At 38.9% G+C, this 72,089-nt stretch overlaps 1 protein-coding gene across 2 annotated transcripts; it reads left to right on the plus strand.

Moving 5' to 3' along the window:
• The first annotated feature begins 13,848 nt into the window (after positions 1–13,848).
• On the plus strand, positions 13,849–52,859 carry fn1b (fibronectin 1b). Of its 2 annotated transcripts, XM_030123151.1 has the most exons (46): positions 13,849–14,155; positions 14,831–14,956; positions 15,212–15,349; positions 16,857–16,988; positions 17,326–17,463; positions 18,893–19,039; positions 19,152–19,334; positions 20,994–21,176; positions 21,385–21,561; positions 22,720–22,875; positions 23,589–23,717; positions 23,806–23,949; positions 26,712–26,833; positions 27,600–27,768; positions 27,852–28,028; positions 28,742–28,870; positions 28,960–29,049; positions 29,140–29,334; positions 30,978–31,256; positions 31,357–31,620; positions 31,720–31,814; positions 33,163–33,331; positions 34,784–34,870; positions 35,063–35,254; positions 36,776–37,054; positions 37,390–37,581; positions 37,706–37,795; positions 38,692–38,958; positions 39,048–39,164; positions 40,360–40,518; positions 40,616–40,771; positions 40,877–40,993; positions 42,144–42,413; positions 42,500–42,687; positions 42,772–42,859; positions 42,954–43,133; positions 43,249–43,338; positions 43,788–43,976; positions 44,891–44,980; positions 45,475–45,914; positions 47,190–47,328; positions 48,289–48,450; positions 49,429–49,554; positions 49,642–49,748; positions 50,403–50,498; positions 52,109–52,859. In XM_030123151.1, exons 1-46 carry the CDS (start codon positions 14,017–14,019, stop codon positions 52,184–52,186), a joined length of 7,380 nt encoding a protein of 2,459 aa, XP_029979011.1. In that variant the 5' UTR covers positions 13,849–14,016; the 3' UTR covers positions 52,187–52,859. The 2 variants fall into 2 exon arrangements, with proteins under 2 accessions (XP_029979011.1, XP_029979018.1); XM_030123158.1 differs by lacking the exon at positions 36,776–37,054.
• Positions 52,860–72,089: the final 19,230 nt, after the last annotated feature.

Genomic DNA, 72,089 nt, shown 5'->3' on the forward strand with positions numbered 1-72,089 from the left:
GAGTCTAGGCCTCGGGTCAGAGCTGGTTTAGTGGAAAAAGGTGAACCTGCACAATATTAGACAGATGATAATAATGTTATACTCCTATAGGTGCTCAGCTGGTTGACATCCGGCTCTTCTTCAGACCACTTATGGTAGGTTCTGACCACTTTACACTGGGAAATAACAAGACCTGGTGATGCTCTGACCCTGACCCAGTGATTTGGTCACAATTTCTCCCTTGTCAGAGTTGCTCAGATCTATGCTTATGTTCATTTTGCTGTTTCTAACACATCAACTTTGAGGGCGAAATGTTCACTTATTGCCTAATACAGTATATCCCACCCACTGACAGGTCCCACTGCAATGAGATAATCACAATTACTCCCACTTTGTTTGTCAGGGGTCATGATGTTCTGGTTGGTCAGTGTATATAAACATTAAATGTGGGGGTCTATGTTTGGATAAGCCAAAAACCCCAAAGTATATGCTATCCATTCAACTCCATAGAACACTGATGCACTACTGTTGATCATGCTGCTACTGGAAACACTGCTGTTTTGATCCTGGTTTAACATGCTGCTCATTTTTAATCTTGCACTGTAGTATTTATCCATATTTATTCATTATTTATTATTAGGTTTTACTGTTATGATCAGATTTTATTGTTATTATTTTTAATATAGGATTCATTTTATAGGATTTTTACCATGTGCGTTGCTGGACCTGAGTACTGATTTCGTTTCATGTACACACTACATGTAATGACAATAAAGTAAACCTTGAACATTCAGACTCCCGACCCAGTAACACCTCTCAACGGAACTGTTTCGTTTTCTGACGTGCAGGCTTATCCAAAAGATTCCTACACAATTTCTAGGCATCTAGGTGGGGTTTAGGCATAAAAACAACTTGTTTAAAGTTAAGAGCACGGTTAGAATAATATAGACAACAACAAAAGACAAGAAAAAGAACATGAACCTGGGTCCCTTGTATGTAAATCCACAAACACTGGTGTTATGACATCATCACCTCAACCACCTCCTACCAAGATTTATGCCTATTTAGCAGAATGACCTTGTCCATCTCAACAATTTCCAACATCTAAAGTTATAAACTGACTTCTACAGAATACTGTGAATGTAGAAAATTGATGCTAAAGGGGTATCCTGGGTGTCACAAACAAGACCAAACAGCATTAATAGACGACTCCGGAATGAGAACAGGCTGGTATTTGTAATCTGACCACCAGTAAACAAACTAAGAACAGTACATTTACTTTACCTTGATGTTGAACGTCTAATTTTAGAGACTTTCTTAAGGGTGACAAAGAGATGACAATTCATAGCCTCAACATCGTCACCACTTTTCACAATGCTGCAGAGATGCCATTATATCCTCCCTGTTAGCCGCGGGTAGATTCATAGTCTCAGTGTGAATGGTGACTGAAACTCCACTCCGTAGGTTCAGCAGACTGCTCATCATCAGCTGCCCTACCCTTCCCCACTACCCCCCCCCCCCACACCCATTCAACCCATTCAACTTCTTCTGAGGCTGCTGTATGTAGATGGAGGTCAGCGTATCGTTTCAAGTATAGGTGTTAAAGCAGAAACCTAGCAGAGCAGTGCCTACAAAATCAAAGCCGTGACAAAAAGACTCTGCTGTTGTGAGGATTAACTTCCTAATGTGACCCCATGTGACACCAAAATGCAGAGGAGTCAGAGAGCAAACACGGCTCTACTTTGTAGACTGTGTTTGCTGAGGTGTCTGTGTGTCACTGTGTGTTTGTAGATTTGTGGAGGCGTCTGTGAGTGTGTGTGTTGTGCGTCTGTCAGCGTCTGGTCGTCTTTTTTTTTTTAAAGCTAACCAGGCTTTTCATGGTTTACGTCTGAAATCACAGGAGTTTTATCTCCGTTAATTATTTATTTCTGAAACAGTGCGATCACACATTTCCCAAAACAGGCTGATCCCACTTGTGAAAAGGAAAGACGCAGGTACCCCCCCCCCCCCCCCCCCCATACTGCCCCAGGTGAGTTGGCATGTCTATGTCGTCTAGACGGGAATGAGTGAGTAATGGTGATGCTTACAGCTAGGTACACAGTTAACGATATTTCCCCTCACTGGTGTGGAAAGTTTGTTTGCATCATAAGAAAATATCAGGGGGTAAACCTCTATGAAATGTGCATAGGAATTAAATGTTTGTATTTGTGGTGCTTGGATCTAGTGAGTTTTAACAAAAGATTGCTGCTTTGGCTGGAAGTCTTTAGGCCTTAAAGTACACATTGGCAGAGTGAGAGGGAAAGTGCAGACAAGCAGAAAAACACATGGCTGAGAGAGGGCGAGATTCACATTTTTTTAACTTGCAGGGGACTCACAGAGCTACATTTTGCTTTCCAGTGGGGAGACAACACTTTGCTTTATGCCTGATTTTTTCCAGGAAGTTTTAGGCGTCTGGTAACAGTGCTGGGATCTACCCTATTTTGAATGCAATGAACCATACTTAGTGTGATTTTTGGAATAAACATATTGTCTAATAAAGCACATTGTTAAACAGAACATAATGGACTTGTTTACTCACGGAGCTGGAAAAAAATACCACAAGTAAAACAAGTTGGAAAAGTATCCAATTTGGCACATAGTATTTAGAGCACAAAGAGTTTTTTACAGCCGAATGGAATTAATGGATTTGGGTGCTTCAATGAAACCGGTACCTAAAAGCAGGACAGAGGGGCTAAAAATTCAAACAAGATGTAGACTAATGTTATGAAGCAAGTTTGGGTCTATTTTAAAAATAAATATTTACTGAGATAAAAGAGAAACTATTTTTCAGATAAAACACAATTTTATAATATTTTTATATTGTTTTTACACAACATTCCGCATGTAACACGGTGAAAAGGACACAAAAAATATGCGCTACTATTTTTTAAAAAATATGTTTTTATTCTCTCACAGGTACATTTTGGGAATCGAAGTAAATATGTAAGGTAGAGTGTTTCACAAAACTGTCTACTGTCGCAAGATCAGTCAGGATTTATATATATTTAAATGGGCAGGTTCTGCATGTAATGCCAGTGGACACAATGGGTTGCGCAAAAAACTTTGAATGAGACTGAGATTCATGAAAAACCTACATGTCTGGATTAGAAAAACCACTAGGATCATCAAATGTAACAGTGTCTTTGTTTATAGGGGTATATAAGACCATTTACAGCCATGTTTTCCAGATTAAATGCACTGACACCTAGGTAGCTTTTCATGTCCCAATTTTGGTCCTATTTTTGGCCCCAATATTTTATATAAAAAAAATCATTAATTTTGGGATGGCTCAGAGTAAGAGTATAATTTTTTTGCATTTATCTGAGGTCATCTTTAGGTACATCCTGGGGGGAAATATGTCAAAATTTCTCTTTTATTATTGGGTCTAAAAAGCTGGAAAAGTGCCAGGTACCAAAATAAATCCAGTTTTATGGAAAGACCCATTTACTCATGAACATCTAGGCTGTCTTTGTGTTTTTCTGTGTAAAATATGTCTTGTGGGTGGTTTGTTTTTGAGTCTACCTTCTCATTGGCCTGTTTGACCTCTCCTAAAGACCAGCGAAACATCTGCTGACTCAAAGCCCCTCTTTGTGCTCTTCCTTTGAAGGCGACCTGTCCAGGTGAAGAGGACAAGGGCAGGTTGTGGTGAAGGGGTTGCGTACAAACACATGTCGCAGACACACACAAACAGTGTGAGTAAGGCTGACCAGGGTCAGGGCACAGCGATTCCCTTCCTCCCTGACTGTGGAGTTTACAGTAAGGCCTTTGGAAATGTGCCCTGTCTGTGTGAATATCATCACCTTTCCACTGGCGCTCTAATCAGGAATTCATTAATGTGATGAACTGTGGCCTATGTTTCATAAGACAATCAGTCTTGGTTGGCGTGACAACAGGAAAAGGCGCAGACATTTTCACGTGGGTCTTAAATACTGTGTAAGTCTGCGAAGCTCATTTTGCACAACTAACAAAGTGGCTATTTTTTCATTCTGGCGAGTAAACAAGATGCAGGCTTGTTTCCTCTACTTTTCTCATTGGCCTTATTAAAACCATGGGGACAGTCTGAGGAATTAACCCAGCACAGAAACAGCAGCTTCTCCTTTCAGTGTCCACTGAGTTTGGTTGGCTGTGGACAATGTGTTTTAAGACACAGCTTTAAAAACACACACTGGTAGCACACAGTGTTCAGTTCGACCATGACCATGTTTCCTTTAGATTATGGCAAGTCCTCCTGTGTCTTCTTCTTCCCATACAAACACAATGACATCCTGCAGAAATAAACACACGGTATGCTTTTACGGTTACACTTATTTACAACTGGTGTCAGATTCTGGAAACACAGACAAGGTTTCCTGATCCCTGACCGAAGTGGAAGTGTCAAGAAGACCACCATCCTGGAGATGTTGATGTAAGTTTGACTGGTGAAGGCATAAACTGGGACTGAGCTGAGGTCAAACAGTCGTCTGCAGAGGCGGAGGGTGTGGACCAGCCTCCAAAACACTTCACAGTGTCAGCACTGCTTTTGCATCAGGGTAAAAGGAAGAAGAGGTGGAACTTCCTCATATTCACCGAAACAGAAACTGTCTTTTAGTTAAGATGGTGCAACAAAATCAGGTTTGAGACGCTGCCTTTTGGTGTCACATCTGTTTTACACAGATTAGATGGGATGAAATTGTCTCTAAGAGCAAATGAAAACAAAAACAAGAAAGAAGGCCAGACAAAACTGCACCTGACATATTAGACCTGTGTATTATAATTAACAGTAGTTTGGAAGTGAAAATAGAAACAGTATGTGTTATTTTAGCATTCAGAGACCTGATAACATAAAAAATTAAATTTCTATTTTTGCATGAAAACTTCAGACTGGAGATGAGACCTAAAACACTTGAAAGTGAATGACATGAAAATTTTACTTTGTAAATAATTAATATTTGCTGCAGACCACTGTATGCCGGCACATCGAATTAAATGTTAGTGTTGTTGTATTTTAGTGTTTGTTTTAGCGCCTATTTTAATCTTTTAGTAGAAGTTCTCAGCATGTTTCTCAGACCATCACATGGCAACATACTTTACCTTTGCAGGCTGAAAAACATCTCTGTAACTTCATGTGATGTAAGAAGTGGATAAAACATTGATGAATTCTCTTTTATTTATGTATTTATTTAATTATTTATTTATTTTTATTTGGGGGGGGGGGATCTACCTCATCTGATTGGTGTAAGAGCATTTGACTCAACATATACAGTAATTCAGAAGTGCATAATCTGCACCCATCACTTGTCACGTCAAACCCTCACTGTCACTCTGCAAATGGCCCCACCCAATCTGGTTTCCACAGCAACGCTGAATTGTATCACTGTGTTGTGGAATCTTTGGGACATGCTTCGTCAGAGTTTGTCTCTGTACAGACTGCACACTCTATGCGACCTCTGGCCTTTGTCATCGGCAGACAGGCAGATTATCTTCACATCCTGTGCAGAAATTCAGTCTGATTCAGACTTGAGTTATGACGAGGGCTGGTGAGGGTGCTGACTCAGTCCAAAGGTGTTGCTTAACCATTTCAGATTTTCATGGACATGAACTTCTGCATGAAGGTTTTCTGTTTTCAGCCTGTAAATGCACATGCATATCTCTCTTCATATATTTTCTGAGCAGCCAGTAATGTTCAAATTCAACCACTTTTCTTTCTCCAGCTGTTGGAATGTAGCAGAACGTTCAGACGTGGGTGTGACAGATGGTCATGGTCTCCACTGCTGCTCATCTCAACCTCCACCCATCTACATACAACCAACACCCTCTGCCTCTATTTTAAAACCTCTCTGTTTTCTTTCCACTTTTCAGTTTCCTCACTCATCTCAGTCCTCTCCTCCCTCCTTTCATTATTCCATCCATCTGTGGACATCTGGCTCTCAGTCCCTGGACTGCCCATCCAAAGTTTGGTCAATCCAGAGTGCAGAACCACAGATTAACCACTGATTCAAAACGAGCACGTGCCCAAAGCTCAACATGTGCTTAAGCTTGTACATATTCCACACATTGCAGCTGTTTTTACCAATTTATCTCTCTTGGTCTCTTAAGCACAAATACATGACTCATACAGCAAAGAACTGGGAACATATTAACTCCTTAGAAATGATAATGAGGAACCCTAAAGAACACACAGGTGTTTCTGCTCAGTTTGATTCAGGTTTGATCATTTCAGAAACATGCTTATTTGCGCTCTTGCCCAGTTCCTTAACCTTTTGTAAAAGTACACATAATTTTTATGTTTTGATGATTAAATGTTTTGTGAAAATATGTGATAAAGTTAGTTTGGGTGCAGATGTTGATACAATTGGGCTTAGCTTGGATAGTTGTTTCCAGTTTTTATGCTAAGAAAATGTATTAGACTCTACATGAATGCAGAGTATAGATGAGAATCAGTTAAAGGAGTGTGTTTTTGCTTTTTTTAAATAGAATTATGCATTCTAAAACATTTTCCTGTGGTCTACATAAACTGTAAATGCTCTGCTTGGGTCTGAATTCTTCATTAATTCAACTCCACAGGTCCATCTTCAACCCTATTTCTGAGTAATGACACCAGAAAGGTAGTTTTGAGGCCCTTTAAATGAAAATGAGCCGCTCCACACCCCTCCCCCTCCAGGTTGTTGATTGTGCTTTCTGTCCCGTTCAGCCACTAGAGGTTGTTAATACAACCAGTGACTGAACATTTTAGGTAATTGGCTCGAAGTTCGGACATATTGGACAAATGTTCGTCGGACGTCTTGACCTTATAGGTGCAAATGTCATGACATAAAATGTAACAAATTAAGCAGGAATTAAAACGGGTCGTAGAAATCCAAAATGAATATGAAGATAGCTTTGCAGCAATCGGAGGGTTCAAATTCAAACTTTTTGAACTGTTAGGGTCCAAATACACACATAAATGTACCAAAGACTAATAAAAGTGGGTTTAGCAAAATATGACCCCTTTAATTTAATTTTGTTTGCACAAGAATTTATATAGCTATAGAGATATAGCATGCAGTTATTTCTTAAAAAAAAAACAAAAACACTGAATGCATTTTTGATGCAGGGCTGGGTTTTCCTTACCATGAGACTGGGATTTGATTTTAACAACAAAAAGTAGAGTTCATTGATCTAAAACAGGGGTAGGCAACTCCAGTCCTTGAGGGCCGGTATCCTGCATGTCTTATGCCGTGTTTCCACTATGTGGTACCAGCTCGACTCGACTCGACTCAGCATTTTTGAGTTTCCATTATGAAAAAGGACCTGGAATCTGGTACCTGGTTCTAGTTTTTTGGCATCACCTCCGCCGACGTTCCAGGACTGGGGACCAGATACTAAAACGTGATGTGTAAACACTGCAGACCACTGATGGGTCAGAGAGTTGTCTCTGTGACCCGCTGTTTTACAAAAAAACAGATGCGGAAGTTTACAGTAAGTATAGCGGTAGGTTAATCCACTTGATGACAGCCCACAAAACTACACCACGGTCGGAGGAGATTTAGTCTTTGGAGGCCGACGCAAAAATTCAGCATGAGCTTGATGAGACAACACACAACAAACAAGTTTATCAGCAACTCTGAGCAGACAACACGGAAGTAACATCACTATGACGTCCAGGTACTGTAAAGTCGGTAGTATCCAGTAATGGAAATGGTCTCCAGGAATAGGACCTGGTACCCAAGTCAAGTTGAGCCGAGCTGAGTCGAGTCGAGCCGGTTCCATGTAGTGGAAACGTGGCATTAGATGTTTTCCTCTTCCAACACACCTGGAAGCCATTCCATCGTTATCAGGCTTCTGCAGAACTGGATGAGCTGATCACTAATTGAACCTGGTGTGTTGAAAGAGGGAAATATCTAAAATATGCAGGATACCGGCCCTCGAGGACTGGAGGTGTCCACCCCTGATCCAAAAGGTTTGATATTTTTTTTTGTTTTTAATCCATTCATTTTTCAATCCACTTCATCCTCTAGAGCAGGGGTGTCAAACTCATTTTAGTTCAGGGGCCACTTTCAGCCCAATTTGATCTCCAGTGGGCCGGACCAGTAAAATAATATAAATAATAGGAATGATAGGATAAAAACTTATAAATAATGTCAACGCCAAAGTTTTCTCTGTGTTTTTGAGTGAAAAAAGTAAAATTCTACAATGAAAATGTTTACACCTACAAACTGTAATTGAACATAACTTGAACAAATATGAACAACCTGAAAATACTTAAGAAAACTAAGTGCAATGTTAACAATACTACACCTTAGTTTATCATTTATACACGTGCATCACAACTTACAGACCACAGTGGATCTACAAATACACACATCATTTAATAACAGGCAGAATATTGGTAAAATTCCACATACTGCTTTTAAGACATTTCAAGTTGTTCATATTTGTTCAGGTTATTCACATTTTTTGTAAAAGGCTAGTCTGTAAATAGAAACATTTTGATGCAATTTTACTTTTTCTTTTACACTAAAACAATGAGTTTTCATTATTTATAGGTTATTATGATCGTATTTTACTGATCACTTTAGATTGAAAAGACCTAAAATGATTTAAACATCCTTGATTGTTAATATCTTCAGTGTAATTTTTGCAATTCACAAAATCATCCCACAGGCCAGATTGGACTCTTTGGCGGGCCGGATTTGGCCCCCGGGCCGCATGTTTGACACCTGTGCTCTAGAGGGTCATGGGAATACTGGAACCTACCCCGGCTATCAATAGCCTCCTGAGACCCAGTAAGTAAAAGGTTTGTCTTTTTTACATTAAATAATTGCATTGATTGGAAACATTATGACACATCAGTTTTTTCAGTTACATTTTTTTCAGTTTTGTTTTGTATGGGATGTCCTTTGCAGTGGACAAGGTTTTTTTTTTTTGTTTTGTTTTGTTTTGTTTTTTGACTAAAGCTGTGAAAATCTTGTCCCCTATAAAGGACAAAAATGCATTGCTGGGTCTCAGGAGGATATGTGAAGGTGGAGGACACCCTGCATGTGTCAGCACTTCATCACAGGACTGACATATGCAGAATAACACCCATTCACTCTCACATGGACTCTTATCTCATGTAGACTGACCGGTTAAGCTGTTAAGGTACCTGGAGAAAACCCACACAGACATGAAAAGAAATCCACACAGAAAAATCTTTACCAACCACTGCGACACTGCCCCCTTGTTGTTATTATATAATTTTAGATTGATTTATACTCCAACAATTGCACCGCTGACAGACGAGTAGGAAAAGCATGTTTAAAACACTTCATCATGCTTCAGATTAGAAAACACTCTGCAGCGGTGCCAGTTCTTAAGGATTAGCAGATCGGGCTTTCACTGCGATACAAATGACTCCTGCTGAAGGTCAACAAAAAACCACTGTGTGAAAACAACCAGGGTGGACATAAATCATTGTTGGAATATGGATGTTATGTATGAAGAAAACAGAGACAAAGAGGGAAAGTGAATCAGTTTGATAAAAGCCAGGCATCCTTCCAGAGGCTTCGACTGAGACAGCTCATAAATCTGATAGTGAGACCTAACAGCCCAGGAAATTAAGTCATACCCTAAATACACTGTTCTAATAGGGACTGAATGTCTCTTTGTCCACAAATATTTACATGTACTTTTTACGCCAGTCCTTACTCCATATTACGCACTTTTTAATGTAATATTTAAGATTTTGCGGCTCCAAACTGTGCTGTGTTTTGGACCTCCAAGGTTTGGCATTATTTCAGAATCGGAAAAAATGTGAAAGCTTTTTCCACCAGCAGAGATTTGTTACTCATTCGCACTCATTTTAAAAACAAGGACAGTGTTTTTGCCGTTTTCTTCCTAAAATGTCTGCATGCTGTTTCATTCTTTAACCCTCAGGCACGACTCATTCAACAAGCTCTGTGACAGGAATTATTCGACCGCAGACTCACACACAGTAGCTGCTCTCCAGACCAGACCCATGAGTAAGTTTGGTAGAACAGGCTCCATGACACCACCATGGCAGCATGCTGTGGCCGCTGCTGTTATTACTGTTTTTGCCATTTGAACATTTTTTTTTTTTTTTTTTGTTAGAGAGGCTACAGTTAGTTCCCACAAAATGACCAACAAATCCTCATTATAAAACCATGTTTTGCAGCCAATTACACCCTTTTTTCCCCAATTAAGCTCAAGATGTTTCCCAAACAAACTGTTCTTAACCTTTCAGTGAGGCTTGGGATGTTGGATTATTCTGTTTATCCTGTATGTGATGTTACAGAGGTGGATGAAAATACAGTGATGTTGTCTCTGGAACATGTCATATGGGTTTTTTTTTTTTTTTTTTTAACCTTTATTATAAGATCCTTTTGAGATTAACCCTTTCATGCATAGTGGTCACTACAGTGGACAGTTACTCTACAGCTTTACTCTTGTATATTCATGGGTTTAGTTGTTTTAGTTCCATATCAACCAACACAGTGGACGCTTATGCATCATCTCATAAACTCCAATTCATACCATTATTGTAACTTTGCTGTTCTTGGTTGGTTCTTGAGTGGAAATCAATTGTTAATATTTATTTTTTGCATATTACCTCCATGAAGTCAGTAATAACTAGTATTAGAATATGTTAAAATGTGAGAAAACATCAGATTAGCTGCATTAAACATGGTTTCATTTCACTGTTTTCATATCACTTTATGATATTGGGTTTTAAATACATGTTTCTTTGCTTCAAGAATAAAATTCATGGTGTAGCTGAGTGGACATTTTTGTAACTCCATGAAAAACAGGTTGATTTAAAAAAAAAAAAAAATCAATCACATTGGTTTTTTTTTCATGCCTAAAGAGGAATAAAAACACTCAGCAAAAAAAAATCTTGATTAAGGTTCTCATAATTCATGTATGAAAGGGTTAAGAACCTCTTTTTCAAGGGAGTCCTGGCCAAGAGGCAGCATGAAATACAACGCACAGTTCCAACATACAGAATTTACAGGACAAGTCAAACTATGACAAACAAGTGCAAGTTATTGAGTTAGTCTCTAGCACTTTGAGTTCGGATTTAAAAGCATTCATTTATGATAAAAATGAATATAAAGGAAATCTACCACCAATCGTGTTTTTTTTCTGTTGCACACACTGAACTAAACCAGACACAAGACGAATGAAGAAGGGAAAAACACTATGATGGATGTGAAACAGGTGGAGAGGAAAGAGATGCTGTGTGTGTGTGTGTGTGTGTGTGTGTGTGTGTGTGTGTGTGTGTGTGTGTGTGTGTGTGTAGTTGGACTTATTAAGGTGAGACTGACTGAGGTTCAAAGAGGATCCATTAATAACACTTTTGAGCGACACCATTAAAATATTTATAATAGCTGTATATATCAGCAGTCAGGTTTTAGTGATTTAACCAAATAAATGGTTGGAGAAATAAACGACACTTGAGTAATGACTCAGCATACAGACTGAAAAACATGACTGTGTATGATTTCTCAACCTGAACAGAAATGTGAACTTCTGTCTGACAGCAGAAGGACACAGTCTGGAGTTGAACTTCCTAATTCGTCAATAACCAGTTTGGCTTATTTTCGGATGCATGGACACATACAGCTGGTGTGAACCACAGACACAAGCAGCTGATGTGACAAGGAAGTCCCTTTAACCCTTTCATACATAGTGGTCACTCCAGTGGACAGTTATTTTCCAGCTGTTCTCTTGTATATTCATGTGTTTTGTTGTTTTAGTTCCATGTCAGCCAACACAGTGGACACCTTATGCATCATCACATAAACTGCAATTCAAACAGTTACTGTAACGTTGCTGCTCTTGATAAACCTGATCTGCAATAACATGTTTTAGTGTAAATTAATTATTTGTTAGACAAATTTTTTTTTTTTTTTTTTTTGCATATTATCTCCATGAAGTGAGTAATAACTAGCATTAGAATATGTTAAAATGTGAGTAAACATCAAATTAACAGCATTTAAAATGTTTTTATTTCATTGTTAAATTAAATGCATGGACATTTTTGTAACTCTATGAAAAAACAAACAAACAAACAACTTGATCGCATTGTTTTTTTCATGCCAAGGGGGAATAAAAATTAGGTTCTCATAATTCATGCATGAAAGGGTTAAAGTTTATTATCAAAACATACCCCATTGTACAGTTATTATTTTCAAATGCAGGTCACCTCCAAAGCCTGCAGATATAGAGTTTAACTCAGCGTTCAGTACAATAGTAATGAGTTTAGAGCAGTGGTTTCCAATCTTTTTTGTCTCTTTCTTTCATTTTAACATCACAAATTTCTGGCGACCCCAGACATTCAAAACGAAGACTTTTTTTTTTTTTTGCTAAAATTAATTTAGTTTTGATCATGCAATAGTTTGCTATACTATGTTGTAAATAAACATTAATTTTAGACAACATTTAGTCTATATAATGTGTATTATTATGGATGGAGGCAGTAAAGCCAGGTGTAGATTACTGCACAAAGTAAGAATTTGATTTTCCTTGGTCAGGATCTGTCCAGTCAGTCCAGCTGTGATTTACAAGGAGGACAATTAATACTGAACAAACAAGAACTGAAACTATGAATTATGAAAGAGCTGCAGCATCTGAAACTGACCACAATGAACATTTGACAGATAAACAGAACCACAGTGCTTCAGTTTCAGACTCAGTTTGTCTTTTATAGATTGGGAGTGTCTCTCTCAACTCACCATATATTTTTTCATTAGTAAGTTGTTTTTATTTTTATCAATTAGTATAAATTTCAGGCGACCCCATTTGAATTCCAAGCGACCCCATGTGGGATCCCGACCCCAAGGTTGAAAAACACTGGTTTAGAGGTTCACTGTATCTATGGATATGTGGTTTATCTAGAACATCTTTAGCACATTGAAAGTTTTAATCCAATAAGAAGGATTTTGTGTAAAACTTTGATTATGATTTAACCCTTTCATGCATACTGGTCACTACGGTGGACAGTTATTCTACAGCTGGTCTCTTGTATATTCATGGATTTTGTTGTTCTTTTCTTTTTTTTTTTTTTTTTTTTACACATATCTTTATTAAAGTTTTAAGACACTACATATCTTTTCTGACATGAATTGGTAACATTATGTAGATCTCTCCTGAGCATAAACCCCCAGAATCATAAGCCCTCCCCATAGTTTTCACACAGTATATCAGTAAATACGTGTTTCTGTGCATCAAAAATTAAACACATGGTGTCCAGTTGAGTGGACATTTTTGCAACTTCATGAAAAATAGGTTCATAATTTTTTTTTTTTTCATTATTGTTTTTTGTTTTTTTTTTTGTTTTTTTGTTTTTATTTTTTTGGATTATTTATTTTATTTTATTTTTTTTATTTTTCACAAGAAAATTTTCTATCGCATTGTTTTTTTCATGCCTAAAGAGGAATCAAAACACTCAGGAAAAAAATCTTGATTAAGGTTCTCATAATTCGTGAATGAAAGGGTTAATTATTACAATATTCTATAAGCTGATCTGGATATTTGCAGTGATTGGAAATAACATCAGTAGTGAATGGAGTCAGATTTGAACTTTCACAGTTGTTTGTCATCTCTATTGGCATGTTATTGTCAGTGTTTTGATATCACTCTACATATTTTTAATCGATTTATATCATGTTTAGTTTTTTTTTTAATCTCTTTTGATCAGAATTTGTCTTCTGAAACATGATTCACACAATATTTGAAAGTGAAATGGGGAGGATGAGTTTTGCTCACTGTCGGGAGGGACATCCAACCTCCGGTAAATGCCCTCCCCCTCAACAGGCTGCAGTCTGGGTATAAAAGCAGTGCGCACACCTCTGCTCGGTCTGGTACACCAGCTGCGAGGCGGACAACCGACCCGCCTGAGGAGCAGCAGGGAGCGGACAGTAAGGGACGGAAAAGCAGCCTCTCCAAACAACAGCAACACGTTTTCTTACTTCAATCTCTTCGTTTTGTGAAGCATCTTTTTTTTTCTGCTTAGCTTTTTAATTCTTACTTTTCCACAAAATGACCGGCACGCTCACAGGGTTGCTGGTTGCTCTGTGCGTAACGAGCGCAGTCCACGGTGCGCCAAAAAAGAGCAAAAGACAAAGTGGGCAGTATCAAGTGTATCCAGACCCCCACGACACATCGGCCTTAACTTCAGGTTTGTACAAAGTCGTTTTTTGTTGATATCTGGTTAAGTCCGACTTTCCTTCATGCACAAAAACACAGACTTGTTTGGTTTTAAAGTCATTTTTTCTGATGGTTATTGCATCAATGAAATATGGAATAAGTTTTATCATAAGTGTTTTGTTACCTGTGTAGAGGAAATGGTCATTTTAACCTAAATCCCGTTGTTTTTATGGAAAAAAAAACAAAAAACTGGCAGCTGTGGTTACAAGATCAATACTGTAAAAAACACACCAAAGGAGTAACATGTAGATTTCACATTTTAACATGTATATTTAACATAAATACATTTAACATAATAAGCTGTTATTTCAACATTATGGTCAAGTAATTTAAACGGCACCACAATGTTTTTCAATTTACAGTTTTATTTTCTCAAAACAATAGAAATACGCAATTTCTACATACAAATCTGGTTTGGTTGACATAAGCTACACTTCCTGTAAAACTACAGCTATATTTGATTTAATCATTAACTCAAAAATCTTTTCAAATAAACCACTTTGCCTTGTATTTTCACTTACAGTTTTTTCATGTTGCAGTTTCACAGCTTTTGGAGTTAATTCTACGGTCATTTTTTACAGTGCATTTGAAAATATTCGCCTGTTTTACATGGGGCGGTCAAACGTTTGTTCTCTGCTGTTTTTAGTCGGCTGTGAGGAAAACGGTCGGTCATACAGACTGAATGAACAGTGGGAGAAACCGTACCTTGGAAATACTCTGGTGTGCACCTGCAATGGAGCAGCGGGCATCAAATGCAAAACTAAACCCGAAGGTCAGTGACAAACAGCACATCTGACCTCCAGCTTAGACACATCTCAAGAGTGAAAAAAGCTAATTCTGTCTTGGTGTTATCTTCAGTTAAAATAATAAAAAACAACAAATGAAGTCTCCCTGTGACTGATGCATAGGCTTAAACACAGACTGTGGTTCAGTGGACGGTGCGTCTTTACGCACAAAGACTGATCTCACTGAGAGTTTATCAAAATAATCACATGACCTTAAGGTGTTTCCTTTGTTTTTGCCCTAGTGGAGGAGACCTGTTATGATAAGTACAATGACCGGACATACCGGGTCGGTGAAACCTACGAGAGACCCAAGGACGGCATGATGTGGGACTGTACCTGCATTGGTTCTGGTCGTGGAAAAATCAGCTGCACCATCGCAAGTGAGTGACTGGAATATTAATCAAAATTTTTTCCTGAGTGTTTTTGTTCCTCTTTGGGCATGAAAAAAAACAATGTGATAGAAAATTTTCTTCTGAAAAATAAAAAAAATTAAATAAATAAAATAAAAATAATATTTAAAAAAGTAAAAATACATTAAAAAAAGTAATAATGACAAAAAATTCTTATGAACCTATTTTTCATGAAGTTGCAAAAATGTCCAATCAGCTGGACACCACACGTTTAATTTTTGACACACAGAAATACGTATTTACTGATAAATTGTGTGAAAACTGTGGGGAAGGCTTGTGATTCTGGGGGTTTATCCTCAGGAGAGATCTACATAATGTTACCAATTCATGTCAGAAAAGATATGTGGTGTCTTAGAACTTTAATAAAAAGATATGTGTTAAAAAAAACAAACAAAAAAAAAAAACAAAACGAAAAGAACAACAAAATCCATGAATATACAAGAGAACAGCTGTAGAATAGCTGTCCACTGAAGTGACCACTACGCATGAGAGGGTTAAAGTTTGAACCGGTGGCCTAATTGAAAAAAACAAACAAACAAAAAAACAGCATAGGCAAGCTACAACATCAAGACATGGAGGTGTGAATGAAAACTGGATAAAACAGAGATTATGGCAATAATCAGAGGTTCTAATAAGATAAATAAATTATTAGGCTATTATCATTGAGCTAATTGGGCTATTAAATTCAAACACAAATTATTATTAAATACAATATAGCGTAATTACAGTATGATATATAATAAATAAGGTGCTAAGCCTAATGTTTGAACTATAATTCGTCCTACTGTTCAGTTCTCCTAGCCTATAGCCTATTCTCATGGTCTACACAGTTTTTAATGCTGCAGGGTACCTTATAGTACACATTTGTACTTGACAGAACTTTGGAGCCTTTTTCATAGTCTAAAGGTGCAATTCTGACCTCCTAAAGACCAATATTGTACTTTTGAGAGAACATTCTTAAAAAATGTACTTATAGGTACATAAATGTTCTGATCTCGTACCTCTATTTTTGAGAGTGTGCATGAACAGTGAGTGGACCTGCTTTGTTCGGTACCATGAAGTAATGGTACTAATGTAAGGAATGATGTTCAAAGGGATCATGTGGATGTGGACAGGGGTCTGGATCAGCACTTATGTTGGTCTAATGTTCTAAAATACATGTTCCTTTCACCTTACATGTGCTTTTCTTTTATTTTTTTGTATTTGCTTCTTAGATTTATTTCTTTTTGCCACATATTTGGTAAGAAACCAAATATGGTAACTTCATGAACCTTGATTTTCAACAAAATTTTGAAAAATGTCACAAAAGTAATAAAGTCTTTTTTCATCCTCAAATAACACACTAAGTTTGAAATGTTGAATTTCAGAGTGTTTCTATGAGTGAACTATAAAGGGTTAAGGACGCTTTACTCCATTGAAGTCATTGTAATACCCTTGCATCTAATGTTTTATACTTTTTTGTTCACTTCATTGGCAGATCGCTGTCATGAAGGTGGGAGGTCGTATAAAATTGGGGACACTTGGCAGAGACCACATGACACTGCTGACTACATGCTGGAGTGTGTTTGTCTTGGAAATGGAAAAGGAGAGTGGACCTGCAAACCTGTGGGTGAGTGGCTTCACCGGAACCTACTAAACAACATGGGAATCCAGTAACTGTGACAAATCACCACTTAAACATGAAGGCATGGGTATTTAGCTGCCACTACACACACAAACACACACGCACACACACACGGTAACTTCTCAGAAGCATGACCATGTTTGATTTCATTGCAAATATTTGACAACTGCCAGACAAACAAAGTATGAGCGCAGAATGTCTCTTCTCTTGGCCCATCTTACGCCACAGCTTATTGATTTTCACTGTTTCACATGATTTTATACTAAGTCTCACAGTATTTGGGACCAGACTGTGGTAAATCAAGCCTGTCTTGTGTGTCCAGCTGAGCGTTGCTACGACAACAGTGCATCAGCATCATACGTTGTTGGTGAGACCTGGGAGAAGCCATACCAAGGCTGGATGATGCTGGAGTGTACCTGCCTGGGAGAAGGAAACGGACGCATCACATGCACTTCAAGAAGTAAAGAAAACACACAAACACACAAACACACAAACGTACATGCACTTTTATGCCTGAGTCTTTAACCCGTAAAGACCTGCAGCGGTCCCTGGGATTAAAGTGTCAGATCCAGAGCGTTTCATACAGGTGCTTTAATCTCAGTTTGTAACACCGTGAAAACTATACAAAAAAAACACAAAGCAACACAATATACAGTTTAACAAACAATTCACACTAAACATTCACAATAATTAATACACTAACACACAGAGGTGGGTAATCCCAGGTTCATCAAGTCAAAGTCCTGTCATGTATTTGTTCCAACCTGTTCACTGAACCAGCCCATTTTAATGAGCACTACTCCTCATCCTGGTAGATGGATAATTAGTGGACTCACCTGTGTTTAGTGAACAGGTAGAACCAATACATGGCAGGACTTTGACTTGATGAACCTGGGATTACCCACCTCTGCTAACACAACACTGCAACCTCGCTCCGCTCTCCGAGGGCGCTATCTAATACCCCGAATGAAGCCGTTTCTGCTAGCCAACGTTTAGCTCCGTCTACACATTACAACGGTAAACCGGACAAACACGGAGATACACAAACAGAACAAAGCAAACAAAAGGCATACAAAATGGTTCAAACAAGTCTCAAACAAATAAACAATATAAATCATCAATTATATTTTACATTTTTTACCGCATTCTCAAATCCACGGCTCCACACTATGAGGTAAAAGCTGAAAGTATAACTCAACAAAAAACACACGAAGAAGAAAATGTGAGATCTTCAAAATAAAATAGTACACTAAAGAAGGCGCTATAGGATCACAATCTGTTGTAATCACTGCACATCAATATAAATCATTTAGTGCAAAAGCCATTTACAAGACCCAGCGCTACTTTTGTGGCTGTTCCAAAATATTATTTTTTTTCCTCTATATTTAACTTTTCTTAAGTGACGTATCACCATTTGTTACATTATCCTGTGTATTTTGCATCTTTTTCAGTTAACATCAGATATTTTCCCGTATTTAATTCACTGGTCATGTGGATGTTCTTTAAAGCTCAGAGTAAATTCTGAGGTTATTATATCAAAACATACAAAACTGAAGAAGAAGTGACTTTTTCAGAAAAGCTACGAATACCTGAATGTAAAACTCAGTGTGTCCATCCACTGTCATTGATCCAACTCCATGGGTTTTACTGGTGAATCAATGTTGTAGAAGATGACGCTGTTTCCATGGTAACTACAGAGCCTCTGAACATCCAAATGGGTCATATCTGATGACCATGAAAAGATGACAAACTGCATTTTACACCAATTATTTACATGTATTGATGGGATTAGTGGATCAACAGTTATTAAACAGTTTAGATCAGTAGATGGTTTGGTTGATAATTGTTGTTTGGGTCTTTATGGGTTGATGTCATTGTTCTCCTTGCAGACCGATGCAATGATCAGGACGTAAGGAGGTCATACCGTATCGGCGACACATGGACAAAGACAGACAGAAGTGGTCAGTACCTACAGTGCTTGTGTTTGGGTAATGGCCGTGGAGAATGGAAGTGTGAGAGACACAACGCAGGCCAAGGTGAGACTGTCAGAAGTTTGTTTTTTTTTTCTTTTTTTCTAGTTTTCTTGTACAAAATATGGCTTCTTAGTCATTCACTAACTCATGACGATCTGCTGATGTACATCCCCAGGTACTGTTGTGTTGACCCCCGTCCACCCACAGCCTCTTCCCCAGCCTGAGCCCCCCATCGAGGGAACGTGTCGCACAGACTCTGGAGCAACCTACTATGACGGACAGCGATGGATCCGAAACCAGGGCAGCAAACAGATGCTCTGTACCTGTCTGGGCAATGGAGTCACATGTCAGGAGTGGGGTAGGTCCACAATGATGCATTCAGGCACCACTTAACCCATGAAGACCCAATGCTCCTTTTGTGACAGTTCCCAAATTAATTTATGTCAATTTTTAACCTTTATTAACTGATTTATCAACATTTATTGTAATATTATTTACATTTATGCATTTGCAGACCCTTTTTTCCAAACTGACTTACAGGGGAAAAAACAAAATAAAAGAATAAAATACAAGAGTAGATTAAAGACATAAAACAGCTGTACAATTAAAAACAGTGTCATACAGAGGAATAAAAATTCAAAATGATAGACTAAAATACAAGAATAGATTGAAAAGACATAAAAACAGCTGTACAATTAAAAACAGTAAAATAAAAATACCAAGTAAAACAACAGAATAAACATAATGAAACAATTAAAATGGAAATGGAATAATATTCTGCTCTGTATTTTTAAAATATTAACTAGGTATTTTCCTATATTTAATGTACTGATTATGTAGATGTTCATAAAAGTTCAGATTAAAGTGGAGGGTTATATCAAAAACAGAGAAAACTGAAGAAAACATGACTTTTTAAAAAAAAATATATATATATATCATTAACTGAATATAAACTCAGTGTGTCCATCCACTGTCATTGATCCAGCTCCATGGGTTTTACTGGTGAATCAGTGTTGTAGAAGATGACAGTGTTTCCACGTTTATTTTGGAGCCTCTGAAAGTCTAAATGGGTCATATCTGATGACCATGAAAAGATGATAAACTGCATTTTACACCAACTATTTACATGTATTGATAGCATTAATGGATCAACAGGTATTAAACATTTTAGATCAGTAGATGGTTCTGGTCGTCGGTGGATGTTTGGGTCTTTTTAAGTTAATGAGACTGTTGTATGTAAATGGTCTATAGGTTATTAATTAAGTTGTAAACACTTTTTCAAGTCCTTAGTTAATATAACCAAGTTTTTTTTTTTCATGTTGGGCTCAGTTTGAGATCAATTTGCTTTTACTGATCAATCAGTTCAGCCTCAGCCTAATTACTTAATCTTATGCCTTTATCAGTTACCATGTTAAACCATTTATTAAGGAGTTACTATCATTTAACTGGCAAAAGAGAAACACCTCCACATTTTTTACTTTGCATTATTTATTGTTGGATAAAAACAGCCCTTGTACAGCATAAAATACACCACAACTCATTGTTGAATTACTGAAAACTTCAAACAAATAGGTTTATGTATTAATTTAATACACCATAATTTGATATGGCAGATGAAACTGTCTTTGTATTAGATTGTGCTGATGGTGGTTAGATGCTTGTATTTTATTTTGAGTAAATATCATCGCAGTAGTCAATTAGAACTGAGCCTTAACAGTAAACATACATGTAGCCTCAGTATTGTCCTTGTATTGGAATGTAGCCTATTGCAACTGCTTATTAGGAACTAATATAAAGAATACAAATAACTAATTAATCATTTTAATGGTAGTTGTTTTTTGCCAAATTGTACCTGTGCATTTTTTGTAGAAATGCATGTTTTTCTTTTAATTTTTGAAACATTTTTTAGCATGAAATGTTTTTTCTGGTTTTAACACTCAGTCACAGCCATAGTACACCATGTTTCTTTGTATATTCTTCAGACTATTTCCTGACTCTTCTTCCCCTGTGTATGCAGAGGCCCGTAGCCAGGTGTACGGTGGAAACTCAAACGGACAGCCATGTGCCTTCCCGTTTGTGTTCATGGGAAAGACCTACTACTCCTGCACCTCAGACGGACGCACCGATGGGCAGCTCTGGTGCTCCACCACTTCAGACTATGAGAGAGACGAACAGTACTCCTTCTGTACCGAGAAGAATGGTGAGTCTGAGGATAGGAGAGCTTCAGATTGGATTATTTTAGCTTATTGTCTTTGTAGCATCTCTTCCCCATGTGACACACAGGTACTTGGAATGTTTGGGTTGAAATTTCTGTCATCATTTAATCTCATAACTGAGTCATGGCATGTTAGGATATGGAATTAAGTCACTCTTCAATGTGGTCTCAAATGTGGTCTTTTGAATTTCAGCTATTGTGGCAACACGAGGTGGGAACTCCAATGGCGCTCTGTGCCACTTCCCATTTCTGTACGGTGGTCGCAACTACACAGACTGCACCCCCGACGGGCGCCGTGATGGTATGAGGTGGTGTGGTACCACCCACAACTATGAAGTAGATCAGCGCTTTGGATTCTGTCCCATGGCTGGTGAGTATGTTTGTGTGTTTTCTTGGTTCCACAACAAGCAATAATATTGAAGCTAGTTGAAAAATGTAATACACTATGGTGAATAAAAAAACATCAGTATTCCTGAATAATTTTGACATGTTTTATATCTCATGTCTGTATGCCAAATATAGGGTTATACATAGAAGACTATTATCTTATCTTATCTTTAATTTTAATTTAAAATTTTTAATTTAAAAAAAAAAATTGAATCTTATCCCGTTTGATTGTTGGTTTACATTCTCATACATGATGTTGTTTTATCTCACGCCTTTATTTTTGCATTGATTTAACAGCATCATGTTACGTTATCTCTGCCCTCTTTATTCCGATTCATTTAATTTATTCGAAGTGTCATGTTTCTGCATTGTTGTACACATCTCTCCTATTGTGTTGCTTCTGTTTTAGTGTTTTTACTTACATCTTGTATCCTGCTGTTGTGCCCTTTACTTGTTTGTCAAAAGCACTTTGTAAACTTTGATTTTAAAAGGTGCTATATAAATAAAGCTATTATTATTATTATTATTAATAATAATAATAATAATAATAATAATAATAATAATAATTATTATTATCTTATTTTATCTTATCTTAGCATAAGCCTATAAACAAGTTATCTGAGCCTTTTCAGGGGTAACATTCATTATCTACCTGCCAGTATCTGTAAAGTTCAAGATACAAAGTGATAGTTAAATATTTAGCATTTTTAATGCCCCCTTTCCTCCAGACTATTGAGGTTTTCCTGGTTGAATGAATTAATAGGATGGTTGCATCTTGCACATTATTAATGGTGTACTTTTTGACTGAGTCACCCCCCCTTTAAGTTTATTTTGTAGATCATGTAGTGCTTTCAGAGCATTTATCTGCTCTAAATCCTGCAGTAATATGTTGCTTTTAACAGGCCCATACTTACATTAAAGGATCTAGTCTTTATCTCATCTTTTTCCCATAGATACTAATGACATGTGGGTGCACGGGTCACTTGTAGCTGATTAAATAACTGGTGTGTGCGGTCATGGGAGAGTGAGGATTTGGTCAAAGGATGATAATGAATGACACTCAGTAGTATGAGCTCAAAGAAACAACACAAAGAAATGTACCAGCAGTTAATTTAGTTTTTACTTCTCCTTGTTTGTGTAGCCCATGAGGAGGTTTGTACAACCAATGATGGAGTGATGCATCGTGTGGGTGACAAGTGGGACAAGAGGCATGACGTCATGGGTCACATGATGGAATGCACATGTCTGGGCAACGGCCGTGGAGAGTGGAGCTGCATCGCTTACTCACAGCTGCGAGGTCAGAGTCGACTCTTACTTTAACCCTTTCATGCATGAATTATGAGAGCCTTAATTAAGTTTTTTTTTCTGAGTGTTTTTATTCCTCTAGGCATTAAAAAAAAACAATGCAATTGACATTTTTTATGAACTTATTTTTCATGGAGCTGCAAAAATATCCATTCAGCTGGACACCATACATTTAATTTTTGAAGCAAAGAAACATATTTACTGATATACTGTGTGAAAACTATGAAATAAAAACATTTTTAATGCAGCTAATCTGATGTTTTCTCACATTTTAACATACACTAATACAGGTCATTACTTAATGGAGATAATATGCAAAAAAGAAACCATTTTGTTGAAAAAAACCCCCCCTGTTAATTACAGTCTAATAACAAGAACAAGCACTTGATTTACTCTCAAACATGTTCGTGCAGATCAGGTTTATCAAGAACAGCAAAGTTACAGTAATGGTGTGAATTGCCGTGTATGGGATGATGCATAAGTGTCCACCGTGTTAGCTGATATGGAACTAAAACAACAAAAGCTATGAATGTACAAGAGAACAGCTGGAGAATAGATGTCCAGTGTAGTGACCACTATGCATGAAAGGGTTAAGTGTTATACAGTATAAGTGTCTTCACAGGTGTTATTTAATCAGATTTCAGAGCTCACAGACCATTTGTTGACTGCATTAAGTATTTCCCTTCTTTCCTTTTTAATGTCCAGATCAGTGTATTGTTGATGGCTACACATATGAAGTAAACCAGGAGTTCTCCAAGCGCCACGATGCCGGCTACATGATGAACTGCACCTGCTATGGACAGGGACGTGGACGGTGGAAGTGTGACGCCATCGGTGTGTTCACAGCTCATTTACTCCGCTGTTGGGGAACAACACACTCTTGGCCTCTTCTCTCATCTGTCATTTTGTTTTTGTCTGTCAGATCAATGTCAAGAGCCACAAACTAGGGAATTCCATCAGATCGGGGAGACATGGGACAAAACAATCCATGGCATCCACTACCGCTGTTATTGTTATGGCAACGGGATCGGAGAAATGAGATGTGAGCCACAGCAGACCTACCAAGGTAGGAAATAATGTTTCTGCACTATTAACAGTCCACGGTGGGTGACTCAGACTTGAATTGTGTACATTTCTGTTAATTTCAAGGGTTTATAGCAGGGGTGTCAAACAAGCGGCCCGGGGGCCAAATCCGGCCCACTAAAGGGTTCAATCCGGCCCATGGAATGAATTTGTGAAATACAAAAATTACACTGAAAATATTAACAATCAAGGATGTTAAAAGAATTTTAGGTCAATTAATTCTAAAGTGGATCAGAACAGTAAAATACTATCATAATAAACTATAAATAATGAAAACTGCAAATTTGTCTCTTTGTTTTAGTGTAAAAAATGTAAAATTACACAAAAATGTTCACATTTAGAGACTAGTCTTTTACAAAAAAAAAAGTAAATATCTAAAATGTCTTAAAAGAAGTATGTGGAATTTTAATAATTTTCTCCCTGTTATTTAATGTTCGGTGTATTTGTAGATCCACTGTGATCTCCAAGTTGTGATTCACGTGTATAAACGATAAACTGAGGTGTAATATTGTTAACACTGCGCTTATTTTACTAAAGAATTTTCAGGTTGTTTATATTTGTTCACGTTACGATCAAGTACAATTCGTAGATGTAAACATTTTAATTATGGAATTTTAAGTGTATTTTTGCATGTATTGTAAAGTATTTAAGTATATTTAAGCGTGTTTTTTGCGTGCATTGTAGGATTTTTGAGCATAGTTAAGTGTATTTTTGCATGTATTGGAGGATATTTAAGCATATTTAAATGTATTTTTGCGTGTATTGTAGAATTTTTGAGCATAATTACGTGTATTTTTGCGTGTTTTGTAGGATATTTAAGCATATTTAAGTGTATTTTTTATTTTATGGAATTTACTTTTTTCACTCAAAAGTTCTTATCCTATTGTTTATATTACTTTACTGGTCCGGCCCTCTTTATATCATATTAGGCTGGATGTGGCCCCTGAACCAGCATGAGTTTGACACCCTTGGTTTATAGAAATCACAAAACAATAAAATTGTAGCCGTCTATCGACCTCTGACCCATTTGTGTCACTGAAATGGAAAGTTTAGACTCCTGCTTAGTGAAGAGACAGGGAGTTTCTGTTTTTTCAGAATCAAATGATTACTTTGGTCTTTGTGGATTGAAATGTTTTGCCTCCCTCTTTGGCACCGAGTGTTGTTGTGCTGAGCGACCTGCTGAGGGGAAAGGGAAGCTGGACTTGTTTCAGGCTATTATCAAAACTTCCTGCCACTCAATCCAAAATTTCCCATCGGTCTAATAAAGGTTACTTCATTTCAGACTTTGAACTTAAAGAATTATCAGCAGAGCCTTCCCATCGTCCTCTCAGATGGTTTTGGATGTCCCCAGGTCCCGATATAAACAATGGGGTGGTCATTCATTAGCTGTTGCTGCACCAAAACTGTGGAACTTGCTGCCTCCTGACTTGCGAGTCCTCACCGACCTGCCCCTGTTCAAGTCCAGATTAAAGACTCACCTTGTTGAGTTGCATAATGTAATAAGTTCCCATTATGTAATAAAAGTTCAAAATATAATAATAAGAATGTCACGTCATCTTGTAATAAAGCCGCATTATGTAATAAACTGACGCATTTTGTAATAAACTATGTCAATGCATTATATAGTAAATTTTTTCACATTATGTAGTAAGTTATTACAATTTGAGAAATTTATTACAAAATGCACTTGACATATTTTTTTTTAAAAAGTAATAACATTGTTCATTATGTAATAACAATCCAAATTAATATAATTTCAGAGCAATTTAGAAGAAATTAGTCACAGGAGCTACAGGTAATGTAATTAGAACTTTAAGCACACAGTTTAAAGATTAATTTAGCACATTACATTTTCCTGAAAATAAAAATGTGACAAGTGCATTTTGTAATAAATTTCTCAAATTGTAATAACTTACTACATAATGCGAAAAAATTTACTACATAATGCATTGAGGTAGTTTATTACAAAATGCGTCAGTTTATTACATAATGCGGCTTTATTACAAGATGACGTGACATTCTTATTACATTTTGAACTTTTATTACATAATGGGAATTTATGACATAATGCGGCTCAACACACCTGTTTAAACGGGCTTTGAACCCTTAGCACTGAGACACTATTAGGTTTGAATCTGTGGTCTCTTTTATCACTGTGTTGTGTCTTATTGTTTTATGCATATTTATGGTACTTGATTAACCTGTTTCTATCTTATAATTTAATCATGCTTTTAGATGTAAAGCGCTCTGGGCTTCTTTACGTTGTTGTAAAGTGCTATATAAATAAACTTTGATTTGATTTATCTGTCCTGATCCAACAACCTAAAGAGGGACTCGTGCAAAATGTGTGCCCCTGTCAAATGGCACAAAAAGCATCCTAGGGGTAAGGGGGGGTGTAGAGCTACAGTATACAGCATGTGTGTGTTTACGAGGGTCCACAGGGTAGATAACCTGTGGTGAATATAGTGCACTGGTGTGATGTCAGACTGTAAGATGTCAGTGGGTGTTGGATCTGATTTAGCACCATCTGGTGATTTGGTTTTGTCCCAAAAGGACTGTCCAAAGCTGAGCCAAAAAGAAGCCGCCTTTCACTGACTCTGCATTTAACACTGCTGCACTGTATGTCTGCGACAAACTGCCAGTCTTTATCGTCCGTCACTGACAGCGGCTTTGTTCATGTTTGTCCACGTATCTTCATCTAGATCCTAAATCTTTTTTATATACCTGCTGCTCTTTTCTCCTCAGACGGCCACAGACCCGTCCAGGTGATCATCACAGAGGCCGGAAAGCAGCCAGACTCCCACCCCATACAGTGGAACCCCCCCTCATCTGTTCATATCACCCAGTACATCCTTAAATGGAGAATTGTGAGTTATATTTTGTTTCCTCATTACAGTAAAATGTCTTGATAGATCATTTTAACTTTGCACAGGTGTGTTATTTTGCTGACAGCATTAGTAAAGGTGAGAAAACATTTGCAGAAGTTTTCTTTTACAGTTTAGCCTGAATGAAATTGGCTGTTTTTGGTCATGTTGACTGGAATAACAAAGGGGCTGAGTGTTACATTAACTCTAATAGTCTGCATATGCAAACACCCGGTTTGAGCGTTTCCCAGGGAACACCCAACCTCCTTTCACCCCCGTCTGTTTCTTTCTCACACATCTTTTCCTTTTGAAGACCTTTGAAGACTAGTTGAAATATTCTGAAACTTAATTGAAGTCTGACAGATTTCCTTTTAAGGGGTTCTTACATGTATTTTTGGGCCAACTAAGGTTTTTTTTTTTTCCCCACATCTGGTTTTCCGCCAGTGTGAAAAGCTAGTCCAAATATTCCAGGAGGCAGGATGTGGTAGGAAAATAAGCCAGAGGTCTGTCCAAAGTATACAAGCTCTCATATAAAGACTAAAACATCTGAATTAACACATTTTTCTACAACTACCTGAGATGGCAAAGTTCATTTTGTTGCAGTTCTGAAGCTTTCGATTGTACAAATTGATCTTTAACAGATGCTCATTTAGGTTTTATCCTCTGAATATTAAGGTTTATCTGTCCATGGTGAAGCTAAGATGTTAGAAACTGGATCCCATAATAGTCCTGTATGCATTAACTTCTGTATTTTCTGCATTTCTAATAGAAAAACAGCCAAAGGCCCTGGAGGGAGGCTGTCATTCCTGGACACCTCCACTCCTACACCATCACTGGGTTACGTCCAGGTGTCACTTACGAGGGTCAGCTGATCAGCATCCTGCGCTACGGACGCCGCGAAGTTACACGTTTTGACTTCACCACTACCTACGGTTCTCGTGAGTAGAAATGAAAACCGATTTACATTCTCACTGTCCTGCCGATGAATACTGAATTTAAACGGTGTCCCTTCACCTCTAAGTGGAAACGTCAGAGGGAGAGACGACCAAGCCCCCCCCAGTGGTGGACGCCGCCGAGTCCATAACAGAAATCACCTCTAACAGCTTCGTGGTGTCGTGGACGTCGGCGTCTGCCACCATCTCCGGCTTCAGGGTGGAGTATGAGCTCAGTGAGGAGGGAGCCAAGCCTAAAGTCCTAGGTGAGTAATTCTGACCTCTAGTCTGCCCTCACAGACTGGATGAAATAACTGGGCAGTCTTTTTGAGGGAGGTCCTATAGAATTTATCTTGTTTTAAAGGCTCAGTTTGTAAAATTTATTAGGACTTATTGCTGAAAATGGAATGTAATATCCATAGTTTATAAATATTTGCAATAAGAATTAATGTGCTTTTACCATAGTGAGAATGTGTGAGTGAATGAATAATGGGTCAATAATGTAAAGCGCTTTGAGTGACCAAAAAAGCGTTACATAAATCTAATCCATTATTATTATTATTATTATTATTATTATTATTATATTAGCTTTGGATGAGATGAATATTTAGGCTGCAGGTGGAATGGTTGCTACAAATCAAATTTTATTTATATAGCGCCAAATCCTAACAAAAGCTATTTCATGACACTGTGCATATCGAGCGGGTCGAAACCAGACTCTAAGCCAATTTACAGAAACCCAGCAGAACCCTCCAGTCCATCATGTTGTACTATTGTATTTTTTTCTGTTTTATAGCATATGGACCAGAATTATTTTACCTCCTCTTGACAAAAAAAGTTAAAACAGACAAACAAACACTAACTATAACTGAAGCTTTTTGTGTTTTATAGGCCACCATAGGGTAGGGTGAGGCTAATTATACTACACACAGCCTTTATCTTCAGGGGAGGTTTGCTAAGCTTTTCTGTGCTCCTCCAGATATTCCTCGTACAGCAAACTCCGTCACCATCTCAGATCTACTGCCGGGACGCAGATACAACGTCAACGTCTATGAGCTTCCAGATCAGGGAGAGCCACACCTCATCCTGACCACCTCACAAACGACAGGTCGGTCTCCTCTGCAGGGATCAAAGACTACATTTTTCATAGTGACCCGAATAAAACATGACAGAAATGATTTCCACTCTCTCCCTCAGCTCCTGATACCCCTGGTCAGCATTCTGTTGGTTCGGTTGACGAGACCTCCATCCAAATCAGCTGGTCCAGGCCTCAGGCACCGATCACCGGTAAAGCATTACTCTGTATCTGCGTTTTTGTGTTTGTGTTTTTTTTTTACTCGTTTTTGACTTTGTTTAACCTGTTGTTTTATCTGTCAGGTTACCGTGTGGTCTACACCCCATCACTTGAAGGCAGCAGCACAGAACTGACCCTGCCTGACACACAGACCTCAGCGACCCTGGTGGACCTTCGGCCTGGTCTGCTTTACAACATCAGCATCTACGCTGTGGAGGAGGGTCAGGAGAGTGAGCCTCTTTTTGTCCAGGTCAACACCGCCGGTTCCCCTCTACCAGGTACATTCAGTGCAACAGAAAGGATACAGTATTATCACTGAATAATAAACAATAATACATTTATATTAACAATGGCTATTTTCATTAAAACATTCAAGTTGTAGTTCTATATTTTAAAGATATTATATGTAACATTTAATAATGTAAAGATAATTAGGTCTAAGTTTATTATTTTGTCAACCTGTATACTTTATGTCAAATGTTTCCTGCAGTTTTCAGGTTCTGTAATCTTATTTAATGTAAGAATAAATTTGATTGCGTCATATTAGCATTATACAAAGGAAGGAGTCTGAATAGGAAGGATTTAAAACCCAAATACTATTATAATGTTTTATACGTCATATACTATGAAGTATATGACAGTACATTAGCCACAACACGTTTTTTTATTATGTGCATGCCCTTTTGTTTAGTTACCATTGAACATTATAACAGCCAGTGCTTCATGTAATATTGTTATTAGAGTGAAATGACATTATGTAATTTATGCCACAAAAAGATTGATATAGATTTTCATTGGTGAAGCTGGTGAAACAAGATGCCTCACTCAAGACCTCACTGTATACAAAGTACATGTTTTTCTTTTTTTTGCTGTGATTTAGAGATTCTTAGCATCAGAAATGAAAAACTGTGTTTAATATAAAATATGTCAGAAAAAATGTCAGAGAGCATATTTATTGTAGAGTGACTGAGATTTTAGATATCACTTTTCAGTGAGGCAGCTAATGCAAACACTGCTTTGTGAAAAAATATTTTTTTACAACTATACCCATACCATCATTCATTCTTTCTAGACCATTAAGTCTCTTGTGGTCCCTGAGTGACCTTATTGTGCAGATGTAGTTGAACATTTTATACTGATGTACATATGTCAACAAATTAGCTCTTTTTTGATACTGTACTGCAAAACTGCACAAAAAGTGATATACACACAAAAAACTATTAATACTCAGATATATGCTGTATTACATTATGTCTGATCTGTCCAGTGTTAAAATGCCTTAGTTTGTATAGCTGTACAACAGACTGATCATTTGATCACAGTTGAACATTTTAAAAAAAGGAAACACATAATCTTGCATTCACACAAATATACAGATGTTTCATCTATTTCCATTAGGGCTACAGTTTGAATTTTTTCCTCCAACATGACTAAATGCATTGTTTCAATGTGCTCAGTGAGGTAGACACAAGAGCCACGTCCAGCAGCACAGACACTTCCCACCCCGGTCATCACCTGTTCACTCTTTTGCCTTCAGGGAGGCGATACAGGACAATCAGATCACATACAACCAGACTCAAACAGTTTGTTCCAAGAGCCATCCACTCTCTAAATCACCAACATATACCATAGCCACCAGCACTTTAAATCTAAGCCAGAGGACTTAGATACAAGATGCACTTTCTATATAATTGCACTTTTATATAGTAGTATTTTAATATTGATGTGTTTTGGTGAGTTTGTTGTGCTTACTGAATGTATTTATGAGTGAGAGGAATGTAGTATGAATGTTATTTGTGTTTTTTTTTTTTTTTTTATGTGGGGGGGATGTGCAATTTCGTTGTATTTATTATCCAATGACAAATAAAGCTTCTATTCTAAACACAGTTTAGTTTTAGCTGTTCCATCTGTCTTTGCACAGAGGAGGTCCCAGCCCCTACAGACCTGCAGTTCTACGAGGTTTCAGATGTGAGGATCACCATCACCTGGACCGGACCCCCCAGTGAGGTCACAGGCTACAGGGTCACCTTCTCCCCCGTTGGTCCTGACGGCACTGAGACACGGCCCCTGCAGCTGCCGATCTCACCCAATGCGTACGCTGATATCACCCACTTGCAGCCTGGCACACTGTACCGCTTCTACATCTACGCCATTAACGGTGGAGTGGAGAGTGAGCCGCTGATTGGAGAAAAGACAACCAGTAAGTAATCAGAGAAGGTGACAGAATCAGACAAAAAACATGGAAATACCAAATGTGTGATTTTCTTTTTTACTTTTGTATGTTCTCCTTACCCATCCAGAACCTGATGCTCCCACCAATGTGCAGTTCACTGACGTCAGCTCCGACAGTGTGATGGTCATCTGGGACGCCCCCCGTGCTGTTGTCTCTGGTTACCGTCTCTTCCTGAGCATTGAAGGCTCCAGCCCTGTTGAGAAGAGGATCCCAGGTCAGGTCACACAGTTCCCCTTGAGGAATCTGCGTCCAGACACCCAGTACACTGCCATCCTGCACTCTGAGCTGGACAACACGCTCAGCGAGGGTACCACTTCATATTTCACCACCGGTCAGTACCAGAGTTTAAGCAGTAAAAAAATACCGCACAAAATGGAAGAAACTGTTCAATCTGACATCATTGTTTTTTTTCAACATTTTTTTTCTCCAGCTCCCCAGATGGGAAATGCTCCTCCCTTCAGCACTGAGGTCACTGACACCTCTATCATCATCACCTGGATACCTGTCCGCAGGTTCAGCTACAAGGTAGGGAACGATGATGCATTTATTTATTTATTTTTATTTATTTATCTTTTTTTGAGCAATGTAACAGTACATACAAAGAAGTGGAATTACAGTGCATACATTATACATTGCCTTTTATATCATTTTCCCCCCATGCCCAAACCAACCCCAAGGCCCTCCAAGAAGGGGCAACAGCAGGAATAAAAACATTATAGCAAAGTCTCTGTGCAGTAGAAAATCAATTAGGTACAAGCAGTAACAAATCGGTGATATACAAAAATATTAACTGAGCCAACGGAAATAGAAGAGAATAAAAATAAATAAATAAAAAAAAGACAGACATAGCTTGTAGGGAACAATAATACATATATAATAATACATTTTATACTGTCAATATCTTTGAAGGTGAAATCTGTAATTTTTGGAATATAATTTTCATTCTGTTTTCATGAGTGTATAATCACCTTAAAACACAAGTGTCAAACATGCGGCCCGGGGGCCAAAGGGTCCAATCCAGCCCGCGGGATGAATTTGTGAAATGCAAAAATTACACTGAAGATATAAACAGTCAATGGTGTCAAAATCATTTCATTTCAGGTTCCACATACAGACACATACAGTCCAATTAGATTTCAAGTGGGTCAGAACCAGTAAAATATTGTCATAATAACCTGTAAATAATGACAACCCCAAATTTTCTCTTTGTTTTTTTGGTGTAAAAAAGTAAAATTACATGAAAATGTATACAATACCAAATTATACTTTTACAAAAATTGTGAATAACCTGAACAAATGGAAACGCCTTAAGAAAAGTAAATGCAATTTAACTAATATTATGCCTGTTACTCATTGTTTTGTGTGATTGTAATGCACATGTGTACTTGATAAACTGATAAACCGTGGCAGAATGTTGTTAAAATTGCACTTGTTTTTCTTGAGACAATTCAAGTTGTTCATGTAATTCAGATTTTTAAGGAAACTTTGTAGATGTAAACCTGATCATAATATAACTGTACTTTTTTCACTGTTATTATTTTACTGGTCCGGCCCACCGCAGATCAAATTGAGCTGAATGTGGCCCCTGAAAGAAAATGAGTTTGACACCCCTGCCTTAAAAGGATCATAGTTTAGTGTTGTGAATGTCCTCTTTGTATTTACTGATGGAGTCCTTCTCCAGAGTCCAGCAGGTTGCACTGCCATGTTTCTACAGTGGCCCAGAATGGACAAATCAAACACTGTCATACTAAAGATGCTATGGCAGCAAAGCCAGAGACAAACTGGTTTTATGGCCCAATTCCATTTCCTTACCAGACCTGCCTAAGTAACAAAGCCACTGGATCTTTACATGTTTCCCTTTTCCTCGTTCCAGCTGTCTGTGCTCCCCAGCCAGGAGGGTGAATCTCCCAGAGAGCAGACTTCGGACACCGGTCGCATTTACGTAACTGATTTGATCCCTGGAACTGAGTACACCTACAGCGTCCAGCCCATTTTCAATGGACGCAACCGTGGAAATCCCATCACACGCAATGTGGTCACTTGTACGTCCTTTTATTACTGTGCTTCATTTTGTTAAGTCATTTTAAGAGCAGTGATATTTGATGGTGCAGTGTATATAGAAGTGTAGCTGACCCTGTATTTAATACTGATGAGAATTTTATTTTAATTTTTTTTATTTTACCTTTATTTAACCAGGAAAACCTCATTGAGATTAAGAATCTCTTTTTCAAGAGTGTCCTGGCCAAGACGGGCAGCAGTACATTAAATAGTTACAGACAGACTTCCATACATAAAAACAAATACATAAAAAGCACATAGACAAGTCAAACCTGCCAAAGTCAACTCAAAAAGTGCTCATGAAATGTGGACAAAAGTACATCAGGTAAAACATCTGCAGCCAGATATCTCCCTCTCTAAGTCATACAGCATCCTCTTAAAAATGTCCAACGAAACCAGATCCTTCAGTTTCAGGTCTTTTTATAGTTCATTCCAGGTGAATGGGGCCGCATACCTGAAGGCCTTTCTCCCCTGTTCAGTTCTAACTTTAGGAACAGACAACAAGAAAAGATCCTGAGAACGCAGATTACACTGGTCTATAAGGAAAATGCTTCCAGAATGAAAGTAATGAAATTTTACCACATGAGAGTCACTGATAAAGAAAAATCAAAGTCAAAAATGCTGGTTGGCTGAACTTTCCAAGATACAGCCTTGGGTCAAAATGTGAAATTCAAGAATTAACGAGAGAATGGGTTTGACTCAAAAGGAATATTTGTCTCAGAGCTAAAAGATCTACTTCAAAACACTGTCTGCACATTAGAATACATTCACTTTACAGGTTCTGTTTAGTGGAAGATTTATGAAACTATTATATAAATGTACATAAACCAATATATATGTGTAATAACACTTAATCATATACCTTGAAAACATCAGCAAACTGGCACTTTTGTCATTTATTTTCCAATTAATCTTATTAAAATACGTAACATTTAGCACATTTAATCTCTGAAGCAAATCATTTCTAAAAAAAAATTGTAGACCAGTGTTATAAGTGTCTGTGGTTCTCCGACTGATGTAGGTCTGAAGGTAGGATGGGAGCAGACCTAGAATAGACTTGTAAATGAAAATACGCCAATGATTCAGTCTGCGAGCCGACAAGGAAGACCATCCTACACGATCATAAAGCAGACAATGATGGGTAAGAGATTTAAAATTGCTGGTGAACCTCAGAGCTCCATGATACGCTGTGTCCAGTGACCGTAAACTATGGGTGGAGGCATGCATGTACAAGACATCACCATAGTCCAGCACAGACAAATGTAGCTGAAACCAGTCTCCTTCTTGATTCGAAAGACAGACATGATTTAATTCGAAAGATGAAGCCAAGTTTTATTTTTAATTTAATACTGCTAAGAAGTGTATTAAGATAAGTTTTTCTCATGAGTTTCCAGGTTTTCATGCCTGTGCCATGGTCTGCTTTGCTCTCGTTACAGCTCTGTCTCCTCCCACTGACCTAAGAGTGGAGTCCAACCCCAACACAGGAGATCTCACTGTCTACTGGGTAGCCTCCAAAACTCCAGGTAAATATTGACTGTACTCCCCACACACTCAACCAGTTGGATGACACCGAGTGCAGACCTTGGCCTATAATTCTTTTTTTTTTTTCAGGACAAAGTCTTTTCAGGGCATTTCCTTTTAATTCCTGCATTGACTCACAGTTTACAGAAACGTCACCAGTACATTTGTCATGACCGTGTTGCAATCCTCCCCAGGCATCTCAGGCTATAGGGTGACGAGCACGCCGACTAACGGCCAACGAGGAAACTCCCTAGAAGAGCTGGTTCGTGCCGATCAAACTTCATGCATTCTTGAAAACCTGAATCTGGGGGTGGAGTACAACGTCAGTGTGTTCACATCCAAAGACCATTTGGAAAGTGCACCTGTGTCCACCATTGTCACCCCAGGTAGGAGCCCACAGGAGGGTCTGGTGTGTATGTGTACGCGACTTAAAACTCCAGCCAACAATGATATTTTCACCCCCAGACAGTGTCATTATTATTATTTGATTATATCTTTACATTGTGTCCATTTGTGTTGGACAGATTTCCGTATAAACACAGAACTTTTAAACTGATGCAGATTTAAAGAAAAAAAAATCAGCAGTCTTTTCCCAGAGCTGCATTTTTTTGCTACTAGGGGTGGTAGAAACCCCTAAAACAACAAACGCATGGCTCTGATAAACTCTTGCACTTTAAAATGATTACAGTAAATTATCATTCCATCACAGTTTTATTTTGTATCTTATGCCCACCTTCTTTTTAACTCAATTTTGTTCTCTACCACGTATGAAAAAATAATGAGGCCCAGAGGTGGGTAGTAACACATTACATTTACTCCATTACATTTACTTAAGTAACTTTTTGCATAAATTGTACTTTTAAGAGTACTTTTAATACGACATACTTTTTACTTTTACTCGAGTATATTTATGAAGAAGAAATGCTACTTCTACTCCATTACAATGGTGCACATTCTACTTGTTACTTTTATTTTTGGTCATTTGTTAATGCACGAACCATTTGCTTTGTTTTGTTAGAAAGATTTCCGCCAAAAACTCTGAAGAGTCACATGAGTTAAAGAAATTTGACAGAAGGGGGAGATATGTGTAAAGATATCCAGGCTAACTCGTAAAAATAAATAGAAAACCATGCACAGTATCTGCCTCCATAAGAACAGACTAGAAATATTAAAGTGATGGAACCAATAACGATTATTGTGAGGTATTTGTAACTAGCTGTAATATTCCCATATATATTTTCTATAGTTTATTTTAACATTTCATTCATTAATTGTTGAATTTAAAAGAACAATAAATATGATGTTACTCAGGAAGTACTCAGTACTTGAGTAAATTTTTCATTAAGTACTTTTTTACTTTTACTTGAGTAATTATTTGGAGGACTACTTTTTACTTGTACTTGAGCGATATGTTTCTAAAGTAATAGTACTTTTACTTGAGTCTAATTTTTGGCTACTCTACCCACCTCTGATGAGGCCAGAGCTGGTGAGAGTGATTTTGTTTATGGAAAAGAACGACTATTTGTGGGTTGAAACAAAATTAACAAAACAGGTTTTCACAATGGCTATTTCCAGTGACTGGTGTCCATTCTTTTTGGGTTCATTTCTTTGAGTGACTATAATAATTATTACAACCTATTACTAACATAACCATTGGCTAACACACCATTTGCATGAAGATCATAACTGGGAAATTAAGGATTATTTTTGGAGCATGCCTAGGATTCTCATTGCTTGAAAGTATTAATTATGAATGTTTTTGAGCCTGTTCATTCATAATATGTCAATCTAGCATGCCTCATCTCATCTCATCTCTGAATACTTGAATGTAATGTGATGTTATTAGTCTGGTATTTCTGCTTTTTTCTAATTTTGCTTGCGCTTTGCAACTGGCCTAACCCTTTCAGGCATACCCCCGCCAAGTCACATTGACTTTGTCGACGTTACTGACACCACCATTGGCCTGCGCTGGATCCCTTTGAACTATTCTACCATTACCGGTTACCGGATTTCCGTAGTAACAGCAGGCGAGAGCATGCCGATTTTTCAAGATATGGTGGAGGCATCTACTGGTTATTACACAGTTCGTGGTTTGGAGCCGGGTGTGGACTATGACATCAGTATCTCCACAGTTACAGAGGAGGGAGAAAGCGAGCCGACCACACATACAAAGCAAACACATGCTGGTGATTTAACTCTTTCACTCAATCACAGGGGAGGACTTGGGTTATGATTTATAAGAAAGATGAAAAAAGATACTCACAGTTATTTGAATAACGCCCACAATAAATTAACATGCAGTGTTTTTTTTAGACATACATCACATCAGAGATATCTTTTTCTGTCTTTGTAAATCTGCTTTTATTAAGTTAGCCTCTTTGCACTTCATATAGTTGTTATTTCAGGGGCGTTTTCCATAACTGTGGAATGTGAGTGCAGAAAATGTCTCTTATACAGCACATAAACATCCAGGGATTCGTGTTCACATTTAGCTAAAACATTTCATATTTCATTCATCCAGCCATACCAGCTCCTACCAACCTGCAGTTTGGAGGAGTGGGACCTGACCATATCAGAGTGACCTGGACAGTCCCCCATGTTGCCACCCCAAGCGACATCTCTCGGTTCATCATCCGTTATCACCCTGTTACCACTGACGATGACTTTAAGGAGGTTAATGTGGGCGGAGCCACCAACACCTACCTGCTACAGAGTAAGATAAAGGCTATATGTGTTTGAAGGTGTTATTATACAGGTGTTATATCTTTGATAGCACAGCCATGAAGGATAAACCTCCATCTGATATCATTCTTAGCTGATATTTCTGGCTTTTTCAGACCTGCTGCCTAACACTGAGTACCGTATCAGTGTCGTGTGTGTTTATGATGAACGAGAGAGTCAACCAGCAACAGGAACTCAGAGGACAAGTGAGTATGACAGTGACAAATGTAAAGTTGTGTAAAGGTGCTTTTGGGGGCCATCTAGTGGCCCTATGGTCCTATACTGGTACTTATGTTATGCTTCAGGCCAGAGCTTCTCAATTCACTACACTGTAAGCCCGGACTTTGTATTTACTAAAATGCTTTAATTACAATGTACTTAAATGATTTAAGTTTTATGACATTACTATAAAATGTTAAGTATATTCTACTAATTTGTAGACGTAGTCAAAAGTACAAAAACAGTTTAAGTTGAATGGATTTAAATCACCAAGTTTTAGTCATGACCACTTTTTTTAATGTAAATCTTTATGCCTCACCAAATTAAAAGCACTTCCTGTACTGCTAAATTATATTAAACTAACTCCCTGCCTAATTTCCATCCATGCTACAATATATTAAGTTTAATAATTATGCAAAGCAATTTATATTGCAGAAGATTTTTATTTAAATCAACTTGGGACTGAGTCCAATGACCTGATGATTTTAAGTTATAGATTATACAAAGCAATTGACAGTGGAACAAATTTTACATTAAATTAACTTGGCATTTATTGTGTTGGACTTAAATAGCAATTCCATTCAAATCAAGCATTTAGGTTTAATACACTCAAGTTTTCATTACTCATTACTTACATTTTTTGAGGCAACGGGTTTAGAGTTACATTACTTAAAAATTTCGATGTAATCAGTTTCAACTATTTTTTTGAGTTATATTAACTTATTGGGGTTTACAGTGTACATATCATGTTTCATAAGAAGATGATTGCAGTCTTTACTGTATTTTATGGAACATAAAAACTAAAAACCCTCAAATCAAGAACCCACAAATTATTATAAATGATTACCATGTTTTTAAATTCTATCCTCCTCTAATACCTCAGCTCTGGACTCCCCTACTGGCCTGGACTTCTCAGACATTCAGACTAACTCTTTCACCATTCACTGGGTGGCTCCAACTGCTGTTATCACCGGCTACCGCATCCGTTATCAGGAGACGAGCGGCGGACGCGCCAAAGATGAGCGGCTGCCCCCATCCAGGACCCACTACACTCTGACCGGACTGACACCGGAGACGGAGTATCTGATCTATGTGTATGCAGTCAGTCACAATCAGGAGAGTCAGCCTCTGACCGGCACACAGGCCACCAGTGAGTCCACGCACGTTCAGAAGCCCACCTCACTTTCCTCCTCTAGTGACACATTCACAAACCTCACTGCTCTTCTGATCCCTTTCCAGTCTCTGATGCTCCCACCGACCTGGAGGTTACTTCATCCACCCCCACCAGCATCAATATTCGCTGGGACGCCCCCTCTGTCACTGTGAGATACTACAGGATTGTTTATGTGGGCGGAGGTGAGTACAGATGATTTCACTATCCAGTCAATGGCAGATAAATCCAATAGTGAAATGTAAATGAGTAGATGTAGTCACTGCGCTTAAATGCAATTTGGAGATAACTCCATTTTATCCTCCTGTTTAATATTTCTCTGTGGCAGTTATTGCACTTTCTGCTCTACTTATTTGACAATCATTCTTTTTTATATTAAAAAACCCTCAAAAAACATGTGATCAGATGCAGTACTTTGTTATCCACTATTGTCCTAAGAGTCTAAATTTGGCTCTACGACATTAAAATACACTTACATGTGTTTGTTAACCTGATATAATATTCTATGTAAAGTATAGTGAACTGGTCATTGTTGTAAAATAAAACCTGACAGTGAGATATCAGTTTTGTATCACCCTGATGGGGTTTATTTTGATTTATTGCACTTCTTAGAAAATAAATGTGTAATTTAACAGAAACTAATGATGAAGTTACCTGAAAATTATTTTATTTTCACTACTGCATAACATAGTTCCTACAGTAGAATACTTCAGATTCTGTACTTGGAAATGTCTATAGCACAGCAAAGATCTATTAAACATAGCACCCAGAAATAACAGACAATAGAATACCATCATTAACTGATCACAATAGAGAATTCAACAATACTATGAGATAAAATAACGCTTTTAAAACAACTGTTTTGTATAATAAACAATCATAAAATAATATATATTTTTTTACTTTAGTAATATTTTCAATTCTGAATACATCTTAAATAGGGTGCTTGTTTTTTATCCAAATAAAACTTTCAGACCTTTTCAAAACTACTATTTTTTCCCCTAGACCTTGATTTTATGTACTTTTACACTTGCATGCCTACTTTTGTGGTTGAGATTTTTACCTGTTGTGTGTAGTAGAAAGGTTCATTTTAATAAATGTATGAATGACAGAAACGTTTTCAAAACCTATGAAAATCATGAAAGTGCATGGATATCACACAAACAAGTTTCACTAGAATCATTCCAGTACAGACCAGTCAGTGAAATCATATCAAGTATTTTATAAGTTTCCCTCATGCATTTCTTATCTTATCTGGAAAACAGTGTTTCAAAATTCCATACTTTTTAAGACTTTCAAGAGCTGCACAAGTACTCTGTTAAACTCTGGTTAAACCTCTGCTTAGATTTGACTCTTGTCCTGTTTCATCTCAATGTTCAGATGGCGCTCCTCAAGAGTTCTCAGTCCCAGGCACCCAGACCACGGCCACCATCAACCATCTGAGGCCCGGCACAGACTACACCATCACCGTCTACGCTGTTACTGGACGAGGAGACAGCCCTGCCTCCAACACCCCAGTCTTCATCACACACAAGACGGGTACAGCAGCATAAAAACAGTCCCCGAACTAAAACTGAACGAAACACTGACAGGTGGAACTGGACTGATGCTTGGCTTGTGTTCATGTCTTTTTCAGACACTGAGACCCCCACTGACATGCAGGTGACCGATGTGAGTGACAACGCCATCACGGTCCGCTGGACTCCTGCTCAGGGACCCATCAGAGGATACAGGATCACCAGCATCCCCAAGAATGGTCTGGGACCCTCCTACTCTGAGGTGGTGGGCCCTGGTAAGACATCTGTTCCAAACCTTTCTTTCATCTGTGCCTCATATCGGTTTAGTTAAAGGTGTCTCCTGTGTATGACCCTCAGCCTTCTCACTGCTTCTGTTACAGATCAGACACAGATGACGTTCACGGGTCTGATGCCCACAGCTGAGTATGTCGTGAGTGTCTACGCCTTGGGCACAGACGGACAGCCCTCGTCCCCTGCTGTGGAGAATGCAATCACTGGTTGGTTTAATTCTTCTGATTAAGAACATATTCAAGAAAGACAGAGCAAGTTGCATCCCTAGTGTAACCCTATCACTGTTTTACTGGCACCTCTTGGGGCGGCCATGGCTTAGATGGTACAGTGGGTCGTCCAATAACCGAAGAGTTGGCGGTTCGAATCCCACTCTATCCATGTGCTGTTGTGTCCTTGGGCAAGACACTTCATCCCCCTTGCCTCCAGTGCTGCTACTCACACTGGTGTATGAATGTGTGTGAATGTTCAGTGGTGGTCAGAAGGGCCGTAGGTGCAGATTGGCAGCCACGCTTCCATCAGTCTGCCCCAGGGCAACTGTGGCTACAGATGTAGTTTACCACCACCAGAGGGAGAATGTGAGAGCGAATGAATAATGGATCCTCTGTAAGTGCTTTGAGTTTGCATTCATAGAAAAGCGCTACATAAATCTAATCCATTATTATTATTATCTTCATACATATATATATATATATATATATATATATACATATATCATACAGTAAGCAGAGGGTTGGCGGTTCGAATCCCACTCTGTCCTAATCATGTGCCGTTGTGTCTTTGGGCAAGACGCTCCACCCACCTTTGCCTCCAGCGCTACTCACACTGGTGTATGAATGTGAATGAATGTTGGGTGGTGGTCAAAGGGGCTGTTGGCATGGATTGGTAGCCATGCCTCTGTCAGCCTGTCCCAGGACAGCTGTGATACCACCACCAGTGTGTGAGTGAATGAATAATGGATCCACTGTACGCGCTTTGAGTATGCACAAATACAAAAGCACGATATAAATGTAATCCATTATTATTACATATATTTATCTTCATATGTTAGTAAGAACATGCATTTTTTTACTCAACCCATAAAGGAGTATGTCATGCTCCAGTTTATCAGAAGTCATTGATATGTGGTTTTCACTCAACAAGTGGGGAATGAACAACTGTTACATGAAAAGACAAATGAAATGGCAATAATTCATTCATCACTGGCCTTATTTACTAATGTGCACCTCCGTAACCTTGGAATTAACTGGCAAATTGGTGAACAAACTTGCAGCTCACTTATATATTGCATTCAAATCAACAACGGTGTCAAATGTAGTTCAAAGGAATGCCCTTCTCTCCTCTCACTTTCTCCTGCAGCTATGGACCGCCCTAAAGACCTGACCTTCTCTGACATTGACTCCACCTCCATGCGCATCACCTGGGACAGTCCAGACGGCACCGTGACCTCATACCGCGTCCTGTACTCCAGCTCAGAGGAGAGTGAGAGGGAGCTGCGTCCTGCACCCAGACGGGACCAGGACAGTGTGGTTCTGACAGGCCTCCGCCCCGGCACAGAGTACACCGTTAAAGTCATCGCCCTTCACGGCCACACAACAAGTACACCACTGGTGGGACACCAGGCCACAGGTAGAAAACACAGGAATCAGCAAAATACAAAGTAAAAAGAGGGCCACATACCAAGGCTAAAACGGTTTGGTGTTTCTTCGCTACAGTAATCCCTGCTCCCACAAACCTGGTGATCTCAGACGTTGGTCCTTCCTCCTTTGTTGTGTCATGGCAAGCCCCCCGTGCACGTCTGACCGGCTACCGCGTGGTCGTCAACCCTAAGAACATCAACGGCCCCACCAAAGAGATGAACGTTGCTCCAGACACCACACGTGTCACTGTTCCAGGACTGATGGTAAGCACAGCTCTGGTTTGATTTTAATGACAAAACATGGAGTAAACAGTGAGTTAATACCAAATTTTTGTTGGTGAATCTAAGGTGGCAACGACATACCAGATCTACGTCTATGCCTTGAAGAACTCTGTCACCAGCAGACCACTGGAGGGAGAGACGACCACACTGGAAGGTAGTTAGTCTGGCCAAAAACGAACCATGTTTTTCAGTTGTCACCAGCTCTAATGCACACGTCTGTTTCTTGTCACTTTCTCCTTCCTCTGAAGATGTAAGCCCTCCAAGGAGAGTGCGAATCTCTGATGTAAAGGACACTTCTTTCACACTGACCTGGCGCACCAAGGTGGAAACCATTTCTGGTTTCTTCATTGATGCCACACCCGTTAGTGGGTCACAGCCCACTATCACCAGGACCATCCCTGCAGATACACGCACCTACACTCTCACAGGTAAACGACACATTAAATAAACTGGTTACAGATGCAGGGCAGAGGGGTTAGGGTGAGTCTGAATGCTTCTATCTGATTTTGTTGTCTAATTTTATGATGTAATATTTTTCTTAAGGTCTGCAGCCAGGCACCACATACTCAGTTAAACTGTACACTCTGAATGGAAACACAAAGAGCGCCCCCTTCACTCTCACCGTTCAGACAGGTAGGTGTGAACTAACAAAATACTGAACTAATGACTCTGCTTTTTTATCTTATCCCCGAACATTACATGATTCAGTACCAGTAGATATTCCTGTATACACACATTACATTAACATTTATAAAACATGATGGTTTACAGACATGCAGCCACAGAATATGCCATTTTTCCCTATTTTATTTTCCAGTTTTTATTAAATAGGGTAGAGTACAGAGGGGATGGGAATCACAGAGATGAATGACATTCAACATGCATGACCCAAACTGGAAACAGAACTGGGTTCATGGTGAACAACCCATTTCCCAGTATAAATTATTTCTAATCTGAGCACAGACAAAGGCTCTGTGGTTTTAATATCAGATAAGACATTCCACCATAACAAAAAAAAAAAAAGAAAAAAAAAAAGCTGATCAGATCATCTAAACTACACTAATTTTGTTGTTCTTTTTTAGCTCAACCAGTCGTCCAAGCCCCCACCAACTTGCAGGTCACATCTCTGACCCCCACCTCCGTCTCCTTCACCTGGCAGCCACCCGCCACTCACATCACAGGATACTACATCACCTATGAGGAATCAGGCACAGCACCACGAGAGCTCACCCCACGGCCCCACGCTGGCCAAAACTACGCCACCATAACTGGTACGATGTTGCACCATTGGAAACAAATGTGCAAGGGACTATATTTTAGTTGCTGATGGGATTAAGTGTTTAACAGGAAGTTACACTTCAATATGAAATCTTCAGTGACTTCCTAAAACCAAAAAATGAACAAAAATTAACGCATCAAATTTCCAATTCAAGGGTAACAAAATACTCACAGTTCTCTCATGTGAGCCTGATAAAAAAAGTGAAATATTAACATTTTGTTCAGTTTGACGTGCTATATTTTATCATCTGTCGGCTCACAGAGCTGCTCAATATTTTCACCACTATCTTTATTAGAAATATCTTAAAATGATGTGGAAGATGCTCTCTTAAACCCCTTTAGCCCTATCGGCCTGCCCGCGGGCCTAAAAAATTATATTAATATTCATCTACTATAAAAATATAATAAATCAGGACAATGGATGTTTTTTTCAACTTTTGCTCAAAGTTTAGACCCTAATGTTAATAAAAGTACATCAAAAGTGTATTTTAGTGCAAACTTTAATGTTCAAACATGATTTTTAATCTTTGTGGGGTGAAATATACGCTATTAAAAATCTCCGACACAAACAATTAATTTATGCATATCATCGTCAATCCAGCCGAAAAAAAAAAACAGGCGAGATTAAAGAATTCTAATTTCTCTTTTAGTTTGTTACAGCTTACTCAGGCATAGTAATAGATACAATATTTTAGACAATGAGAATAGATTCTGTGAGGTCTCTAAATGTCCATAGACACCAAGAACATCCATATGAACCTTATTATTGTGAAGTAATTCTTCATTTACTTTGGGTATGTCTGTTTAGGCGTTTTTCCCCTGAAAATATGGTCAGGGTTAAACAGGTTAATGGTACCTACCAACCTTACTCATCCTACTATGTGTTGATAACCATCCATCATTACAGGCCTGAGACCTGCAACCGAGTACATCATCAAGATCATTGCCATCCAGAACACTCGGAGAAGCACACCCCTGGTGGGCCGAATCAGGACTCGTGAGTATTTTAAACATCATTGTGTCTCAGAACAACGAAGGATCCACACAGAAATCAAATTAGACGACTCTTCCGACAAGTGACAAATGAAACTGGTTAAAAAAAAAATTCAAATTGTGTAATAGAGTACGAAGAAATCAAAGTACTAATGGTAGGTGTCTTAGAAGATGTTAGGGCTTTTATAGCAGCTTTTACCTGCTTGTAGCTGCGTCAGATGTTCTGCTTAGCGTAGAGGCTTAGACAAATTATGCAGTTGATCAGCGTTAGACACCTAAAACAATAATATCCCCTTCTATTTTGAATGCCTGTAGAAATGCCATTCAAAATATCTGTGTGTTTGTAATACTGCATGACAGCACTCTGCCAATGAAATAGTATCCCAGCAATAATGCATATCTGTCGCCCCCTGTTGGCTGAGATATGTTACAGCAGCTCAGCTTTCCCTCCCCCTCATCTAACCGGCTTGCTCCCCTAACCTCATTTCTCCCGCCTAGAACCAGACTCCTTGCTTCCCCTGCCACTGCCACACCATCCTGGAGGTTCTGGGGACAGGTTGGATGTGCCTGAACCTGATTTGGACAACAGAGTTCATGTAGTGGGCACCAATGGCCAGGATGGGCATAGTGGTCAAAGCCAGCATGTGGAGTACACAGAGTACAACAACAATGGAGACAACAGGTATAATGGGAACCCCCAGTCACCCTATGGGCAGGTTCGTGAGCCGCTGGTCTTTGTGCCCATTCCCGATGCAGAGGGCCGCAGGCTGCCCATCCTCAGACTGAACGTACCCGTCGGCTCCACGTTTGGTAATGAGACCGGAGTCCCACAGGAGGCCCAAACCCAGACCACCATCTCCTGGAAGCCGTACAAACAGAGCAACGCCTATCTGGTGTCCTGCCATCCAGTCACACACTTAAATGAGAAGATGTTCCAGGTAAAAGACAACTTCCATTCTGAGTATTTATTATTTTTTTCCCTCATTAAATCATGTCTGTACCTTTTGCTTCACTATAACACATCTGGTTTCATCTGACTGAACTGATTTCTCTGAATGCTTTTAAATCCAGACTCAGAGTGCTAGAGAATAACTCAATGACTTGCACGTGTTTTACACAGATTGACTGGTCCTGTAAATTATTGTATGTTGGGGCGGCTCAGATGGTAGAGTGGGTTGGCCAATAACCGAAGGGTTGGCGGTTCAAATCCCGCTCTGTCCATGTGCTGTTGTGTCCTTGGGCAAGACACTTCATCCCCTTTGCCTCCAGTGCTGCTACTCACACTCGTGTGTGAATGTTTGGTGGTGGTCGGAAGGCATGTAGGCGCAGATTGGCAGCCACGCCTCCATCAGTCTGCCCCAGGGCAGCTGTGGATACAGATGTAGTTTACCACCACCAGAGGGAGAATGTGAGAGTGAATGAATAGCACTGGGTTACAAAAAAAATGTTTTTTGCAAGTTGTCTATGTTTTTTCAACTCAATTAAGACCATTTTGCACCACTAAATCCAAAAATGACATCTGTTTTTCTCAATCAGGTCAGGTTTTTTTGCTAATTTGATTTTGAAAAATTTGATCTTCTCACAAAATATAATAATTAATACCAAAATAAGATCGGTAAGCACACTTTATGAAACTTGTGACTTGATTCCTGTTAGGTACAATGGTGTATTCACCGCAGATGTAGCAGAATACATCAGGCTTATTTTTGCAAGATCTTCTAGTCGAAGCCATTTCATTCACCTGTAATATTAAAAAAACCATTAATCATAAATTGGCAAAAGTAAAACCTTCAGAACTCGTTTATTGCAAGAAATATGAAAGAATTTTGTATCATATGATGTGAAAATGCCCATAAATGTAAGCAAAAATGTTAAAAAGCCAATATGTAGCATCGTTCAGAAAGTTGACCTGATTGAGCAAAATGAATGTGATTTTTGGATTCAGAACACCAAAATTATCCTAAATCAGCTCAAAAAACTTAAACAATAACTTTGTTGTTGACCAGTGTAATGGATCCTCTGTACGCGCTTTGAGAATGCGTTCATAGATCATAATCCATTATTATTATTATTAGTATGTTGTAAATGTATGTTGTGCTGCCTCTTGGCCAGGACTCCCTTGGAAAAGAGGTTCTTAATCTCAATGGGATTTTCTTCCTGGTTAAATAAAAAAAAAAAAAAAAAAAAAATGGTTTCTTTAACCCCCTGTCCAGGTCCGCCTGCCAGGCACAGCCACCACAGCGACCCTGATAGGACTGACCCCCGGAGCAAACTACAATGTGATGGTGGAGGCTCTCATTGGGGCGCTCAAGCACAAGATTCTAGAGCAGATGATCACCACTGGAAACAGCAGTAAGTGTTGACATAGTACAAATCTAAGGCTCAGTCCTAATCTCCACCCTCAGGACTGTCCTACTGTCAATTCAGCAAGTTCATGACTGCTCTCTTTATAAACTTTATCTGAGGGAATTTACCCACAATTCATTAACACTGCTGTACTCTATACAGATTCACCGAGGAGGCATCTGTTTGTGTAAATTTAAGAAGCTGCAAAAAGATGACTTGAACAGGGATTTAATAATGAAAGTTATGCAAACATACTGTATGTAATACTACACACCTAGTCATTTCTTTTTATTTTCTTATGCAGTTTTAACAAAAAACAAGCATGTCAGTTATTAGGTTGACTGGTTTTTGTATGCTATAAATAGCTAGTGTTGTTTATTTCCTGGTTAAAAGTTGCTGATGCATGTGGTTTATAGCTGCAGCTGTCTTTCACAGTCCTCCATCAATATTATAAAAGCCAAGTGGTCTCTGTGTGCGTGCGTGTGTCTCGGGAATCACACAAAATCTGGAAAGAGCTGACTGCTGCAGTTTGGCATACTTATGTGTTTTTGGTCAAGGAAGACAGTAGCGAAAATGGCACATTGATAGGATCAATATTATGGGAGATATTAGTAAGTTTGGAATACAGTAGCCTCACTATCACGTTGCTATGGCCAGAATGCTTTGGCAGTGACTGCATGCACGAATACACAACAGCATAAAAACTGCCACATCCAGAACCCGTGGATCCCAACAGGTCAACGCGCTAGTGAAAAATATTGTTTCAACACTTTTCATTTTCATTTTGTAATAAACTTTTACCTCACTTTCTTACAAGACACAATATTGACACTGAATCATCGTCTTTACAAGGAATTAACTTAACTGAAACTATCATTCAAAAAGAACTTACTGTGGATGAAACTGAAGTGACTAATGTCATACTTTTTACTTTCATTTTAATTTTACTCCCTTCTCTTATTTCAGTGACAGATGGAGTTCCTTCCAGTGGAGACTCATGTTATGACTCCTTTACCGCCACCCACCACAATGTCGGTGCAGAGTGGGAGCGCATGTCAGAGACAGGCTTCAAGCTGTGGTGCAGATGCCTGGGCCTGGGCAGTGGTCACTTCAGATGCGATTCATCGAGTAAGTTTTTGGAATGCAAAAAAAGGAGAGTCTAAAAACAAGATAAAAACACTAAATGTTAGGAAAAAGGTACTCCAAACAAGTGAAATATCTGTCCATGCAGCGAGATAATTACTCTAGACAAGACTTCTTGAATTAAGATTGTTAAATCCAGAAACAAGCCTGTCTGCAAATGTATGAACACTTAAAACACTTAAACACTTAAACACTTAAAATAAGAATTTAACTCTTAAGATAAATAACACTGGGTTACAAAAAAATGTTTTTTGCAAGTTGTCTAGGTTTTTCAACTGAATTACGACCATTTTGCACCGCTAAATCCAAAAAGGACATCTGTTTTTCTCAATCAGGTCAGGGTTTTTTGCTAATTTGATTTTGAAAAATTTGATCTTCTCACAAAATTGATTACATTTTTGTGACTTTATCAGTTGATTTTTTTATATAGTTCTCACCCAAAATAGGTTTTAAGAGAAAAAAAAAATCATTTTCTTACAGGATTCCTGTTAGGTACAATGGTGTATTCACCACAGATGTAGCAGAATACATCAGGCTTATTTTTGCAAGATCTTCTAGTCAAAGCCATTTCATTCGCCTGTAATATTAAAAAAAACATTAATCATAAATTGGCAAAAGTAAAATCTTCAGAACTTGTTTATTGCAAGAAATATGAAAGAATTTACTATCATATGATGTGAAAATGCCCATAAATGTAAGCAAAAATGTTAAAAAGCCAATATGTAGCATAGTTCAGAAAGCTGACCTGATTGAGCAAATTAATGTGATTTTTGGATTCAGCACACCAAAATGATCCTAAATCAGCTCAAAAAACTTAAACAATAAATTTGTTGTTGACCAGTGTTATCTAACGTTTTTTTTTTCATCTTGGTAAGAACCAAATCATTTGCAGTGGGGTTATATACCTTAAAACATGAGGGGTATTTAATTCAGTATCTCTGACTGTTACCTTTTCATTATCAGAGTGGTGCCACGATAATGGAAACAACTATCGCATCGGAGAGAAGTGGGACCGCCGTGCTGAGAACGGTCACCTGATGAGCTGCACTTGTTTGGGAAATGGGAAGGGCGAGTTCAAGTGTGAACCACGTAAGGAGACTCGATATCCCATCATATGCTCAGTTACTGAGTTAGAGGTTTTCCATTCGTTTGAAATGTCAATATATCTCCATACAGATGAGTCTGTGTGCTATGATGATGGTAAAACCTACCAAGTGGGCAACCAGTGGCAGAAGGAGTACCTGGGTGCTATCTGCACCTGCACGTGCTTTGGAGGACAACAGGTAGGGCATACCAGAAGTCCTCACTTTAGGGATAATGTTAAGTGTGAAGTGTGATGCATTTAACCCATAAAGATCCAGTGCTACTGTGGTGGCAGTTCCCAAATTAATTTTTCTCTCTATTTAACCTTTACTTAAATGATTTATCATAGTATTATCCTTTATATTTTGTATTTTTTACTGTAAATCATGTATTTTCCTATATTTAATTTCCTATATTTAATTTAGATGCTCATGAAAACTCAGAATAAATGCAAAGGTTAGAACTTCAAAACAGAGAAAACTGAAGAAAAAAGGACTTTTTCAGCAAAGATATCAATAACTGAATGTAAAAACTGTCTCCATCCACTGTCATTGATCCAACTCCATGGGTTTTACTGGTCAATCAATGTTGTAGAAAATGATGCTGTTTCCACGGTAACTACGGAGCCTCTGAACGTCCAAATGGGTCATATCTGATGACCATGAAAAGATGCCAAACTACTTTTTACACCAAATATTTACATGTATTGATAGGATTAATGGATCAGCAGGTGTTAAACAGTTTAAATCAGTAGATGGTTTTGGTCACCAGTGGGTTTTGGGTCTTTATGGGTTAATGACTTGTAATATCATCAGTCAAGTGCTGGATGTAAAATTGTGCTTTGGTCTTTTCAGGGCTGGAGATGTGAGAACTGCCGCAGACCAGGTGCTGATGTAGATGCCAGTCTGCTGCAGCCTGTTAGATATGGAGACAACACACTACACAAACTGGTAAATGACAATGACTGTATCATATACTGTACTATAGATATTTGTTCTTGGTGTCAAACTAATTTTTGTTCAGGGGCCACATTCAGTCCAGTGTGATCTAAAATGGGCCAGACCAGTAAAATAATAACAGTGAAAAAAGGAAAATTACATTGTGAAAATGTTTACATCTACAAAGTTTCCTTAAAAATATGAATAACATAAGAAAAATAAGTGCAATTTCAACACCTCAGTTTATCATTTATACGTGGACATTACAACTTACAGATCATAGTGGATCTACAAATACACAAAACATGTAGTAACAGGCACTTTCTTCTTTTAAAACGTTTCAGGTTGTTCATATTTGGTCATGTTCACATTTTTTTGTGAAAGGACAGAATGTAAATGTTAACATTTACATCTAATTTTACCTTTTTACACTAAAACTAGAACAAAACTCATAATAAACACAGTAGAATATCAAGGGCGCTTCATATACTTTATGAAGTTACCCTTGGCAAAGCAAATTCGTTCAGCACCGGGAGGAACCAGACTACCATTCTGCTGTTAGGACGCTGGACAAGAAAGTAGAAAAAAAAAAAAAAAAAAAAAAAAGTAGTGAGAGATACTCCCTGGTAAAATGTCCAAATAAAAGAGGATACACAAGCAAAGCTGTCAGAAAAATGGGCAATGATGACTGGGAGTACAGTTGGTGTCGGCTGCTGCCTTATCGGTACAGACAGCTGCCTGTCAGCCAGCTGAGCCCATACAAAAAAAAAAAAAATAATAATAATTTTACCTTTTTACACTAAAACAAAGAGAAAAATTTGGAGTTGTTATTATGATAGTATTTCATCGGTCTGATCCACTTTAGATCATATTGGTCTGAATGTGGAATATGAACTAAAAGGATTTTCACATCCTTGATTGTTAATATCTTCAATGTAAATTTGCATTTCAAAAATTGATCTTACGGGCCAGTTTTGGCCCACAGGCCGTATGTTTGACACTTGTGTTGTAGATGGAAGTGGCTCATTTAATGTTTGAATGAATCAGATTTCAGAATGAGCTTTTCACTTTTTTAAGGTTATTACCTCCACCAAGGAGGTTATGTTTTTGCCAGGGTTTGTTTGTCTGTCTGTCTGTCTGTCTGTCTGTCTGTCTGTCTGTCTGTCTGTCCGTTAGTGTGCAACATAACTCAAAAAGTTCTGGACAGATTTTGATGAAATTTTCAGGGTTTGTTGGAAATGGGATAAGGAAGAAATGATTAAATTTTGGTGGTGATCGGGGGTGGGGGGGCCCACGGGGGGGCCCATTTCCAACAAACCCTGAAAATTTCATCAAAATCTGTCCATAACTTTTTGAGTTATGTTGCACACTAACGGACAGACAAACAGACAGACAAACAAACAAACAAACAAACCCTGGCAAAAACATAACCTCCTTGGCGTGGGGGGGGCCCACAGGGGGGGGCCACTAATCAGCCTTGGCGGAGGTCTGCGCTCTCCGAGTGCTTCTAGTTCTTACTGTGATTTCTTCTACAAGTATATTGAATAACCACAGCTGGTAAACATACAGGACAGTTTGTACAAATGGATGCAACTTAAATCTTTCAATCCCTTCTCTTCCAGAACATTCACTGCCCCATTGAATGCCTTCGACCCAATCTGCTGGCAGACACACACGTTCCCCAGAATACAGGAGAATAAAGGATCGGTCATCCGCTCGCTCCCTCACCGTCCAATCGCTGCACTGTTTCACCTCGTAGAAGCCTCTAGATGCTCTTTGTGACTCAACTGAACTAAGTGCCTTCATCACTTTCTGACACGTTCAGCTGAAAACTGCCCTGCTGCCTGATGAAAACGGATCATTTGTCTAATGCGAGTCTTTTCACTGTTGACTGTCTCTAAATTCATACTTACTGTAAAATGAATTCTCGTGCCAATACAGTGTTCTTGTTTAGCTGTTCCTTCTTAGGTCTTGTCACCATTAAGATTTCCACATTTGCAAAATGATGTTTTCTCATTGAAATACTTCCCAAAGTTGCCTAATCAAAGAGCAGAAACTGTCAGAAAGTAAGCACTGTGTTAAAAGAATGTCAATGTAGTGATTAACAATATTGTGTAAACTGTCCATGAAAATGTGCTTTTCTTTTCTGTAGCCCTTCATCTGTTTGTGAGGGGGTCGCACTGTGTGGGCTTGACACATTCTGAAGTCTTGCTACTAATTTATCCCTTTACTCAATGTGTGAATGTTTCAACTGGGATGTGAGAATTGTAACTTTTCTATTTTTGTACTTTGTTGTTTGTGCCAAAGTTATTTCAACCTCTGACAAAAAGAAGTCCCTTATTTTAATAAAGCTGGAGAGATCCTGAAAGATTACACTTTGTCTTTGACTCATTTTTATGAAGTTTCAGTAACAGCCTGTTCTGCATTATGTACTAACATGCCTAATGAAGACTGCAATTAGTTAAAAGAACAAGTGAAATACCATCTGGTCAAACAACACACACACTGATATTAACAAGTAGAAGTGTTTATTCTAGTGTTTCCCGCAACAGGAGGAAAGAAAGAACCTAACCCTGTAATGCCAAACGTATCATATTTGATACATGAGTTTTGAATCCCTCTACATCACAGGTGTCAAACATGCGGCCCGGGGACCAAATCTGGCCCGCCAAAGGTTCCATTCCGCCCCGTGGGATGAAAGTGCAAAAATTAACCTGAACAGTCCAGGTTGTCCTAATCATTTTGGTTCAGGATCCACATACAGACCAATGTGATCTACTGTAAAAATAACAACACAATAACTCACAAATAATGACAACTTCAAATTTTCTTCAGGAAAAATTATGTGGAAAAAATTTAAGTGAAAAAAAAACAAAAACATTACACTGTGAGAATATTTACATTTACAAAAACTATTCTTTCACAATAAAATGCAAATAAATACGTAAATAAAAACAAAAATGAACAACCCAAAATGTGTATTTTTAACAATATTCTGCCTGTTACTAAATATTTTGTGCATTTATGGATCCACTGTGATCTGTAGTTGGGTTCATAATAAGAGATGGAATATTGTAGAAATTGTTCAAATTTAAGTTCCAAACTCTAAAATTTTAACAATAATCTGCCTGTTACCAAATGTTTATGTAACATTGTGTGTAATGTACATGTATAAATAATAAGTCAAGGCATAATATTGTTAAAATTGCACAAATTTTTCAAATTAAATTTCTGTTTTTTCAAGTTATTCACATCTTTTTTGTAAAATGTAAATATTTTCCAGTGGCGGCTGCTCGTCTTTCAGACAGGGGAAGCTCATTGTCGGCTTACATCAAAACAAAACAAAATAAAAAAAAGTCAAGTTATTTAAACATACTTTCGGCCCTCCGTTTCTTTTTAAGAAAATGCTCAGTAACCTTATCGTACCAAGTAGGCGTCTTTTCCAGGGACTGGACTAGTGTCCTCTCTGCTTAGATTGCCTTGGCCCAGTGTGTTGTGGGTGGAAGACTTCAGCCTTTTTAAACAAGAGATGCTCCTTTCACTCCGGCCTAGCTGACAGTTTGATTGATTTAACTATCTACAAAACGATATTAAACTCGAACAAGAAATGATTAAGTAGAGCCCAGAAAGTTAGCACCAGAATTTTGAAATGAAAACGATATAAAATAGGGAGCCAGTGGAGTGAATCTAGTAATGTATCAAACTTCCTCTTCCACGCACTCCTCGTCCTGGCAATCAGAAAAAGAATCATGCAATGGTGGTGATGCTGATTTAGTTGTTTTCACAATACTTGGTATCGTTGTTCTTTTGTTACTCTCTACTGCACTCTTTTATGTTTACCTTTTAGACTCTTCTATGTTATTTGCACTTTATGTTTACTTGCACTGTGGGGCCTTAGAGTTCAGTAATTTCAGTTCTCTCTGTATACAATGTACATGGCAGAACTGACAATAAAGATGACTCTGACTTTGACTAAAATCACTTAGGGTGTGAGGTGTATGTCTGTGACTCTTATGAGACTTAAACGTTCCATAAACATTGGTTTGAAAACTACAGCCAACAAACATGCAAGAAATATTTTCATTTCTCCTCAGATGTGTGTTGATATGAACAAAGTACTCCCTTTCGTTAGCTAAATTCTTGCATGCACATAAGTGACAGCTGAAAGAAGTCAATTCTTTTTGAAAGTGACTAACCTGTGTGGAATGCATTCTACTTTGAAGTACAATTAAAGCATTCCATGTCTTAAATGCGCATGGACATTTGGAATATGTACATGGGTGGTGTGTCCAAAATGTGGATGTTTGAGTTTTCACCAACAGAGCCCTCCATCCCCCAGACAGCAACCAACCCCAAAAATCCCAGCCTGTTGTACTATATGCAGTATTTTCCTCATGTAGGACTCGTCTAAGATGATCAAGTTGGTTGTGGACATCCGACATGTTGGCAGTAATATCAGGTACGTAAGTACAGCACTGGTCTCCAATTAGGTGACAGACACCTCCCTTTTCGGCCAACAGGAGATCTAAGGCTGCCCTATTCTGTAAAGAGATTGTGCGGAGGGCCTTCATCTCACTCGTAAGAGTATCAAACCCTTGTTCAACTGAAGCAGTGAGATTTTCCAACTCAACAGAAAGTTCTTCTATATACCATGCTAAACGGGCAGGGCCGTACAGGGGAATGATACTGATCGCAAACTTATGGTCTCCTGAAATCCGGTCCCATTTAACACGGGTGTGAGGTGGTGACATGAATGGACTAATGGTCAATTTGGAAACAGCAGGAATCAGATAAGAGAGATGACACGTACCTGCCCACCGTGCCGGGAGGTACAGATATGAGTGTTGACCACACGTCCACACCATATCTGTGGGACAGCCATACCCATAATCAGAAGGGGTGAGAGCTACGGTGACATTATATGTGGTAGTAACATTAGTTTTAGCATCAACGTGTGTCAACAGGGATGGTGTACCTAGCAATGCAGTGATGTTATAGAGGACCAAAAATGGAGAAGGGGAGAATGTCTCTGTCGTAGGAAAGGTAAATTTATCAGTCCTATTTTCACAATTTGCTAACCCGCAGGCTACCTTAAGTGTAATGTTCCACCCTGATGTGTGTCCCAGATGATACCGTGTGTGTTCTGTGACTGGGGAATGGAAGCACAGCTGTGGAATGAAAAAAGGATTAGAGAGATTTCTGAGCCTAAAAACAACATTTTTCTGTACCATAGAAGTATTAGTGTCTCTGGAAAAATTTCTTGGGTCTCTGACGATCATGTTGGGTTTCCACCCCAGCCAGGGGTATATTGCTGTGACGTTCGGCCAATCTCCCACTGTCCACTTTATCAGTGTCAATAAAGTGTGATTGATCAGGAGCGGATAAGGAACAAACAGAGTACCTTCGTGTGAGCTGTGTGGCATCAAACTGCACACATAGCATGACTGGTTAGTGACACGCCGTGTCAGATCACATGTCACCCACCACCACATATTATCATTATATTCGTGGTGATCAATGATGTGGAGGTCACGTCCGTGACGTCTCCGAGGTTCTTCTGTCCCTTGCTGTCTTCCGACAGATCAGGGCGCAACTGGAGTGTGATGCATTGAAGAAGGATCAGTTACCTGACAGAATGTGCCATGGTACCATATGTACAGACACATGAAGATGACCGCTGACCCTTTGATCACCTGCATTGTCGTCGAATCAGTGTATGTGTGGGGCAGGGGTCTTCAGTCACTCGCCAGCGACCAGGCAAAGGATAGTGTGTATGAGACGTCACTGGGGTCGTTATCACCGCTAGGTTTCAACCAGTGAGTCTTGTGAGTGTGGGTGCGTGATGCAGGGTCTCCAGCTCCGGGGTCTACGCTGTCCATCGATGGTCCGGCCCGTCCTCGGCTGCAGCTGTCGGCGGTTCTCCCAGAAACCGCTTACAGTGGGTCGCGTGGAGCCATGTGGCACGTTCGGCAACCTTGGCCGCTGTGTGCGTCGTCAGGAGCACCTGGAAGGGGCCTCGCCGCCTGCGCTGCTTCCAGTGCTTCTGTCTGAAGTCCCGGACCAAGATCCAATCCCCCGGCTGTAATGAGTGAAGCGGCCCCTCTGCAGGAACCGGTAACGCTGATCTCACCAATACCTGCACTTGAGATAGTTCAGAGGAGAGTTTTTTGCAATAAGACAACATGTCATGCTCCGACAACGATGTCAAGTTGGTGCTCGGTTGAGGGGCCTGGAGACCTGTATATGGGGGTCTCCCAAACATAATCTCAAACGGACTCAGCCCACTTCGACTCCTACGTCTCATTCTCATTTGCATGAGAACCAGAGGTAGGGCCTTGACCCAGTTAAGCCCTGTTTCCTCGCAGCACTTAGCCAGTTTTGATTTTAGGGTGCTATTTTCTCTTTCAACAGCCCCCCCCGATTGTGGATGGTATGCACAGTGTGTTTTGAGGTCAAAACCTAGCATACTGCCTAACTCAGTTAGTGCTGCGTTCACAAAGTGGGACCCACTGTCTGATGAAATCCTTTTTGGGATCCCCCAACGAGGCAAGATTTCAGTTACCAAAGCCTTAGCCACTGTGGAGCTGTCTGCATGTTTAGCCGGAAAACATTCAACCCATTTTGACCACATATCTACCATCACCAGACAATAATTTTTACCCTCAGCTGGAGACAGTTCCATGAAGTCCATCATTCGATGGTCAAACGGGAGGTTTGGTTGGTCATGACCTGCTGAGCGACAAGGGAAAGACTTTGCCGTGTTATGAGCGGCACAGATAAGACATTTCTTGCAAAATTTCTCTGCAACCACTGTAAACCCCTTTGTAAACCAGTGTTGTGCAACAGCCTCTAACATTCCTCCCTTAGACACATGATCTACGCCATGTGTCAGCTTAGCAAACCAGGGGAAGAAATGTTTGGGCAGACAAGGTCGTCCATCAGCTGCCCGCCACGCAGAAGAAGAATCCACTGCACAGCCACAAGAAGCCCAGACGCACCTTTCATCAGGAGTGGCAAATGACTGCGTGTCGGGAAGGGAGGCGGGAGGAGCCCCAGACAACGGCTGAGACAAAAAGGAGGAGGCAGGCTCCATAGAAGCAGCAGCCCTGGCAGCTGCGTCCGCTCAGGAGTTCCCCTGTGTGACCTCAGAGTCATCCTTCTGATGTGCCTGACATTTCACAACTGCAATAGCAGAGGGAAGAAGAACAGCATCCAACAAATTTGCCACAAGAGATGCATTAAGGATCGGCTTACCGTCTGACTTCAAGAATTTGCGGTGTTTCCACAGGGCCCCAAAGTCATGAACCACGCCAAAGGCATACCTGGAATCAGTATAGACAGTGACAGAACAGCCCTCAGCCAGCTTACAGGCCTCAGTCAAAGCGACGAGCTCAGCCACCTGTGCTGAATAATGTGAGGGCAGGGGGCCTGAGGAGACCGTGTCAACGAACGTGCAAACCGCAAAACCAACCCTATTTGTTCCCGAAGTGTCCTTAAAAGAGGAACCATCTGTGAAGAAAACAAAGTCAGGGTTTGAAAAAGGCACATCAGTGGTATCAGGGCGGGGGGAACATGTCTGTTCCAAAGCGGTCTCACAACAATGAGGGTGTCCATCCTCAGCAGTGGGAAGAAGTGTGGCGGGGCTGAGCGTGGTACAGCGCTTCACGGTGATGTTTGGCATGTCTAGAAGAACGGTGGTGTACCTACACCACCAGGCCGCGGACAAGTGCGAGGTCTTTTGCTCTAAAAGAATGATAGAGACAGAATGTGGAACCAACACAGTCAAAGGGTTATACCCGACAATGTCACGTGACGCAGCCACAGCCTTTTCACATGCAGCGACGGCACAGAGACAAGAAGGAAGACCAGCAGCCACGGAGTCAAGTTTAGTGGAGAAATACACCACCGGACGCAAGCGGTCACCATGAGCCTGCAACAGAACAGAAGACATGAAACCTCGCTTTTCATCCACAGTCTGAGTGAAAGGTTTGGTTGGATCAGGGAGGGCCAAGACAGGGGCAGAACACAAGGCCAAAAATAAAATGCATGGTGTCCAGCTGAGTGGACATTTTTGTAACTCCATGAAAAGTAGGCTCATTAAAAAAAAAAATTCAATCACATTTTTTAAAAATTCATGCCTAAAGAAGAATAAAAACACTCTGGAAAAAAAAATCTTGATTAAAATTCTCATAATTCATGCATGAAAGGGTTAAAAATCCAGAGGTCCCAGTGTTCCTCCTCCATGCTAACAGTCAGCTGGTCCGTCCTCTCACTGTCAGTAAACGGTCTATGTCAGGGGTCAGCAACCCTGGTCCTACAGAGCCACTATCCTGCATGTTTTAGATGGTTCCCTCTTCAAGCACACCTGACGGTCATTATCAGGCTTCTGCAGAGCTTGATGATAGGCTTATCATTTGAATCAGCTGTGTTGGAAGAGGGACACATCTAAAACATGCAGGATAGTGGCTCTCTAGGACCAGGGTTGCTGACCCCTGGTCTATGTCATGGCACAGCGACCTAACCTCCGGAAAAACGGAGAACTGACCCGCCAGCTTAACAGTAAACGGCTCAAATTTGCTTGGAGGTCTTATTTCTGTCTTTGTGCATAAGAAATCAATATAAGTGAATCCCCAAAGGAACTTTGTGTTGGTAAATGAAAGTTCTGCAAATGCACAGGATTTCAGTTCTGTTCAACATGTTGATGGTCATATGAACTATGTTTTCAGCTCAAAAATGTCCAGTTTCATCACAATTAATGCTATATTTTCAGGTCACAAATGGCCAAGTTATATTTTAACTGAATTTACCTGAAAAACAAATATTCTATTCTTTTAGACACATTTAGTGTGTTTGTGTCAGCTGTTATTGTTTTAGATCCACAATACTAACATGTATGAATAAGAGGAGAATTAGCAATAGTAAGTCCGTATGTTTATTACTAATGAAGTACTGGTACTGACCAGATCATCATGGGTAATGTCACGTCCGTCCACCAGCAAAAGTTTTCACATACACCTGCTATTACAATCCAATATTTATGAAAATATAGGTTCCACTGTCAAATAATATCAGTAGTCTGTGCATAAATGGATTAGCATTATTTCAACACAGTTCTATGCATTTCTTCCAACTTTCTTTTGACAAAAATGACCACTCATTTGACCCCCTAAGGAAATTTCAGCCGTAATGTAAATGTACAGAATGATGTTTACCGAGAACCATCATGTTAGCTCTCCTCTGCCAGGCCAAGCCACTGCACCGCTTCCAACTGCCTCTGCCCCACTAAACTAAGCTCAGTTGTCAACAGCCCTCTTGAAAGCACACACTTTAGACTGAAGTCGACACAAAACATACGCTGTGTGTACATTTCAATAAATATGACCGCATATAAAATAATACTCGCCAACACTCGTGTAGCTAACGTAAGTGGTAGCTTAAGCTAACCTTAGCATTGACACTGACAGATTCATGTTGCTCGGTGCTAATAGCATAGAACAGCTTGGCTCTGTGAAAACAGTGCATAAAGTCATTCTGAATAACGTTGCATAAGATTGAATTCATCCTTACCTTGTACAGAGTGGTCCAAAGCAGCATTATTCTAAGAGTCCCAGCGAAAAAATGTCCGAGTGCAGATGAGGTTTTCCTCCTAAAGCAGGAGCCCAGGAGTGTTTGGAAGAAGTCAACATGACTGACATATGTTAGGAAGAAGAACAGAATTAAACTGTGTTGTATATGTTATGAATTCAATTGTGCTGTATATGCCAAGTACATATTCGAAAAGTGAACAACCCTCCCTTTCCCCTTTTTTCAGTGTGTTTACATTTGTTTCTGTTTCCTTCCTTCTGGAGGTTCAACTGACGGAAAACCGTCCGTCAGATCAGAGCAAATCACTCTATTCTAAAACTAATTCACTGGAACTGAATACTAAGTCCTGTTCCTAATAGAAGTTAAAAAAACTCACACTTGGACTCAAAAAAGAAGAGTTGGGTCAGCCCGTCTTCAGCAGCCTTTTCCATGGGTTTCTTCATGAAGTAAACACACGGGTCGGTTCTCCGGAGAAGAGCCGACAAGCTTTTCTCCCCTTTTTCCATCCTTCTAGAAGGTTCGGGCTGTTTTTCCACTGGCAGAAATTATCTTATGATTTCTATCCCTTCAGAAGCTCTTGTTTTCTTATTCAAATGATCTTTGGTCAGGCACATGTGTGTTGTTTACCCTACTTGCTCCATACACACACACTAGGTCATTTTCGGTCTTCTTGTCACTTATTTTGTTTCTTCTCAGTTAGGTAGTGCAGCTAACAGCGGACCTGCGGCTAACAGCTGTGCGGACACCTGGGGCAGACTGTCTGTGGCCTTGGGCACACTGCCAACGGTTCCATAAGCTGGCACCTGCAGGGCCCACTCCATGAAGAAAACAAACAGAGGATCCTTCTACAAAACAGTGTCAAAATGACTGAATATGTGAATCCCTGTGGTGGTGCATCCATGAAATAAAGGTATCCCTCCGTTTTGCAAATGTTTCCCAGTTTAATAGAGTACTTTGGATTGAGCTAAAACTAGAGCTGCACAGTTAATCAAACTTAAACTTACAAGAAATATTGCTTTGATATTTACCCTAAAAATTATTGACAACTTGGCATTTATGTCAGTCACAATATGTCAAATAACATGAAATGTCAAGTTCTACAAGCTGTAGATGTGTCATGATATTGTTATATGTCTATTAAAAAAAAAGGAAAAAGATAGAAAATAATTATTTAATATAATTATAAATATAATATACTTATAAATTTAATATAATTATAAATTTAATATAATATAAAATAATTATAAATTTAATATCATATAATTTATTTGGTTTAAACATACAAAAAAGGGCTGTGGGCCCTCCCATGCATTCATCCATTCACCCCTATTAAGGCGTCTGCACAGCATAAAAAAAAGCATTCTCTCCCCCTATTAAAATATAGAATATTTAACATTCTATGGATGACGTAATTTTGACGTCGGCCAAAAGGGCGGCACGCCAGCTCAGCGACCCTCACCCATGCTCACCCACCCTTACTCACACACCCTCCCTCCACACCCTACTGGAGTCGACACGCCTCTAGGGGCGGGTGAACTTTGTCGCCCTACCAACCACCTCAACAAAGCCCATTGGCCCCACCCCCTTCGACGTGTGCCCCTGGCAACCCACTAGCACCACATCCCACACACCGGCCACACTACACCAGCCCGGCCTGCACAGCACTGGACCAGGGATGATTACGTTCTTCCAGGCGTGGGCGGAACTTACCACCCTACCAGCCACCTCAGTAAGCCCGTTGGCCCCACGCCCTTCCGCTCGCACCCTGAGCACTATGCCGACCAGGTGACGCAGCCCAGCTTTCCACCACTACAGTGCTAGTACGTTAGCCGTAGGGATTCCCATTCACACATCAACTCGCCCTGGGCGCGAACCCACGACATCCGCTCAATGAGACATGAGCTTAGACCACTTCACCAACGTGCCACCCCAACTAATGGAAGCTTTGGTTTGTATTTAACCCTTATACAAATTACGTCACTACGTCAACTACGTCAGTTACGTCCCCCAAAGTTCCAACTGAACGTTCTAAAAAAAAAAAAAAAAAAAAAAACACTATTGACAGCCTGCCTTGGAAATGAGTAAACGCCCCAGATCAAGTCAAATAAAGATAATAATAAATAAAAATAAACAAAATACATAAAAATAAATAAAATAAATAAAGATTGAAGTAGCCAATCGCGGAAAAGCCTTTCTAGCCAATCAGAGGCAAGAAAGGCAGTACGTGCAAATTCATGTCTGTGCAGAACGGGAGGAAATACCAGATTTAGACAAAAGAAACTTTCTCATTTTCATCAACACTTACTTTTATGTTGGTCCTTGGTATATAAGCAGAACTTTTCCCCTCACAAATGTTAGATATGGAATAATCAGAATATATGTTTCAAACGTAAGTCATTGTTTTTAAAGAATTGGGTTGATTACAGAACACTGCTCGTCTGTCAGTTGTTTAACAAGGAAGGTCAGTTATTTACTTAGAGTGAATTATTGTTAGAATATAAAATTCCGGTACTCCCTAGAGAATATGCAATTGTGTTTGATGCTATCTTCTACTATTAGTCCTTCAACAACCATTACCCCTCAAATTGTGCAATCAGAATTATACACAGGAAATTTACATCCATTCTTGAGTAAAAAAATAAATACATTAGAGAAGTGATTCAAAGGGATACAGTTTGTAAGCCAGCTTCCATCTTTTTTTGGAGTAATTTATATTCTGATGTGGAATGGGAAAAGGTATGGTTATTACCAAGGAAGTTTTTTATTTCCAATAAAGTGACAGAGGTATCTTTAAAACTGTTCCATAGGTGTTATCCAACTAATTCAGCTCTGATTAAGTAGAAGATCAGTGTCGACCCTTTTTGCTCATTTTGTCATATTTCGGATGAAACATTAACTCATTTGTTTTGGGAATGTGCCTTTTGTCAAATTTTTTGGTGTGATATCAATCTTTTTTTTTTTTTTAAATAGAAAGCTGGATATTTCTTTTAACTTCAAAATTGAAGATATTTTATTTGGTTTCTTTATTACTGATTTGCCTTTTCGAAAATTGTTTATTCTTAATCTCATTTCCTTATTAGCTAAATTTCATTTACATACAAGCAAATCTGCCAATCAGAAACCCAGCTTTGTGGTCTTTAAATCTTATTTGAAATCCTATCTAGACACACTTAACTTTTGCATTAACCCTAAAGCTGTGAAGACTAAAGCCTTCTGAGAAGAATTTAAGTTGTAATTTATTTACTTTCATTTTATTATTTTTTTTCTCTTCTTGTTGATTCCTTTACTTTTATTCTATTTAATTTACTTACCTATTTATGTAATTGTATTTAATTTCTTCCTGCCTCACCTCGAGCAATGTTTTTTTTTCTCCATGCCATGTTCTGGTCTATGTGTATACGGTATTTTGTAAGTAAAGTATGAAAAAAAAGGAGAAAAATAAATAAATAACAAAAATCACACCAAAGTGTCTTTCATTTTGAGGTCAACAATTAACTAATAAACCTACACCAAACCTAATGCCACTGGAACAAACCTACCTTTTACATGACTGTAACTGAATATTTCATATTAGTTTGGGCTTTGATCCACGTTCATGACCGGTGCTTCTGTTTGGCTACAATAACGGTTTACGAGGGCCTTAAGCTCTGCCTGCTGGCTCAAAGGGGTTAACAACATCACGTCAACATTTTCAGTACAAAAAAATAATAATAATGGAAAAACAAATTTACAGCAGCCTTGAACTAAATAATTCAGGCTTTTATGTACATTACAATAAACAGCATTAGATTTTAGTCCAAATTAGAAATATTATTGCATCTTTTTTTAAAAAAACAAACATCTGATTGGGTTTGAATTCATGTTTTGACACTTAAATCTAATGGTATGATTGTTCATTTCCAATATTTTGAAGTTTAACATGAGACTGAACTCCAACATAATAATTAGTTCACTATTTCAACAAAAACTTCCCCAGGCTTAAGGCAATAATGAAATCAGTGGTATCTGGTGGCAAATATTTGATCCACAAGCACCAGGCTCATTGATTCCAAAGCAATTAACTATACAATAAATATACAATAGATGGAAACAATGTGGAAAACCAAAAAAGTAGGGCATACCTCTGCAGAAAGTCATTTAATTCAATCAAAATCTTGCAATGAGAAAAAAAAAAAAAAAGTAGTATCCAATTTGTACATGTCTGCTCCATAAACTAATGGGTTCATCCATGGCCGACGCTCTACGCTTCATCCAGGTTTCATGAATATATGTGCAGTGGATATTCAGAGAAATAAATTAACAAGCAAATGGAGGAGAGAAAATAACATCTTCAGAGGACTTAACAAAAATATAGCAGACAAAAACAGATTTAACATGAACAAAACATGATGATGGGCGACACGGTGGTGCAGTGGTTAGCACTGGTGCCTCACAGACAGAAGGTCCTGGGTTCCATTCCAACACCGTCGATGGGGGGTGGGACCTTTCTGTGTGGAGTTTACCTGTTCTCCCTGTGTCTGCGTGGGTTCTCTCCAGGTACTCCGGCTTCCTCCCACCATCCAAAGACATGCACCGATAGGTTAATTGGTTCATCTAAATTGCCCATAGGTGTGAATGTGACAGTGATTGTTTGTCTCTATATGTTCAGCCCTGCGATGAACTGGAGACTTGTCCAGGGTGTACCCCGCCTTCGCCCATATGTAGCTGGGATAGGCTCCAGCGACCCTAGTGAGGATAAAGCAGGTTCAGAAAATGAATGAATGAAAACATTATGATGGGCAATGAAGGCCACAATTTCATCTCATTTATATTCAGGAATGAATATAAGCAAAATTTAGCAAAATTGTGTAAAAGTTATTCTTAAAGCAGCGAGCTAATAATTAAAAACCATTTCACGATACAGTCTGAGACCACAGACGTCAACAGGGTAACTGCTGATCCAACTAAATAATCTGCTACAGTGCTGTGTAAAAAGTTGGATATTAAATTGTATCACCAAAAGATATGACACAATTAAAGAAAAGCAGTTTCTGTGAATTACAGGCTTGTTATTTTGACCAGAATAAAAACCAGGGATTGTAGTTTTGTCCTCCGTGAAGCTGTGGCAGCAGTTCAGTCAATGTGAAACCGCAGAGAAGTTGTTCATCTGTTTGACTTTTCCTTCAGTTCATCAGCATGAGCTTCTCCTTGCAGACAGATGGGAAAGCACCACATTCTTCTTTTTACACCTTCGAGGGACTCTTAAAAACTCACTTTTATAAACAAGCATTTCATTAAATCAGGACAGTGTAGTGTGTCTGTGCGTGTGCATATATTTGCGTATGGAGGTTTGTTTCCATCTATATTGTGTCTGTGTATTGGTGTATTAAGTGTTGGTTATGGGTCTGTCTTAGGGGTTGTTTGTGACATATGTGGCCATGGTGTTCGTTCAGTGTGTGTTGCTTGTGCCAGAAAGTTTGTATCTGCATGTTGAAACTGTTTTCTTATTCTTGTCTTTCCTATTTGTTCTTATCTATGTCTCCTTTATGTGAAGCACTTTGTAACATGTTGTTTTAAAAAGTGCTATATAAATAAAGCTTTACTTACTTACTTACTACAGTGTTGACCATTCAAAAAAAAAAAACAGACACTATTGTGGTTGCATGTCATGTCAGTTTAGCCAGTCCAGATCATCGTCTTCGTCGTCGTCACTCAACAGCAGGGTAGGTGAAGAACGCCTCTTCAAGCTTTGAACACAAACAAGAGAGAAAAAAGAAATCAAATATGAGTGATGTATGAGGAAAGATCTGGTACAACGCTGTCTGACTGAACACATAAGACGGAACACAAGGCAGGGGTCGGGGTTTGAAGCGGTGTTTCCCACCAAATCTGAGAGCTCAGTCTGGACTGTACAGAGGGTTTCTGACCAGTTCCTCCTTCTCTTCCTACTCGCTGGCCGGCGCAGGGGGTTTGGCAGGAGTTGTGGTCTGGAAAAATGGCCCCTCTCCATTTTCCTCACCCATTCCCCCAGTCAGACTGAGAGAATAGTAAAAGAAGAAGGGATGACAGAGACAGAGACATGAAGCGAAGGAGGGGGGTTAGAAAGGCAGTTCGTTACACATGCAGAGAACAGAGCGGAGGGAGAAGATTCAACATTCCTTTTATTGTCACTGTATACACAGAGCATACACAATGAAATTCTGATGTGCTTGTTAAAAACGAGTCAGTGTATCTTTCGGTAATTGGATTTTCTTTTCAGAAACAAAAGAAAAACTAGTGGGTAATTGATTTTCATTTTAAAATAGACAAATTAAAATTGAATATCAAGGTGTTTTTCTTTTTCAGTGTCAAAACAGATAAACCAAATTTTAAAAAACAGATCGATTTTCATTTTTTTCTAGTAACAAAAAAGAAAGTCCATAAGTGTCTAACGATATTAATTTTCCTAATTTCATTGTACACACAATGACAACAAAGGGTATTCTATTCTATTCTATTCTATTCTATTCTATTTGTTCATCTGGCTGTTTCTAATCTGTCTGTACATTTCAAAACCAGCAAAACATCAGTTTCACATCAGTTGCTCTACTGTACTGTATCTTGGTTGCTACCCCGACAAACTGGATTCAGACAATGTTTATCTCCTGAAGATTCTGTTGACATCAGCTAAAAGAGTCACAACAAAATGTTGGCTACAGAAAGAGCCACCCGCAACAGGCTTTTTTATTTCTATCGCAGAAAACATTTGACTGATGGAACAGCTGACTTTTACCCTGCGGCTCCAGGAGGAGCCCTGAAAAAGGCGCTGGAGAAAATGGACAGACTTTACAAACAGTGACAGTACTAGTTAATAAAAGCATTTGATGTTGTATGCATGTTTGATGTTATAATCGCCATATCTAGACCTCAATTTCATGTTCTTGTTTTGTAAAACTAAAATGTTTATAAATAAAGTGTCAAAAAAAAAAAACACCAAAAAAAAACATTTTTGGGTTTGTGCTCACCGTTAACATAAAGCCTGGGTGGATCTTGGCAGCGGCCACTTGTTTCTGATGGCTCAGATACAGAAGCAGTTTGTACTGAAGAAAAGAAGAGATGCATTATTCATATAAATCAAAAGTTAATGTCAAACAAGTGACGGTGTGGCAAAGCTCCCACCTCACCTCTTTTGTTGTGTGGCTTCCCAGTCCGGCTGCTCCCAGCTTCCCTTGGTTCACATACTGTTGGTTAATGCTGCACCAGACACAACAATCTTTTAACTGGACTTCATTATGAGATGATTTGGTGGATTGTGACTTGATTGAAGTTAAAAAAAAAGTGACATCAAAGCTCCTGACTGAAATGTAAAGTGGAGTACTCACTACCTGAAGGCTTGAACTTCTGTGGCAAACAACAGAGGGTCTGCGCGTGATTTCACTGCTCACAGAAGTCACCGCGGTTCCGCCCACTGAGTGGCAGAAAGAGGGAGATGAGTGACAGTGTTGGCTTCAATACTGTCTAAACTGAAGAACAATATTTAATAAAAAAAATGTGGAAAGAGCTGTAGTGAGATTGATTGTATGAACAGGTTTGAAAAGCAGTCGGAGCTATCGTTTTACAGACGCTGAAAGACAAAGAAAAGAGAAGTAGATGGATCCACAAATCCAGGAAACCAAACCTAGATCTGTGGATCCTGTTTGGTGTCAGCTAACATTAATTTATGCTGGATTTTAGGGTAAAATTATACCTTACATGACCTATTGTTTTGGCTAACGTTCCTTCTTAGTAAAGCTCTTGGTTTCATGATCAGATCTTTCATGGTTTTTGTCTTCATTTTGTGACTCTGAACCTTGTGCTCCTACATGATTAGTAAACTAACTGAAACTGAGGCTAACCTAGTTTTTCAAATACGGGGGAACTGGAGAATAAAGCTATGACGGAGTATTAGGACCACGTAAGAAAATAAAAACACTTGTGACTACGAGTATAAAGTCATAAAACATCGATATATAACCCGTAATTTTATGATAATAAAGTTGAATACAAAAAAAATCACAATGTTATGAGAATAAAGTTGTAGTTACAAAAAGAACTCATAAAAATGTCATTCGTTTATGAGATTAAAGTCGTCATATTCCAACAATAAAACTATAATATTACAAGAATAATGTCGCAATTTAAAAACAGGTGGTTTAAATCTGCTAATTTCCCAGAATCCAGTGGTGCCCTGCTGGTCCACAGTAGTATCTGTGTTGGATAAAGGACTGGATCTGAACTAGACTCAGTAAATCTCCTCAGTCCCAGTAGATCATGCATATATTCACTGGGGTCAGTCCACGGTCTACTGGAAATGCACTTTGGATCAGCTGGTTCTGGGCCCTAGTTTTGGAGCCTGGTTGTCAGTAATGATGAAACCATGTATATTTGCTTCATGTAAAAATAGCGCTGATCCCCTCCACCCTGGATGTCCGGATCCTCCATTTGTGTCCACATGTCAGTGTTCATGGACCACTTGTTCTTTGGTCGCTCGTACAGATCCATGTCCAGTCTAATTGTCCTTCATTTAATTTCAGATTTCACATTTTCCCTTTTCTCTGGCTGTGTTTACTGCTATACTCCGTCATGTTGAGCAGGTTGGTTTAAGACACTCACTCTGACTTAGAGGGGCGTGGCCCGGGGGAGAAGTGATGTATGTGCATCCCCTCTATACTGCAGGAGCTCCAGGTGGTGGCGCTGGTGTCGGTGCTACAAAGAACCATAATGCTGTTCATTTATTGTTACTTCTTTGATGGCAAGGCAAGGCAAGGCAAGTTTATTTGTATAGCACATTTCAGCAACAAGGCAATTCAAGGTGCTTCACACAGGACATTGAAATAAAAGAAACAAAAAGAAACACATTTAAAACATTGATGTCCGTTTTCTCTTTCTAGTAACTAAAAAGAAAGTTATTACCTGACAGAAATGGAAAAATGGACCAAAAATGCCTGTCGTTTTCATTTTCTGAGACCGGATGTTGTCATTTTCAAGGAAAGAGCGCTAATACCTAGGTCACAAAGATTCTTAAAAACGATGGGTTTGTACAAAATCTGGACATCGTAGACATGCCCCCTCCACGAATGTCTACAAACTTCAGATTTCATATGACCTGGAAAATTTGTACATTGTGTAGCTGTGTTTACTCTCATTTTGTACAGTGGAATGACTTTTGCTATTTTCATTTTATTTGGGAAATGGCCTGAATGGAATGATAAGTTACAGATATGGGTTAGAGGTTTTGCAAAGTTATTTATGACTCTTTTAACAATCATGTCAATATCATGACAGTCAGTGGATAGCTTACTTCTGCACTTTAGAACAGTGTTTATCACCTCCTGCTCATTTGTTGCACACAGAAAAATTGAACATGGATTCCTTTTAATGGTTTCATTACATTGGTCATCACCTTGGTTGGGAATATCTGCAGCCAACTCCAGGCACACATTTACAAAAAAAACTATTAAAACGGTTGACTATGTTATTCATGCTGTGATTTACACTATTTTTTATCAATAAAGTAGTCAGAATATGTTGCTTTAGTAGGTCCTTGTTTAATTAAGTTGTTCAATATATCCCAAGTTCCTTTTATATTATTCTTACTTTCATATAATAATTTATTATAATATTGCTTTTTGGTAGTTCTGATTATGTTTGTTAATTTATTTCAGTAAGTCTTATATCTTTGTTCTGCTTCTTTAGTTTTTAACTTAATGAACGATTTATGGAGATTATTTTTCTTTTTACAAGCATTTATTATTTCTTTAATAAGCCATGAGTGTTTTTATTTTCTTTTTCTTTATGCAGAGTTCTTTGGCAGGGCAGTGTGTGTTATACAGAGAAATAAATACATCTAAGAAATTACCATATGCACTCTCCACGTCTGATTCCCTGTAGACTGTACTCCAATCCTGGAGCATTAGCCTGTTGTTAAAGGCATTGATCGCTTCTTCAGTTCTTATTGGTTTACAGATAATTTTCATGTCTTCTTTACTTTTCTTTATGTCTCAGTCAAACAGAGTGATATTGAGAGTAGATATTGTCTAGAATTGTGGCACTGTGTGATGTTATTCTGTTTGGTTTAGTTATTGATGGATAAAGGGACATACTGTACATTATGTCCAAGAAGTCATCTATAGTTTTTAGTTTAGTTTCTTTTACAGGAGAAAATTGTTTCTCCATCCATGCACTGAAAAGTTCAATACTTGAACCAGGTGATCGATATACACAGCTTAGAATTACATTTTTCTTCTTTTCATTGTGGATCTCTACAGTCACACATTCCATCGTTTCATCTATTTCTAATGTCATCTCTGTTAAGACCATACATTTTACTGATTTATGAATATATAGCGCGGCCCCACCCCCCATTTTCTTTTTTCTGTTCATATATCTTAATTCATAATCATCTAGACAAAAGTCAATACCTTTATCAATGTTAAACCAGGTTTCTGAAATGACAATGAAACTGAATGGATGAGTGTTGTTGTAAATATTCTTTGATGGAATTAAAATTTTTTATACATACTTCTGCTGTTAAAATATATTATTGAATACTTATCTACTGATTTGATATCATTTTCATACTGCTCTTGGGTGAAATAATTGCAATCCGTTGCTATGGTAGAAAGAAAGTTATTATCAGGATCCATCTCTGGATGTGGATCCATTGTAGTTTCAATGTAGGCCAGTGTTTTTTTGGCAGCATCTGTGTGGTCCTCGTTAATATAGATTTATATATATATAATATAGACTCGGAGGCATTTGGCTCTCTGTAGTATCTCGGATTTATCCTTGAACTTCTGAAGTCGGACTACAATGGGCCTTGGTCTGTCTCCTTCAGGTTTTCCAGCACGGTGAGCCCTCTCCATCTCAACATCCTTCTGGAACTGGAACTTCTCGCTTCAAAGCTTTTTCACTTTTAGTTCTGTGTCCGTCCAGCTTTCTCCAGGTGACTCTGTAACGCCATCTATCAGGTTGTTTCTCCTGGACTGAGACTCCAGATACTCTATTTTATCAGACACGACTAGCATACTGTCACATACCTTGAACAAGTCTGTGTGGCTGGTGTTATTCTGTTGTTTTGGATTGCCCAACTGCGTCTTTGTATCATCCACATCCTTCTGTGTAAATTGCAGACCGATTCTTAGCTTACTGGCCGACAGGCCGTAAGCTACTGTCGTCATGGGGTGTCCGTTGTCTGTCGTCAGTTACAAAAATTTCAATCATCTTCTTCTCCAAAACTACAATTCTGATTGACTTCAAACTTGGTATACAGCTTCTTTATGATGATGTCAACAAAAGTTAGTGAAATTATTTGGACCCGGATCTGATTCTGGATTTGGTGCGACTTTGAAAAATTTCCCCATTATAAGTGATAGGAAGTGGATCAATATAATAACTCAGTAAATATAAATGATATCCAGTGTAAATTTCTACAGTCCAGCCCTGATGGGGAGATGACCAAAACATAATGTCCACATGCTGATCAGGATCTTCTTCTGGATGCGGGAACTTATGGAAAATTTAACATGGGCTCTTATGGGGAAAACAGTTCAATCGTCTTTTTCTCTGAAACTCCAGTTCTGATTGACTTCAAACTTGGTATACAGCTTCTGTATGATGATGTCAGCACAAGGTATTGCAATTATTTCGATCCAGATCTGATTCTGGATTTGGTTCGACTTTGAAAAATGTTCCCATTATAACAGATAGGAAGTGGATTAATACAATAAATCAGTAAGTTTCAATGATATCAAATTGGAATTTGAATTTTTTACAGATCTGATTGGAATATGAGCAAAACATGGGTTATTTCTGTAATATAATAAATACACAACTGGGTGATACTAAATGGCATCTGGATACATTTCCCAAAGTTTTTAATTTGGCCGATAAGCTACAGGAGCATTGGTCCTATTTTTAGCTTTTGCAGCTCCCTTGTAAGTTATCCGTTGTAGTGTTTGCTTTACCCATAACTGTATTGATAAATCCCTGAAAAATGTCTTTGTTTTGTGTTAGCAGTTG

This window comes from Sphaeramia orbicularis, chromosome 3 (assembly GCF_902148855.1).
Source record: "Sphaeramia orbicularis chromosome 3, fSphaOr1.1, whole genome shotgun sequence".
Classification (NCBI taxonomy): Eukaryota; Metazoa; Chordata; class Actinopteri; order Kurtiformes; family Apogonidae; genus Sphaeramia; species Sphaeramia orbicularis.

What these genes read in the sequence shown, in the direction of transcription:
- fn1b (XM_030123151.1), top strand. Translation starts at nt 14,017, where the DNA reads ATGACCGGCACGCTCACAGGGTTGCTGGTTGCTCTGTGCGTAACGAGC. An exon ending in GGTAGCCTCCAAAACTCCAG is followed by an intron (nt 34,871 to 35,062) that starts GTAAATATTGAC and finishes AATCCTCCCCAG; the next exon opens with GCATCTCAGGCTATAGGGTG. An exon ending in GGTGGGACACCAGGCCACAG is followed by an intron (nt 42,414 to 42,499) that starts GTAGAAAACACA and finishes TCTTCGCTACAG; the next exon opens with TAATCCCTGCTCCCACAAAC.